Source organism: Oncorhynchus tshawytscha, linkage group LG18 (assembly GCF_018296145.1).
Source record: "Oncorhynchus tshawytscha isolate Ot180627B linkage group LG18, Otsh_v2.0, whole genome shotgun sequence".
In the NCBI taxonomy this organism is placed as follows: domain Eukaryota; kingdom Metazoa; phylum Chordata; class Actinopteri; order Salmoniformes; family Salmonidae; genus Oncorhynchus; species Oncorhynchus tshawytscha.
Genome location: NC_056446.1, coordinates 15034218 through 15106306, shown reverse-complemented (window position 1 = coordinate 15106306; position 72089 = coordinate 15034218). Strand labels below are relative to the sequence as shown.

The 72089-nt window shown below is 43.8% G+C and overlaps 3 protein-coding genes across 3 annotated transcripts; all 3 read left to right on the top strand.

The window, feature by feature from the left end:
* The first annotated feature begins 13038 nt into the window (after positions 1 to 13038).
* hey2 (hes-related family bHLH transcription factor with YRPW motif 2) lies at positions 13039 to 16343 on the top strand. The gene is made up of 5 exons (XM_024377952.2): positions 13039 to 13283; positions 13647 to 13725; positions 13913 to 13996; positions 14153 to 14234; positions 14754 to 16343. Exons 1-5 carry the CDS (start codon positions 13201 to 13203, stop codon positions 15425 to 15427), a joined length of 1002 nt encoding a protein of 333 aa, XP_024233720.1. The 5' UTR covers positions 13039 to 13200; the 3' UTR covers positions 15428 to 16343.
* A 2310-nt stretch (positions 16344 to 18653) lies between these two features.
* Positions 18654 to 50326, top strand: pex7 (peroxisomal biogenesis factor 7). Its single transcript, XM_024377951.2, has 10 exons — positions 18654 to 19001; positions 19310 to 19367; positions 19499 to 19652; positions 19861 to 19938; positions 20054 to 20165; positions 28721 to 28827; positions 29231 to 29344; positions 36854 to 36909; positions 42543 to 42645; positions 49374 to 50326. Exons 1-10 carry the CDS (start codon positions 18896 to 18898, stop codon positions 49452 to 49454), a joined length of 969 nt encoding a protein of 322 aa, XP_024233719.1. The 5' UTR covers positions 18654 to 18895; the 3' UTR covers positions 49455 to 50326.
* Positions 50327 to 51115: 789 nt separating this feature from the next.
* Positions 51116 to 56057, top strand: LOC112218069 (solute carrier family 35 member D3). Its single transcript, XM_024378666.2, has 2 exons — positions 51116 to 52061; positions 53513 to 56057. Exons 1-2 carry the CDS (start codon positions 51626 to 51628, stop codon positions 54370 to 54372), a joined length of 1296 nt encoding a protein of 431 aa, XP_024234434.1. The 5' UTR covers positions 51116 to 51625; the 3' UTR covers positions 54373 to 56057.
* The last annotated feature ends 16032 nt before the right edge of the window (positions 56058 to 72089 follow it).

Below are 72089 nucleotides of genomic sequence, written 5' to 3'. Positions count from 1 at the left end.
TGGCTGGCATTGTTCTCAGGGCGCTGGGGTCATAGACAGAGGTTTGATCAAAAGTTAATTAGCAATGTCAATTGAAAATATTTGCCTCGACGCAGTGTAATGGTTATTAACTGGAAATGAATTATTTACAATCTGAAAATTACTTTGCAGAGGAAGATTTATAGAACAGATTTACAACTGACTGTATAGCATGTGAAGCTATCTTTATGTTAGTGCCTGTACACAAAATTAACTCTGGCTGCATGTCACGCACTGATCTGTTTCACCTGTCTTTGTGCTTGTCTCCACCCCGCTCCAGGTGTCGCCCATATTCCCCGTTATCCCCTGTGTACTTATACCTGTGTTCTCTGTTTGTCTGTTGTCAGTTCATTTTGTTCGTTCATACCTACCAGAGTCAGGTCAGGCAGAGGTTGATAATCCAGAGTAGTGGGGCAAAGGTACAGGACGGCAGGCAGGGTCAGGGCAGGCAGGAATGGTCAAAACCGGGAAACTAGAAAACAGGCACTAAAGCACAGACAGAAGCAAGGGAAAAATGATGGTAGGTATGAACGAACAAAACTAACTGACATACAAACAGAGAACACAGGTATAAATACACAGAGGATAATGGGGAAGATGGGCAAAACCTGAAGGGTGGTGGAGACAAGCAGAAAGACAGATGAAACAGATCAGGGCGTGACAGTACCCCCCCTAGGTACGCCACCTGCCGTCCTACCTGGGCGCATACCTGGTTGAGCGGGGTGCCGGCGTTGGAACTGGGTCCCGGATGTCCCAAATGGAGATCCAGCACCTCTCCTCTGGGCCATAACTCTCTCAGTCATCCAGGTACTGGAATCCACTGCCCCGAGATCGAACCTTCAGGAGACTGGTGGTTGGCCGTCGAAGAGATGGGGGAGAGGGGTGGGCCTAGAAACAGGAAACAAAAGGCTGTGCGACATGGTATTAATTCTAGACACAGGAAAGGTAGGAAGTGTACGGAGGGTACGGGGCAACAGAGCACAAACAGCAGAGGGGCTAATGATCTTGGAGCGCAGGGGGGAGGTCTCCGCTTCCGGATGGGTGTAGCTGCAGGCGTGTAGCCGTGGGGCTATAGTGGTGTGCCAGCGCATCGGGCTTGACCTTCTTGGATACCTGTCGGTGCTGTGGAAGCGAAGTGGCCCAGGCCATACTGAACCCCACCCGGAGGTCCTGGTACTCTGCGGGTCTGGCGGAGATGTCCGGGGCAATTTCCAAGCCCCCAGGAATACCCGGGCAGGCAGAGCTGACTTCAGGCAATGAGTGTGGCAGGACGGACTCCAGCCCATGATGGCACCATTAGCCCATGATGGCATCAGTAGCCCAGTCAATAGATGGATTGTATCGCTGGAGCCAAGAGAATCCCAATACCAAGGGGAACCTGCGAAGACTCAACTAACAGGAATTGGATCGTCTCACTGTGGTTCCCTGACACTCGTAGGTTGATGAGGGTGGTATGGTGGGTGACCCGGCCTATAGAGCGCCCATCCAGCGCTCTAACGTTCATGGGAATGGAGAGGGGTTGAGTGGGGATGCCCAGCACGGATGCCAGGGTAACGTCCATGAGACTCACATCGGCCCCCGAGTTGATGAGTACCTGGAGAGACTTGGACTGGTCGCCCCACAGCAGGACGGCATGGAGAGGAGGGCAAGTAGGGGGAGAATACAAATGATTAATTAAAGACCCACCAGAGTACTCACTCCAATGAATGAGCTAGGTCTCTTGAAGGGACAGGTAGACACATAATGACCGGCAGTACCGCAATACAGACAACTCTGGGTGTCAAGTCTGCATATGCGTTCGGCTGGAGACAGCCAAGCCCTGCTGAGCTGCATCAGCTCGTGAAGAGGTGAATCGGCAGTCTTTGGAGACTCTTGAAGGAACTGTGGTAAGCTCGGATCCTCTCGGGGACGTAGACATCAGGGACTTCATAAGATGCAAGGTGGGATCCTTGAGTGAGCGACAGGGACAGCAATCAGACCTATTCTCCCTCCTACATTCCCGTAGCCTACCATCGATCCGGATGGTTAAAGCGATGAGTGAATCGAGGTCCATTGATAGTTCCCGGGCTGCAAGCTCATCCTTTACCTCCCGGACATCAGCGTGATGAGGTACGCTATCTTAGAGGGGTCCGAGGTAAGGAGGAAGGCTGCAGCTCCATGACGAGGGAACAACAGGTGACCGACTCTCCATTGAAACGCTCCAAGGGAGGTAAGCGGGGTTCCCGGGAAACCAGGGTGACAGCCCTGCTACATGCCGGGTTACTGAGGGGCTGGGAGGTTACCGTCGTGGTAGGCTGCCTAGTAGACAACCCACTGAATTGCTCCCACAATGTGTACAATGCTAGGTCGTTCGGCCACAGCCTGGAACCCTTCCATCAGACTGCGAAGCAACTCCTCGTGCCTACCGATGGTGGCTCCTTGGGAGGAGATGTCATTGCGGAGTTTGTCCAAGTCTTCTAGGTCAGTCATGGTCAGTTCGTACATGTCATGGTCAGTTTGTACAGGTAGGACGTACCTGGGGGGGGTACTGTCACGCCCTGATCTGTTTCACCTGTCTTTCTGCTTGTCTCCACCCCCTCTAGGTGTTGCCCATCTTCCACGTTAACCCTTGTGTGTTTATACCTGTGTTCTCCGTTTGTCTGTCAGTTCGTTTTGTTCGTTCATACCTACCAGCGTTTCTCCCTTGCTCCTGTCTGTCCTTTAGTGCCTGTTTTCTAGTTTCCCGGTTTTGACCATTCCTGCCTGCCTGCCGTCCTGTACCTTTGCCCCACTACTCTGGATTACCGACCTCTGCCTGACCTGACCCTGAGCCCGCCTGCTGTTCTGGTGTTTTACACCCTCTCTGTATTATTGACCCCTGCATGCCTTGACCTGTCGTTTGCCTGCCCCTGTTTAAAGAATAAACTGTCGTTTCTTCAACACTGTCTGCATCTGGGTCATACCTTAAAATGTGATACCGCATATTGGTCCCATAAAAACAATAACCAAACTTGAATTTATGTTCTCTTACTTATTTCATTTTTACCCATCTCCAGTGTCTGACATCAACTGCAGGCTCCGTGGTGTACCCTGAGTGCAATTTGAAGAATGAGTCATAAAAAACAGTTACAGAGCGCATAATATCCAGTAACCCACAAGTATTCCCAGTGACATAAAAATGTCACCGCTTAGAGGATGGGTTTATGTGTGTCCTGTGTTAGGTCTGTGTGACCCCTGCCCTGACCACCTCCTGGGGAGGCCATGTTTCCTGTGGGTGGCGGTGCGTGGCAGGTTGTCCCCGGTTACAGGCGGGAGGAGAGGCGTCAGAGTGTGCGGCGCAGACCCAGGTGAGCCACTTCAAAGACCCGGGGTTGTGACCTCCACCCTAGAGCCCCACTACCACATCCGGGTCGCACTCACGCATGACCCCTCCTCTCCCCAGGAGCGTTGACCTCTCTCTCAGACCTCCGCTGAGGGTCAGAAATATTAGTCTTGGTCATGATTGGCACACACAATAAACACACACACACAACACACACATCATGGTGACAATCCCAAAACTGAGTGTAGTGTTACTGGAGAGTTATTTGACACTCAGGGATGTTAATTTGTTCATATTGGGTTTGCAGTTGAGTATTGAAAAGGTCAACTGAACACACGTTAAATCTCATCTTTGTACAAATTCCCCAATGTTTCTTCTACAATTGTACTTTCTCACATAGTTTGTCTTCCAGTAGCACAAGCCAATCCGTTTGGTCTGTGTCTGACCCGTGTGACATGAACAGGTAGGACAGGACATACACAGCAATTATCAAATGACCAACAAGTGTCTGTAACCTCATGTTCAGACATTTTTCTCCCACACTTCTCAACATTGCCAATCTAAAGAGGTTCCTTTTGTCATTTTTTAGGGCCTGATCCAGTAAGTAGGTTCTCTTGCTTTGTGCACAGAAAATGAGAAACAGCAATAACACCAAAGTCCATTGGGAGAACAAATAAGTAGGCTGGGACATAAAAGTGGCATTTCAGATGAGAGGAGTGTTGTTTCATACATCAAACACTTATTTTCTAGTGTTACTTCAAATGGTACTTTTGGTCAAGGGCCCCTGATCTTAAAACATTAAAGCCATGCGCAGGCTGTGTGGGCGGTGTGTGTGTGGTGGCTACTGGCACCTGCTCTGCCAACACTACTGGCTCTCACGAAACCAGCCCTAATTTCCATCTCAAAGGGGCAAGTTGTGAGAGGAAAAACGTATTATCTGCTTTTTGGACCAGATCTTTGCTTGAAACCAAGAAGGGGCCCAGTTTTACCATTATACCAACCATTTTGACTACAGCCTCCAAACAGAGACAAAACCAGAGCCACAACAGGAGGCTAGGTGAGAAAGAAGAAGTGTGAAGGAGAACTAGCTGAATGTGATGCAGGATATGAGGTCATGAATGTGTGGAAGCATCCACTCTGGGCCCAGTATAAACAGTCTTGTTCTGAGAAGTGCAGAAGCCATGAAACGTGTCAAGAGTCGGCTTCCGTTCCCCTCCATTGTCATTCATCTCAAACTGCAGTAGGTAGATATGACAACCTTGACTAAGCCCCCCCATTCCACCCTACTGGACTCTCATCTCTGAGGGAAAGGGTTTAATTGAGGGTAAATAGCCACACTACCCTTTTGTACTTGTGGGTACATTAGATCACATTATCATTATCGGTGCTAATATCTGTCTAAGTGAGAGCTGAGTGCTGATAGCCTCTAGTCTTTTCTCAGCCAGGTCAGTAGAGTGGTCCCATAGTACCGGTGAAGAGAGGACCTTCTCTTAACCCTACACGGCCCGTTCCCTACAGGCCTTGGCTTGAGCCTGGCCTGGACTCAGAGCACACTGAGGCCCCTCTGTGTGGTGTGCCAGCACTCTGTCACCGCCCGTTATTTACTCTGTCCCCTTGGCAGTCAGGCCCGGTCAGGTTACAGTCTGGGAGAGAGGAGGGGCAGTGGCTTCGTCTTCATCAGTGGACCTGAACCAAGACCAGCAACCAGATCCACGACAGGAAAACAAAGAGCGTGGTTACGAACAATGGCACCGACGGCCATTGGCTTGGCGCCGGAGGCACACAGGGCTGCAGCACACCTCTGGGCAGCCAGCTTGGGTCCCATGGACTTCTCTCTACCAGTTAACCCTCCACAGATGTTTAGTCAATAAGAAGAATAGAGTGTGCCATTATGCCTCATAGATTTGTCAGCTTATCCTGTTGCCCGGTCTAACAATGGGCAGCCACTTCCAGGTCCATTCACTGCCCAAGTTTCACTGAGATCATGTAAATAGATTATTCCATGGGGCCACTAATCTTCTGGTCCCATATCCTTTTATGAGGTAAGCATTGCTGGTCAATACGTTCAACAGGAACAAATGAACAGATAAATCATTCATGCTATCTACAATCAAGCCATTATTGCGTGAGTGTTGCTCTGGGGTTAGGGTCTTTTAAATGATAAAACAGAACTAAGTCCTCTTTTAAAGCAACTTTAAAGACTTTTGAATAATCAAAAATGGCCTTGACGTCAAAGTAGTTAAACCTTAAGTCATTGTTTTTCTTTCCTTTCATTTCCAGGTACTTTTCTCATACAGGGTGATACATCCTCCTAGTCCAGGCACGTGATATCTATTTGCCAGCCCATTGGGAAAGAGCAGTGGCTATCTGGGAGACGTCATGGACACCTCTTCCTCTCCCTGCGTCTCTCTGTGGTGGTCAGTGTGAACAGCCTTAGATTCTTCTGGGTGATTCACAGGCCCGTTGATGACAGGTATTTTCCAAGCCTGGGCCTCTACAGCCACAGCTGCCCCTCCCAGTATTTCCCGCGCTGAGTGTGTGAAGAACCGCTGGACGTGTGGGTGATCGGGGCTTGCAAGCACCCGGCCACCCCCCAGCCGGCCCACGCGCCCCGATAAGGGAGCTGACCCCTCTGTTGTCACATTCTCCCAGAGATTAGCCACAGTAGTTGGGGTAGATTGGACTGGGCTGCCAGGGAACAGAGAACCAGAGAGAAGGGGCAGGGGTCAAGCATGTATAGTAGTAATGTTCTTCAGCTCCTATCTCTAAAATAAGGATCCGCCCCTTAAAAAAAATGATAACTGCCTGTAGCTCAGGCCCTGAAGTAAGGATATGCATATTCTTGGTACCATTTGAAAGGAAACACTTTGAGGTTTGTGGAAATGTGAAAGGGATGTAGGAGAATATAACACAATAGATCTTGTAGAAGACAATACAAAGAGAAAACCAACCTTTCTTTTGTATTTTCTTTTGTACCATCATCTTTAAAATGCAAGAGAAAGGCCATAATGTATTATTCCAGCCCAGGTGCAATTTGGGTTTTGACCACTAGATGGCAGCAGTGTATGTGCAAAGTTTTAGACTGCTCCAATGAACCATTATATTTCTGTTCAAAATGTTGTATCAGACTGCCCAAATGTACCTAATTTGTTTATTAACAACTTTTCATGTTCAAAATTGTGCACTCTCCTCAAACAATAGCATGGTATTCTTTCACTCTAATAGCTACTGTAAATTGGACAGTGCAGTTAGATTAACAAGAATTTAAGCTTTCTGACAATATCAGATATGTCTATGTCCTGGGAAATGTTCTTGTTACTTACAACCTCATGCTAATTGCATTAGCCTACGTTAGCTCAACCGTCCCGTGGACAGAACACTGATCCCACAGAAGATAAGGTGTAGAGCTGTAGGGTCTTCCCAAAGTGATGGGGGACTGTGAAAAACTCATCTTGAATTAGAATAGAGTTCATCTCAAGTCTGGCCTGAAATAGATGGCCATTCCCATGATGCAGCTAGACCTCTAGATTTTTTGCTGTCATATGGAAACTGTTATTGCTTCTTATGATATTTATCATATTCTTGTTTTATGTTTCATAAAACATTTGTAAAAGACAACTGAAAGTATTCAGGTGTGTTTGCAGTCAATACAAAGTTTTATGTTTTTGGTTAGAATTTTCAGACCTCTTTGAGCGTTGGGCCAGTAACTGAAAGGTTGCTGGTTAGAATACCCAAGCCGACAAGGTGAAAAATCTGTTGATGTGCCCTTGAGCAAGGCACTTAACCCTAATTTGCTCCAGGGTGCCGTACTACTATGGCTGAACCTGTAAAACATCATTTTTCACTGCACCTATCCAGTGAATTTGACAATAAAACTTTTTTTATTTTTGACACATCAATGCCCATCCTTATCACTCATCACAAACCCGCAGCACTCGCCAGTGTGTGAACACTAGCTTATTGTAATTTCACAGGCATCCTTCAAAGTGGAAGAAAAGACAGTGATAGAACATTGGGGACACAGCCCATAACAACAATATTTAGCATTGTTTATCAGGAGCCAGTGACCGGCTGTATCAGTGTTGTGGCTCTAGCAGGTCTTGCCCTGATATCGTCTGGCTGAGAGCTCCTTCCTGGACAGCCTTGTGGCTCCTCAGGGCCAGGTCAAGAGGGCCCAGACCCACCCCAAGGAGAGATGGTCTGTCTAGGGCTGGGACTGGGCGCTGGAGGGGAGAAGTCAGGCGATTGTCTGGAGACCCTGAACACAGACAGTGTTTTCACTAGGATGCCTGTGTTATACCTCTTGCATAACAAAAGTTAGCTAATGTATTCTGCACTAACAGTCGTGGTTATTTTTTACTTTCTGAAGATCAAACAAAGTGTAAGCAAAGTATGCACGTGTGTGTTTTTTTGGAGGGGGGCAGTATCTGTTACTCTTACTGGTTTCTTGGTTCATTTTCTCCTGTGAACCACAGTAGTAGACTAGAATACTATTGGGAAGGTAGTTTCATTGGCTGAAGCCACAGGTAAAAGTGTATCTTTTTGCCAGACAACTGCTGTATCCTGCCGCAATTTCACAGTGGTCAGGTAATTTTATGTGTGGCTGATGACTTCCTCACTCCCAGCTGATAATTGGTTTTACACGTTTACCACGGGAGTCCCTCCAGTGTGTGTGTGTGTGTGTGTGTGTGTGTGTGTGTGTGTGTGTGTGCGTGCGTGTGTGTGCGTGCGTGTGTGTGTGTGCATCCCCATTGGGCAACCTTTACCAGGATCATTGAACAGCATAGTGGGACTGGTCGTAGGTTATGTGATCAGAAATCATCAATTTGTTGTTCCTTCCCTTCTTTTAGTGGTAAAAACAACAATCAGTTGTTTAACTGATTCTTTTTTTTAAAGTTTGAAAGAACATCGTAAATGTTTAATTTTGGCAAGGGATGCCACTACAATTCAAAGGTGAAATGGACAATGGGGTCTGGAGACATAGTAGGGAGACCCAACACTTCCTAAAGCATGTATCCCGACAGGAAACTCAGGTCACTAGACAGGAAATAGAAACAGTGGAGTGGAGCAACCTGTCTGTAATATGTCTATAAATATGTTCTATACCACTTCTTCCACCAGGATGCCAAAGCTCTTTCACTGCTAAAAAACATTATAACACCAGATAAGTGAATGTACCCGTCCTCAAGCATTAGACTTCTCTGGGTATGAACTTGCATGAAGGATGCATTCTGGACACACCTTATCTGGACTAGGAGATGTCAATCTAGAATGGGGGATCATTTGTGGGCTGCTGGACAGAGTCTCTGAGCGTGTGCCTGCCAGGGGGAACTCCAGACGTGTTGCTTTTTAAAAGGCCTGACAGAATTACAGCAGCGTGACAGGGTGAATGGCAGGAAGGGACCTATTATTCTGTGCCATTTTGTTCCAGCGTTGGCCTGTACGACGCCTGGACCCCGTCTGCCATGTTCTCGCTTCCCAGGATATCCGACTCACGGCCGCCGCTCCAACTAAAAGCCAACTATTTCACTCCTGAGACGCACAGCGCTTCCTGATATAGGATGCACTTGCTTGTCTCTCTGTGACCTTAAACACTAATAATGGGCCTATAATATGACTCTGGAGTCAAGAGGTTTGGAATCCGCCCGCCCAGGGCATTGTCACAGTGACTGCTCGTTCCCACTCTCAGGGAAAATAAACAGAGGGCCGTTTGTCTCTGACAAATTAGACAACAATAAGGAAGAGTCTGTATTATTTGGATAGGACTGGATTGTTGTTTTAGCAAACCTGTTGTAATGATATACACTAATGTTTTGATTTGAAATGTGACGGATTCATTTATTGGTCTCAGACTGTTCTAAACACACAGAATAAAATCTTTTGAATATTAGTAGACCATTTATGGGGCTGAATCTGTATGCCCAACAATGTTTGTACCCTGTTTTGCACTGCTACCATGTTGTGCTGATGCCATGTTGTGTTGCTACTATGTTGTTGTCATGTTGTGTTGCTACCATGCTGTGTTGTGTTGCTGCTATGCAATATTGCTGTCTTAGGTCTCTCTTTATGTAGTGTTGTGTTACTCTCATGTTATGGTGTGTTTTGTCTTATATTTATTTTAAATTTTTAATCCCAGCCTCCAAGGCCTTTTGCCTTTTGGTAGGCCGTCATTGTAAATAAGAATTTGTTCTTAACTGACTTGCCTAGTTAAATAAAGTTTAAATACAAAAATATATAATAATAAAGTAATGATACAGGCACAGCTCTAAGTTCCCTTAATACGTAATGGATTTACTCAGTAGATCCAAGGTCTGTAGCCTATTGCACATTCTGTAAGAAATCCACTTGTTTTTCACTCATATTGGGAGTGGCGAGAGGGGCCGTCCTTGTCTAAGCCCAAGAAAAGAGAGCGCAGGAAGTGGAGGCCCCGGTAACGGCGTCTGTTACCATGAAGCAGTTAACTTTGTTTGAAGAAGGCAGCTCGCAGGTGACTAAGGGGCAGCCTTGTGTTAGGAGGAGGGCTTGATATTGTGGCTGTTGTTTTCATTGTGTGCTGGGGACTCTGGGAGGGTAAGAACAATAATGCATGTAATGCTGATTTTGGAACGACTCCACACAGCCTTTCCCAGGCTGGGCAGCCTTGGGAACCACTGATACCATGGCACACCGGGCCTGGACCGGGGCCCCATCGCATGGCACAGGGCAGGGGCTGGAGCATGGGGCAGGGTGGAGGATGGAGCAAGTATGTTTGGGACGACGAGAATTCTACTTCCTGCATGGGAATGGAGGACAAATAAACACACACACACACTAACACACACACACACATATGCACACACTCTCTCACACACTGACACACACATGTACACACAGTCTCCACACACACACACACTCTCTCTTTCACACACAAACACATAGTCTCTCCCTCTCACAAATGAGCACGCACATGCACACACACAGTACATTATGCCTTTGCGCAAGTCGCCCAAGGCTGGACCAGCCTCATGCTCAGACTATTCTAAGAGGTGACACCAGACATACTGTTTCAAGACACCGTCAAGGAGACTCGACGATGGCAGACATATTTCAACTAATGTTTTCAAGTCATGTCCTGGGTTTTAATCAGTGGCTCTTGTTTTCTATCTCCCAAGGATGGAACGTGAAAACAAACAGATTAAGGTGGGGGAGATGGAAGTTTTATCCCCCTTTTGGCAAAGTAAATGTTCAACAATTTACCCTGTTTTGGAGGATCTGGAGGACACGTGAAATGAATTGTCTAATACTTTGCCACCTGTGTTGCAAATTATAATATCGAAACTGCCTTTGAAATCATCTGCAAGGGTCTTTGTGACCTTCTAATGTTATAGATTTCCTTAGATAAATGTGGTGGGTTTGATTACAACTAGTCATTAAACATGTTAAAGGAATACATTTCCAGTAAACACACTGGTTTGAAATCCCTTGTATGGATAACTCTCATCATGGGAGGGATTGGTAGGGAAAGTCCCAGTAGGGACTACAGCACATGTTTTAATTACTCCTCTATTCCCTGGGTCACACCTGAGAGAGCTTGTGCAGGGCACTGGGCTATGAGAGGGTGCTGACAGATCAATTGGCCTATCTTCAGCGGAAGGTGGGTGTGGATGAGTGAGCTGGGGGAGTAGAGACCAGCCTCTCAGACCCAGGAGGAAGAGAGAAGAGGTAAAGAGTGTGGACACCATGGTCACAGTGCAAATCCACTGTAGCATTTGAATCACTGTTGGCGATAGAAGGAGACAAAATATGAAGAAATAAGGGAGACATTTTTTTAAAATAATTTTGATTTCTCAGTTTTTGTACTATTTTACTAAGATACAGTACTTTCCCTCTAGTAGTGTGGTTTGACTTAAGTTGAAGTTATTTATTAATGTATTTCACAAACAGAAATAAAAACAACCTGTTCACTAAAGATCCCACCAAAGAGACCACCTCTTTGTTGAAACAAAGTTGTGAAAAATAAATGAACGTGTGAAAGGTCAAAAGTTGCCCAGGTCCATTATGGAAGTGGTGCATTTATAAGCTTTTAGATCATGTGGGTTCAAATGGGCAAACAACAAACACAAACAATGTGAAGAATAGGGTTAAGAGCAGCGGTGTCGCAGTGGGAGGGGGGTGCGAAGCTTGGCTAGCGGTAACCTCCCTGTCACACCAGCCCAGCCTGTGTTCCTGGCTGCATCTCACACGACGATTGGGTTTCACTGCAGTGCGGTGAGTTGTGGGAACGAGTCATCACACTGGCAGGCTGCCTGGGAGTCTGTGCTACCCACCACCAGGGGTTAGGCACATGACGGGGGGGGTTGTGCACCAAACAATGCGCTGTCTTCACTGTTTAACCCAGGAAACTAACTACAGCTGGAGCATCCAACTGGCAGGGGACCCAATTCATTGTGTGTGTGTGTGTGTGTGTGTGTGTGTGTGTGTGTGTGTGTGTGCCCTCAATTATATTTACAATGTAATCATTTTGCTTAAGTTGTGTTTTATTTGATCTTCATCCCAATGTATTTTATTCAGTTCCAAACAGCACTCCCTATCTGTTGCATCTCTGCTTTGGGCCATAGGCTTAGGCATAGACATAGATTTAGGCATAGAGTTCTTTTCTCACTAATTGGTCTTTTGACCAATCAGATCAACTCTGAAAAAGTTCTGATGTGAAAAGATCTGATGTGATTGGTCATAAAACCAATTAGTGGGAAAGAAAAAAAGATCAGAATTGGCTGCCTGTGTAAACGCAGCCATAGTGCCATATCTCTGAACAGATGATTCAGATGCGTGAAAATCTCTTTCCCCAAAGCTCACATGAGATGTTCTTGGCTCCTCCATGTCTCAATCGACTCTTTTTATAGTCCTTGATGTTGAGTAGACAATTTCAGTTCAAGACCAGGTGTAGACTCTTGACATTCTCCATGCAAGTCCATGATGTCATACACACTACAGACAGATAGACATTCCTTCCTTTCACTCCTTGGGGGCAGATTAGGATTGCTGATGGTCTGGATGTTCAGTTTCACCATTTAAAACTTTCCTATGATTATCTAACTTCTCTCAAACACACCACCCCTTTGTCAGCCATGTACATAGACTAATGTAGTCAATTATGAAAATACATTTATTCTGGTTATTTTGGGAAACTATTCAACACATTATTCCAAAGTATATCACTATATCTTTCCATATAGGCCTATAACTGGGGAATGACATGTTCATGGTGAATAGGTTTCAGGTGGGGAGAGGTGGGAGTAGTTTCTCAGAGGAAATCATTTCTCACTGAAGATGAAGGATTTCACCAACATTAACATATTTATGAATATTATATTTTGTTTTTATTGTTATCTTTTTTTTAGACGAATTACATTTTTCTCTCATTCACTATTTTTGCTTCGTTTTTTCAAGTTCATCTAACGGTTTTGCTACTGTAGCCTAATTGATTATTCCCTGCCATACATATATGTTATGTTATGGTTGACACAGTGCGCTATGTCCTGTGTATGTTTTGTCACAGTACGCGTTGCTGTAAACCGTTTCTCACGCTTTTCGCAGCCCGCGGGTGTTTTAAACAGTAGGCCGACTAAAATTGGACAGAGCCAATTATCTAGGGAACTTGGTCCAGCGCCGCGGCACAAACTTCTCTCTCGTCATTGCTCAGTGGCTCGGGGCGTGTTTTTTCTACTGTGGGTGTTCCCAAGCAGGACGTGGGCGGCTACGCTGCCCTGCATCAGTGAATGAGGCTCCAACGGTTCGTGGGAAAGCTGTACAGAGGGAATTGTATATGCACCAGTCATCAGTCTACCTGGCCGCGCACCGATCCACTGAGACGTTAGTAAAGACATATTCTCGCAATCACCATGAAAAGGCCTTGTGATGATAGTACTTCTGACAGCGACATGGATGAAACTATTGATGTCGGCAGTGAGAATAATTACTCTGGGTAAGTTCAGTAAAATCCTTTGGGTTAGATTAGTCACATTTTCCGCTTGTGCGCCACATGGGAAACGTTGATGAAACTTTCAGTTGAGAAAAGTTTAGCAAAAGCGAAAACGTTTTATTCTGGTGTCAACCTTCAGGTGACAAGTGCAAATTCTCACCTTGATATATGGTTCGTAAACATATCCAGGCAATTTTGGAGAATTCTCTCCAATGTATTTTTAATATATAGGAGACTCTTGCTTGATCAGTGCAGGCTACATGAGTGATTTATGCATACTAAACTGTGTGGTTTGGATAATTGCTCATTCGCAAAATAAAAATGTTATTTTGAGTAAAACATATCGATTATGTTTGTCCTATACAGGCACAGCAATGGATCATTTATTAGATGTGGCTCCCCAACAACAACAACCCAAGTTATGGCAAGAAAAAAACGAAGAGGGGTAATTATTTATTGAGTAGTTTATTACCATAATTGTTATTATGTATTGCTTATTATTCATTACTGTATTATTTATTACTTATTATTTAAACATGTATTTCATTATTGTTAACATTATTATTAGTATTATTATTAGGCCTTGAATTGTTATATTTTCAAGTATGCAATAATATAATTGTCTATCCCAGATCATCGAGAAGAGACGGAGGGATCGAATCAATAATAGTTTATCAGAGTTACGTCGACTTGTTCCAACTGCATTTGAAAAACAAGTGAGTTTAAATTATATCCGCTCTGATTTCTAAATGGAACTCACACAAAAGTTTCATTTTCATCAAAACAATAACAGATAAGGTCATTTTGTCTGTCTTTTATTCCTCAAAAGTTCTGAGAGTTTGAAGCTTCATACATCCTGTTGCTCCTTGCAGGGTTCTGCCAAATTAGAGAAAGCAGAAATATTGCAGATGACAGTGGATCACCTAAAGATGCTGCAGACCACTGGCGGTAAAGGTAAGGAGTTCATTGGCTGCTTCTAACTGCTCTCTGCCATACTGTGTAGTGAAATCCTTGCAAGCAGACCCCTTTGACAAGATTAAAGGAGTGGAAATCAATGCTAATGGCAGGGTTGAACTCGTGGGAAAGCGATGCTGGGACAAAAGGAGCACTTGACCCTGCATTGTGTTTGCTTTCATAAATCCGTGGGAGGAGAGGAGGCTGCATTCACAGGCTGCCCTGTTGGTGGTTTGTTTGGAGTTTCCAGCGAGTGTAAAAACGGGTGCACTGGGGAGACAAAACAAACATACAATCATCCCAGCACAATCCCAGACTGTTAAGTTTATGCCTGGAGGCACAGCCGGAGCCCTAATGGTCAGCCTAGGGGACCAGTGTGTATCCATCCCACACCATTTAGTCTTCAATCCCATCATCAGCTGCTGGCTACATTACAGCTCGTTAGAGGGACCAGCAGTATTTATAGTTGCTTGGCATTCATATTTTCACTGTCACTCCTCTGTCTGTTTGTCTCTCTAGGGTATTTTGATGCCCATTCCCTGGCTATGGACTTCATGAGCGTGGGCTTCAGGGAGTGTCTGACGGAGGTAGCCAGGTACCTGAGCTCTGTGGAGGGATTAGACAGCATTGACCCCCTGCGTGTGCGTCTGGTCTCCCACCTCAGCACCTGCGCGTCTCAGAGGGAGGCAGCTGCCATGACCTCATCCATGGCACACCACCAGCAGGTGCTCCCCCCTCACCACTGGGCCGCAGCCTTCCACCCCCTCCCCGCCGCCTTCCTCCAACAGAGTGGACTGCCCTCCTCAGACAGCGCCACCAGCAGACTGTCTGTGGAGGTGCCCCAGCGCGGCTCGGCCCTACTAACAGCCACCTTCGCCCACACTGACTCTTCTCACAGGGCGCCCTCTAATGGCAGCGTGGCACCCTGCGTCCCCCCACTCTCCACCTCCCTCCTGTCGCTCTCGGCAACCGTTCACGCTGCGGCCGCTGCTGCCGCGGCCCAGACTTTCCCCCTGTCCTTTCCCGGAGGATTCCCCATCTTCTCACCTCACAGTGTGAGCAGCACAGCGTCTATGGTAGCTTCAGCTGTGTGCCCCTCCATTTCCACCACATCCACTTCACAGCAGAGCAGAGACCGAGAGGGCAGCAGCAAACCATACAGACCTTGGGGAACAGAAGTGGGAGCCTTTTAAGTGTTCGACTTTTACAAGGTCTCAGTGTGGCTGGAGGCCATCCACACCATACAGATAAAGGACCAGTATTGTTTTATTAACTATGGCTTTTTTTGTGTCCATGGACTTTTATTCCACCAGCTTATTTCATTTCTGTCTGTGTGCAAATTCAGAGCACATGCATGCAAGCTCTCTCATGGGAGAGAGAGAGAGAGAGAGAGAGAGAGAGAGAGAGAGAGAGAGAGAGAGTGGATAATTAGATCCACTTAAAATGTACTAATGTTTTATTTTTATTAAAGAACAGCACTCAAATTAGACATCTCTAGACTCCATTTTCTCCCTCTTCAGTGTCAATTTGTTTTCATAATTTTCTTTCACTGTCACTATTGCTTTAGAGCACGTGTTTCCCCAACATTGGCTGTTTAATTCACATTGTTAATGAGCAATATTTTCAGAATTTGAGAAATGGAAACGAAATCCAGCAGAAGTTTTGTTTTGCTTCAATCTCCACTCTTGGTGGAAAATAGTGTGATTAACAATCACACAGCAGTGTCTTTAGTTTGGAGTTGCTCCAATCAATCAGATGAAGGACATTGGAGGAAGAACCACAGGTTTTGGATATAATAAGTCAACAGATGAATCAATGTAGTGTGTATCTACTCAAATCCATGAACTAACAAGTTTGTAAATATGTATGAATATTAGATGAACTAGAAGCTATATTGAAGATGGAGGAAGACATATTTGGTATGATGCACTTCAATTTGCTGCTGGAAACACGACAGGAGCTTTTTTCTTTAGAATGTACAAAAACAACAAATCACATCCCAGGTCCAACTGGAGTTGAATGACACTAGCATAACTTGTATTTTTATATAACCGTTTCATTGCAAACAGCCCTCTATGGATGTCACTGATTAAACATTTTTTTAATATATTTGGCCACTCACGAGTATATTCTTCTTTGTTTCACCACAGATCAATGGAACCAGTGTGTGTGCCACTGCCAATACTATAGCACCATATTAAAAGCTTTTTTTTTTTTTACAAGTCACAAATTGAAGACCACAAAGTATATGTTCAGTCTTTTGGTAAGGGAAAATATTCATCTTTCCTGTTATTTGTTTTTGAGACAAAACAAAACTCCCTAAGAGAGACACACATAAGTATAATTGCATAACTGGCACCGTCTGGCACTGTCTGGTAGCTTATACACAGAGTTGTAAATCAGTCACCAAAATGTCTCTAGCCTTTCCCATCAAAAACTCACCCTATTCTGTAATTATATCTACTACAGGGACATATAGACCTTGACATTTTAAAATATATTTATTTCATGTGTCTGTTGTGTCACTTTTAGACTGCACCTCTAGTTGATTGCATTGGTTAGTTTATGGCAATGCTTAATGGTATTCAAAGGGGGAAAAATAGAATCTGTAAAGAGTCTGGTTCCATTTCTCCCTTGGAGAAAGAACTTGTCAACGCGAATACAGGGTATCAACAGCCCTGACAAACCGCTGGTTTGGAACAGAAGTATAAAGGCAAAACAACTTTGGTCACTCCTCCCAAGATGGATCTTTATGCTGGCCTAATCCACTCTCTTTATCCTGGGTCTGTTAGAAAGATTTACATTAGTAAATCACTGTCACACCATTCAATTCCTTAAAAGAAAAAGTATCAGCATTTCCAAGTGAATGGGGATTACGACAAACAGCGCCTGCTGCCCACCGACAATCATGGGAACAGCGCTCGGTCATAAATCCGCGGGTTATATGCTTTGCTCCGGACTGGTTCTCACGCCGGGGCGAGCGCTTTGAAGTCCTGTCATAAATCAAAGGCGCACATGAACCACAGAAACGTCAAATGGCGGATGCTGTGGGCTAGCCTGGGCTGGTCTGCACACCTTTTAGTAGGCTTCATCGTCATCGTTTAGAATGTATCACATCTAATGTTTATCGATTCAATATGATTATGGTTATTTTGTGAAATTGTTTTAATCAGTTTAATGTGTCCGACGCTACGCATCATCTCTCGGTTATCAATGTGCCCCTTTTTTGCCGCGTAGCCTAATAACAATATTTTTACCAGTTTATGCGCCAAAAATAAAAATCACATCGATAACTCAACGGATTTCATGTTCTTACATAGATTTAAGACTGATTAAATATCTTCAAATGAAGCCGAGGTAAGGATGCCTAAATACCTGACTTTGTACTTCAAACCTGAATTGCCGAACACTCAACAAAATGATCTAAGTCATACAATTGTTATTATCATTTTAAACATTTGTGATCAAGTTGCAACAAGTGACTTTTCTTGAATTATTAAAATAGTCATTGTGATTATTTTCAGTGAGTTTTATCACACCATATAAAGTTACCAAGCAAAAAACAAGAAACCTAACCATTTGAAATGGTACACTACAGGTGACAAATAAGAGTATTTAAATTACATAAAGTAAAAGATGGTTGATACGTTCAAGTGAGTGATTACAGACACCCACGGCAATGTCGCCACCTTGTGATGAAGTTAATTCAACCATTGGATATCCATTATCCAATCCATAGACATGAATTTGGACCATAGAGAACCAAGATAATCAAAAATATATATGACTAGGTTCTATACAATTATTAAAGTTGTAGCCTCAGTATGTGTTCAGCCGTTTGCTCATAATGGGGGGTATCGATTATGCTGAACCGTGAGGCACCAGGCAAAGACCCGTTATGTCATAGGGCGAAACACGATAGGGAGGAGCTCCCACTCAAATCGAAAAGTAATCAATGCCGCTTGTTCATTTTGTCAACAAGGCAGCATGGTGCATCGTCAGCATGGTGCATCGTCCATAAACACAGGCTATATCTCTTTTCCATAAAATACATGTTTGAATTGTCTAACTCGTTTTCATTGGGAAGGCAGATTAAGCTAAATAGCCACCCATTTTGCATGCGATAACAGAATCCTACTCATTACTCCTGCTCTTACGTCACTTTGTTTTGTGCCGACTTCGCCAAGTGCTTTGAACGGGGCACCTGGCTCACGCTTGGGAGTCAGACCGGTTCCAAAATAAATACAATCAACTTTTACCCGGGCAAACACTCTTACAGGGCACCCAGGTGAGGTTAATCGAAGCCCCTTAAAAATTACACAAGGGCTGATTTGGGATCAGTAAATCAGTGCTCAAAGCCATTCGACCAATGAGGAGCTTGCAAAAAATCACTCACCAATCAGAAGGCTTGTGATCTTTGTTCTTCCGTGGTGATCTCGCAAACAAGGAAGTGTGGAGACCATACACTAGAGATGAATGTTTATTAACAATATATGTTTACGTTCCTGATTAACAAAGCTTTGTTACGGTGTAGCCTATTGTATTTTCATAAAACTATGCGCACACACAACTATTTTGGGCAGGTTAAACATTACAACCATGTGTTGCTCTGTTTGACGAGGCAGTGACATAGTACAACTCACCAAACAATTTGAGAGGTTATGAAGACATTCAAGTTCCCAGCTCGACACGGCTATGCAGTGGAGATATCACCGTTTATTCCAACACGGTTGGCGTGTGCGACATCCCAGTATTATGGGATTGCAGGTGAATAAACGGTGTATACTATTTCATAAATTAATCTGTGTAGACTATTTCATAAATTAATCTCGCCACGACAAAATCGAAGAGCAGGGCTCAGGTAAATGTCACATTGTGAATGACGGGTTGAGAGTTTCGAGACTGCAAGTGTGTATTTATTGTGGGTTACTGTCGGGCGATTACAATATGACAGCCATTGTTTTTAGCTAGGTTCCATAGTGTTATCATGAAACCAAGAACTTGTTGCACTTTAATGCAATGCTTACTTGCATTCATTCTAATGAAGTGTGTGTGTGTGTGCGTGTGTTCTCAAGGATGTGGGACACTACTTGTGCTGGAGCAGACCGAGACCGGGATCGCTCTTGTGAAAAGGTAATCAACTTTCCAACATTGAATTTCTCATTCTGACACAGTTTGACAACAATGCATCACACATTCAACAGTCACTCAAACAACTACGCTGATGCATCCTCTCCCCGTATTGCTACCTCTGTCTCATGCAGTTTTGACTGGAATGATGGTCTGTTTGACGTGACGTGGAGTGAGAGTAATGAGCATATCCTGTTGACCGGAGGAGGAGACGGGTCTCTGCAGGTCTGGGACACAGCCAACCCCCAGCCCGGGCCACTGCAGGTGCTCAAAGAGCACACACAAGAGGTGGGCTTGTTACCTTGCATGAGCTTATCATCATATTACCAATGTAACTATTATAAGCATACAATTTTAGGGTTCCATCTTACAATACGTCATTGTAATACTGTTGTAAGTACAGTATAATTACTGTAGCCGACTGATCCATGCATTATCATATGTGACACTTTTGCTGCTAGTCTAGTTTTAGTTGATGGACTTCCTGTTCTCCCAGGTCTATTCTGTAGACTGGAGTCAGACCCGGGAGGAGAACCTGGTGGTGTCAGGCTCATGGGACCGCACAGCCAAAGTGGTGTGTTTCAAAATGGCGGTGGTAGTATTGGCATCACACGCACACTGATCTTCAAACTGGATTGGATGAAAAATCGCATGGCTTTGTTTTATGAGTGAAGTTGTTGTTCCAACAGTGGGATCTCAGCCGTGGCGGCCAGTCGCTCTGCACCCTTCAGGGTCATGAAGGGGTCATCTACAGCACACTGTGGTCTCCTCACATCCCAGGGTGCTTTGCTTCAGCATCAGGTGAGTACTGTTACACTTCCCTTGGTCACTAATGCTTCGGATATTTCATTAGTTAAAGTAGAATTTAAATTCTTTAGGTCGATCAAGGTTTGTGACTTTTTCATTAACCTCGACTAAACTGTACCCCCCGCACATTGACTCGGTACAGGTACCCCATGTATATAGCCTCGTTATTTTATTGTTACTTTTTTATTATATTTTTATTATAGTTGATTTAGTAAATATTTTCTTAACACTATTTATTGAACTTCATTGTTGGTTAAAGGCTTGTAATAAGCATTTCACGGTAAGGTCTGCCTGTTGTATTCAGCGCATGTGACAAATAAAAATTGATTTAATTTGTAATCAGGTTTTTTTTAAATCCAGAAATTGATTGTAATGCCTTACCATAACCACATGGTGTCACTAAAGCTCTAGTTCTGATTCACTGGTCTGGCGCGCTGCCTCTGAAGCAGTGTACAATTGCTGTTAATCAGTACAGCTGTAGCCTTTCATAGTAAGTATTTTCTTATTGTTCAATTCTGAATTATAGAGTAGAATATAGTAACTTATGCTTCTAAAAGGTTAAGGCCTACATTCATTATTATTGCTGTTTATATTATGCTAGAGAGCCAATGAAGCACTGTCCACAGTTTCTGTGCTCCTGAAACATTCAAAGAAAAGAGGTTTTGTATGTTACAACTTAACAAATTGACTTTAACAAAAGATCAATGGACTTAACCTGCATTTAGCATGAGCGCTTATCTGATCATGCGACCTACAGTGCTCTTGTGCTGCTCGTGAACATGACATTGTTTCTATTAGAAAACAGATACATGTTGCCACACTGTGATCTCATCTAAACATGAGCGGTTTAGCCTACAGCATCCTCCCTCTCACAGTCAGTTTCCAGTCGCAGCACTCTAGGGCTGGGTGCTAACAGGGTTTGTCACCGCTGATAAGTCTTGGGCCCTGATGGGTATCAGAGCCTCTCTGTGGAGACCATATCAGAATTAACCAGGCTCTGTTTGCTCTGCCATAACTTTCTTTTATAAGGGGCTGTCTTGTCATAGCCTACAGTCTGTGTTCCAGTGTTCAGCCAGGGAAAAGTTCAGTAGTCGCAAGAGAAGATGTGAATCCATTGTACTATCCCAGCACGCAAAAAATTGTCATGGGACGTCATAAGGACATTGTTTTTGGGTGTAAGGAACATCTAACATTTTTAAGTGTTCAAGTATTGCCCAAAATATGCTCACTGGGTTGAGTGGGTTCATGTATCAATGTTAACATTTTTCTGTGTGCGAAACTGAAATTCAACACACAAAACGTTAAACACCAGGGTGTCTATCAGTTTATGAATCTACTCTACTCTTTATGAATCTACTCTCTTTTTACAGATGTATCAGAACAATGTAGTTTTATAAGGGAATGCTGTACGCCTATTACTAGTCAAATACGTTTCAAAGATCATGAATAAGAATGATTTGATAGAGGGTATATTTACCTTTGTAAGAGTTGGGGGAATTATACTGAACAAAAACATAAACGTAACATGTAATGTGTTGGTCCCATGATTCATGAGTTGAAGTAAAAGATCCCAGGAATGTTCCATACAGACAAAAAGCTTTTCATATGCACATCCGTTTTAGTGAGCATTTCTCCTTTGCCAAGAACTTGTCAGGTATGGCATATCAAGAAGCTGATTAAACAGCATGATCATTACACAGGTGCACCTTGTGCTGGGGACAGAAGGCCACTCTAAAATGTGCACTTTTGTCGCACAACACAATGTAACAGATGTCTCATGTTTTGAGGGGGCATGCAATTGGCATGCTGACTGCAGGAATGTCCACCAGAGCTGTTGCCAGACAATTGAATGTTAGTTTCTCTACCGTAAGTCACCTCCAACATAATTTTAGTGGATTTGGCAGTACGTTCCAACCGGCCTCACAACTGCAGACCATGTGTAATCATGCCAGCCCAGGACCTCCACATCCGTCTTCTTCACCTGCGGGATTGTCTGAGACCAACCACCTGGACAGCTGATGAAACTCTGGGTTTGCACAACCAAAGAATTTCTGCACAACCTGTCAGAAACTGTCTCAGGGAAGCTCTTCTGCGTGCTCGTTGTCCTCACCAAAGATCTTGACCTTTCTGCAGTTCAGCATCATAACCGACTTCAGTGGGCAAATGCACACCTTCGATGGCCACTGGCACGCTGGAGAAGTGTGCTCTTCACAGATGAATCTCGGTTTCAACTGTACCAGGCAGATGGCAGACAATGTGTATGGTGTCATGTGGGCGAGGGGTTTGCTGATGTCAATGTTGTGAACAGAGTGCCCCATAGTGTTGGTGGGGTTATGGTATGGGCAGGCATAAGCTACAGACAATGAACACAATTGCATTTTATCGATGACAATTTGAATGCACAGAGATACCATGATGAGATCCGGAAGCCAATTGTTGTGCCATTTATCCGCCGCATCACCTCATGTTTCACTATGATAAGGCACAGCCCCATGTCATAGCAATTTGTACACGATTCCTGGAAGCTGAAAATATCCCAGTTCTTCCATGTCCTGCATACTCACCAGACATGGCACCCACTGAGCATGTTTGGGATGCTCTGGATCAACGTGTACGACAGCATGTTCCAGTTCCTGCCGATATCCAGCAACTTGGCACAGCCATTGATGAGGAATGGGACAACATTTCACAGGCCACAATCAACTGTATGCGAAGCACATGTGTCGTGCTGCATGGGGCAAGTAGTGGTCATACCAGATACTGACTGGTTTTCTGATCACACCCCTACCTTTTTTTAAGGTATCTGTGACCAACAGATACATATCCGTATTCCCTGTCATGTGAAATCCATAGATTCGGGCCTAATGAATTCATATCAATTGGTTGATTTCCTTCTACGAATTGCAACTCAGTAAACATGTTGAAATTGTTGCATGTTGCGTTTATATTTTTGTTCAGTGTGTGTGAAGATTGACTGAAATCACATAATCATATCTGTTCTGGTGCTCGCCGCTGGTTTGATATCAAAATATGATACATCTGGTCAAATGTACCAGATTTTTACCCCATGATGATGTTGCGTATTTCTTCCTTAATATACACTGCACATGATCCCCCAATGATCTGCCATGAATGGGGCACAGTAGAACAATATCATAATTGTGAAGACAATGGTTTTAGTGTGTGAGACATTTTTTACCTAGCTTCAGGGGCTAGCCCCCTCACCCCACTACACACACACACACAGACCCTGGTAGGTTATCTTATCCTTCGCTCTCTGCATCTCGCTCAGTAAGGCAGCCTACCCCGAGAGCCATTAGCTATGATAACACATCGAAGTGTTGATGGAAGGTCCCCGTTTTCCTTTTAAAACCTTGACACTGAAGGTGTTACCAAGCAGGTAATGAGAAGTGGGTGAAAATCAATAGGAGGGCTGTGAGGCATGCACACAGATCCCACAGCACAGCTGTATTGGTCCATGGGATGCGAGAGGAGATGGGAGAGAGAGGTTTGCAGGATGCTGCCTCAGCAGGGGTACATAGTAATAGATGCGACGTGAGGGAGATCTGGTGGTAACCCCACACCCGCAGAAGCCAGAACCTGCAGTTAGACACTTGATCCAGAACTGCGTATTGTCAAAGCTGCCTTACAGCTTTCCAAAAGCACAGTATTTAAATCCACACTCGGTTACGCAAACTCTGGATTGGCTAGGTTTTTTAGGGATATATCAGTGCCATATAAATGGATGACTGCGTTTTCTATATTATATAAGCTGTGTTCCTTAAAAGCAGACACACGTGGGTAAGTGATGTGCTGTTCACGAACAATTCGTTATTTTTGAATGACTCTTTTTACTCACTCGATAGTCATGACTAGTTTTTCTGAGTGACTCGTTATTTTTTTGGTTGTTTGTTTCACCTGCTGGCTGTAATTAATTCTACAGCAGGATTAATACAGTACGCGCTCTTCCGGTGACTATGGACATGTGCGATGACCAACAACTGTCTGTCATGTGCTCACAGGCAAAATAGATTAGGCTGCAGGCAGCATATCAAGAAGACAAATACATGTTTAGAACTGATAATTGATCGAATGGTGCAAGATTGAATGCAATTCCTTGATTATTGAATGTTATTATAAATACAGCTTTGTAGAACCAAAACGTACACAGCCTCTGCTCAACATCCCCGGGGGTGAGGCACACAATGCTGACACTTGCTGATTAGTGCTTATCTGGAACTCCCATATTCTCTCTCTCGCTCCTCCAAGATGGGCCACGGCGACAAGCCCTGCCTGCTTGCAGCATCTTGGCAGGGATGAAGGAGAGCTTTACAGGCAAGTGGCTTTGTGAGGCTGCAATCTCCACCATGGATCCATTTCACTGTAATTAAAAATGTGAGTCGAGCCCTGAGCGAACCAAAAAAAGCAAAGTTGCTATCAAACACCAGCATCTAGGTCATCCCAACCACTGAATATTGACCTAACTAATCGCTCAGAAACTCTTTAACAATTTTCATTCATCTCCTCCCTTTCGCCGTGATTCACTTTCGTAATTGGCAATGTTTTTTTTGTTCCGCTGCGTCCTGAAAAGCCATCAAGGAATTCATTTCTGCAGTGGTTTCAGTCAATAGGAGTGACAGTGGGAGTTAGTCTGTGAGTTGCTGCCTCTCTTCGTTAATGGGAACGTAAAGTGGACAGATTCATTTAGAATTCAAGGCACACTTGGCTACTTCAGCATGGCTACCACAGTATTCCACAGCGATTTGCCATCCCATCTGGTTTGCGCTTAGTGGGGCTGTCATTTGTTTTTCAAGAAGACAATGACCCATCACACCTCCAGGCTGTGTAAGGGCTATTTGACCAATAAGGAGAGTGATGGAGTGCTGTGTCATATAATCTGGCCTCCACAATCACCCAACCTCAACCCCATTGAGATGGTTTGGGATGAGTTGGACCACAGCGTGAACGAAAAGCAGCCAACAAGTGCTCAGCATATGTGGGAACACATTCAAGACTGTTGGAAAAGCATTCCAGGTAAAGCTGGTTGAGAGAATGCCAAGAGTATGCAAAGCTGTCATCAAGGCAACACGTTATTGGTTACTACATGATTCCATATGTGTTATTTCATAGTTTTGATGTCTTCACTATTATTCTACAATTCTTTATTTACAAAATAAAGAAAAACCCTTGAATGAGTAGGTGTGTCCAAACGTTTGACAGTGTGTGTGTATACAGTGCATTCAGAAAGCATTCAGACCCCTTTCCCTTTTCCACATTGTTACATTACAGCCTTATTCTAAAATGTATTAAATCATTTGCTTACAGAAATATCTTATTTACACAAGTATTCAAACCCTTTGCTATGATTGGAGTCCACCTGTGGTAAATTCAATTGATTGGACATGATTTGGGGAGGCACACACACATCTATTTAAGGTCTCACAGTTGACAGTGCATGTCAAAGCAAAAATTAAGCCAGAGACCTGAATATAGCTGTGCAGCGACACTCCCCATCCAACCTGAAAGAGCTTGAAAGGATCTGCAGAGAAAAATGGGAGAAACTCCCCACATCCATGTGTGCCAAGCTTGTAGCGTCATAACAAGAAGACTCAAGGCTGTAATCTCTGCTAAAAGGTGCTTCAACAAAGTACTGAGTAAAGGGTCTGAATACTTATGTAAATGTGATATTTCAGTTCTTTATGTTAAATACATTTGTAACAAAATGTGGAAAAAGTCGAGGGGTCTGAACATTTTCCAAATGCACTGTATGTAAGATCCCACAGTTGAAAGTGCATATCAGAGCAAAAACCAAGCCATGAGGTCGAAGGAATTGTCCGTAGAGCTCCGAGACAGGATTGTGTCGAGGCACAGATCTGGGGAAGGGTACCAAAAAATGTGTGCAGCATTGAAGGTCCCCAAAAACACAGTGGCCTCCATGGATTTCACATGACTGGGCAGGGGTGCAGCCATGGTTGGGCCTGGGAGAGCATAGCCTGCCCACCCACTTCAGAGCCAGGGCCACCCACTGGGGAGCCAGGCCCAGCCTATCAGGATGGCTTATGGTAGTGTAATTAACATTAAATTCTCTGGCAAACGCTCTGGTGGACATTCCTCCAGTCAGCATGCAAATTGCATGCTCCCTCAAAACTTGAGACATCTGAGGCATTGTGTTGGGTGACAAAACTTCACATTTTAGAGTGGCATTTTATTGTCCCCAACACAAGGTGCACCTATGTAATGATCATGCTGTTTGATCAGTTCTTGATATGCCACACCTGTCAGGTGGATGGATTATCTTGGCAAAGGAGAAATGCTCACTAACAGGGGTGTAAAAAAAAAAGTGTGCAAAATTTGAGACAAATAAGCTTTTTGTGCATATGGAACATTTCTGGGATCTTTTATTTCAGCTCATGAAACATGGGACCAACACTTTACATGTTGGGTTCATATTTTTGTTCAGTTTAGTATATCTGTAGAATACGTAGGATGGAATGGTATATGTACAGCACTAGTTAAATAGGATAGGCCTTGACTAGAATACAGTATATACATATGAAGTGGGTTTGTAACCATTAAAGTGACCAGTGTTCCATGACATTGAGAGCGACGTGGTTTAGCATAATGCTGTGATGCTGTGCAGACTAGGACAGAGAGTAAAGCTCAGTATGCACGTATTTCACCTAGATTTGGATGACTTTTTCCAAATTTAGATGGACTTCACAGAAGAGATGCCAAAGAAGTTAAGGCAATGCCTTGTGACCGGCTCCACACCGCTTTAAAATGAAATGAGTTGCTCTTCCAAGTGGATGACCACAGATCAATGAGATTAATTAGTAGAAGTGTTTTGCTGCAAACAGACCAACTCTTTATTCCAGAATGACTGGACATATTTCAAACCACATTTACCCGACCTTATGTTGACTTGCAAGCTTGAGCTGGGCGATATGGACGAAAATCCATATAGCGATAAATCGCCTGAATTGATGACATAACTATAAATAGAACAATATATTTATAACATTAATATGCTCCACAGTTTTTATTTATTATCCTTTAAACTACTACTACTAGTTTGATGGTTGTAGCCATCAAGTTATCCAGGCTGCATCACATCCAGCCGTGATTGGGAGTCCCATAGGGCGGCGCACAATTTGCCCAGCGTCGTCTGGGTTTGGTCGGGGTAGGCCGTCACTGTAAATAAGAATTTGTTCTTAACTGACTCGCCTAGTTTAAATAAAAAATATAAATTGTCACATTAACAATCACCCATATTAGCAAACGTATTTCATTTCAAACTTCACATTTCTCTAGTACGGGCTACTTATCGTACTGAACAATGTCAGCAAAATGTCGATAATTGAGGGTTTATTGTCCCAGCTTTACTGCAAGATATGTGTTCCATGGAAATGGCATGGGGCTGTAAAAGTGTTTTGCTTGAATAGACCACCTATTCATTATAGAATGTCTAGAGGGTTTCTTTCAAACCACATTAATCCAATGCTGATACAGTATGTAAACATATTTCCAATGGAAATGGCAGAGTTGAAAAATAAGTCTTAATTTCAAATATCACAAATGAATACACAGTAATAGCATGTATTGAACACTTTATACTTTGGGGAGGCAGGGTAGCCTAGTGGTTAGAGTGTTCATATCCCCGAGCTGACAAGGTACTAATCTGTCGTTCTGCCCCTGAACAGGCAGTTAACCCACTGTTCCTAGGCCGTCATTGAAAATAAGAATTTGTTCTTAATTGACTTGCCTACTTAAATAAAGGTCAAATTAAAATACCTGTATGTACAGGTATAAAGTATTTAATCATAATATTTAAGCCTCTAGATTCATATTTAAGCTGTAGATTTAGGACTAGATGGGGAAATGCAAAAAACATTGAAATGTAAACCTTGATTTTGCTGTATTGTAGTATGCTGTAGTGTAGTATTATTCTGTAGTGTAGAATTGTATAGGGTGAAATGGTATAAAGTTAGCATTAGGCTTTGCAGCTGACGCAGCAGGTTTCCATTGATACTTGTAATAGACACTGAACACCCGGCCGAGGTCATTCACTGCAGACTGCAGAGGGAGTGGCCTAAAAACCCATTGTTACAATCTCACCAGGAAGCCCCTTCCAGCTTGGGTCTGAGTGTGTGTGTGTGTTAAAGAAAGAGGAGAGGGAGGGGGATGGAGGGAGGGTGGATAGTGAGAGCATCTTGTCCATCTTAAAATGCTTCCATCTGGCTGTCGTTGTGCCGATGAGTGTCGCAGTCCCTTGGCAGGCAGGGCCACATTCCCATGTCCCTGATCCTGTAATTGATCCAGGATGAGCCAGGGGGAATGGGGGCTGCTGCCTGCCTGCCTTCCTTCCTCTGTGGAGGGAGAGGTGGCCCTTGAAATGAGCGTCATGGTCCAAAACCCTGTGGTAGATTGTGGGAGGGAGGCTGAGTGTGGGCACAGTTGACTGTGGAAGTGTGAGTCATGACTAGAACAGCATGGCTGCCTGTGTCTGTGACCCTTTCAACCCTGAATCTAGTCTTGTCTTTTGTCACCAGGGGACGGGACGCTGAGAGTGTGGGATGTGAAGACAGGGAGGTGCAGGCTGGCCATCCCAGCCCACAAGGCAGAGATCCTCAGCTGTGACTGGTGCAAATACGATCAGGTACCAAGGTACTTTACTACAGTACAGCCCCCCCACTGTTAAAACCTCAACCCAAAACATTTAATTTGACGCTTGGAAGCAGGAGTTTATGAAGTGGACCTAAAGACATTTAGGTTTAAAATGCCAACGCTTCAACCATGAATAAAACCCATCCTGGAATTGAGAACAGAGATACTGTACAATCACCTCTATCATATACTAGCCTCACTGCCGTTGTTATTAATGATGTTGCATATTTATGTGAGAAGACCTCTATAGGTTGTAAAAGGTCTTCAGCATTTCTTGCCATAAAGATTAATATGAATTTCCCCTAATTATAATTACAGTTAATAACATGCCTGTGTTAGTACAGTATGTACGTTTGGGATACTTGTTTAACCCACTCTGTCTGGGCTGTCCTCAGAATGTGATAGTAACCGGAGCAGTGGACTGTAGCCTGTGTGTGTGGGACTTACGGAATGTCCGGCAGCCTCTGTCACGCCTACGAGGCCATTCCTACGCCATACGAAGAGTAAAGGTAATGAAGCATTCCTTCTCACCCATACACCATACTAGGGCTGGGCGGTAAACCGTATTTTACTATATACCGTTGTTGATGCACGGACCGGTTTGGATTTTTACTTGACCTTACATAACGGTATTTCAATATTTGGTTTGTTAGTTTCAAGTTTTAATGTCACATGCACAAGTACAGTGAAATGCCTTTCTTTCAAACTCAATACCCAACAATGGGATAATCAATAACAATGTATTACTTGAAAAAAAGAAATAAGAATAGGAAATATGAAATACAAAGTTATTAAGTAAGCAAGCATACTATATACAGGAAATGTTGAAAAAGTCAGATCCAATACCATATTTACATGTGCAGGGATACTGGAGTGATGGAGGTAGATATGTATAGTGGTAAGGTGACCTGGCGACAAGATTTAATCCTAGTAAAAATGTCCTGTCCTAGGTCAGTTAGGATCACCACTTTATTTTAAGAATGTGAAATGTCAGAATAATAGTAGAGAGAATGATTTATTTAAGCTTTTATTTCTTTCATCACATTCCCAGTGGGTCAGAAGTTTACATACACTCGATTAGTATTTGGTAGCATTGCCTTTAAATGATTTAACTTGGGTCAAACGTTTCGGCTTGCCTTCAACAAGCTTCCCACAATAAGTTAGGAGAATTTTGGCCCATTCCTCCTGACAGAGCTGGTGTAACTGAGTCAGTTTTGTAGGCCTCCTTGCTCACACACGCTTTTTCAGTTCTGCCCACACATCTTATAGGGTTGAGGTCAGGGCTTTGTGATGGCCACTCCAATACCTTGACTTTGTTGTCCTTAAGCCATTTTGCCACAACTTTGGAAGTATGCTTGGGGTCATTGTCCATTTGGAAGACCCATTTGCAACCAAGCTTCAACTTCCTGACTGATCACTTGAGATGTTGCTTCAATATATCCACATCATTTTCCTACCTCATAATGCCATCTATTTTATGAAGTGCACCAGTCCCTCCTGCAGCAAAGCACCCCCACAACATGATGCTGCCACCCCCGTGCTTCACGGTTGGAATGGGGTTCTTAGGCTTGCAGGCCTCCCCCTTTTTACTCTTAAGATAACGATGGTCATTATGGTCAAACAATTTCTTTCATCAGACCAGAGAACATTTCTCAAAAAAGTATGATCTTTGTCCCCATGTGCAGTTGCAAACCGTAGTCTGGCTTTTTAATGGTGGTTTTGGAGCAGTGGCTTCTTCCATGCTGAGCGACCTTTCAGGTTATGTCGATATAGGACTCGTTTTACTGTGGATATAGATACTTTTGTACCCATTTCCTCCAGCATCTTCATACAGTCCTTTGCTGCTGTTCTGGGATTGATTTGCACTTTTCACACCAAAGAACATTAATCTCTAGGAGACAGAACGTGTCTCCTTCCTGAGTGGTATGACTGCTACGTGGTGCCATGGTGTTTATACTTGCGTACTATTGTTTGTACAGATGAACGTGGTACCTTCAGGCGTTTGGAAAATGCTCCCAAGGATGAACAAGACTTGTGGAGGTCTACAATTTTTTTCTGGGGTCTTGGCTGATTTCTTTTGATTTTCCCATGATGTCAAGCAAAGAGGCACTGAGTTTGAAGGTAGGCCTTGGAATACATCCACAGGTACACCTCCAATTGACTCAAATTATGTCAATTATCAGAAGCTTCTAAAGCCATGACATAATTTTCTGGAATTTTCCGAGCTGTTTAAAGGCACAGTCAACTTAGTGTATGTAAACTTCTGACCCACTGGAATTGTGATACAGTGAAATAATCTGTCTGTAAACAATTGTTGGAAAAATGTATTGTGTCATGCACAAAGTAGATGTCTTAACCGACTTGCCAAAACTATAGTTTGCTAACAAGAAATGTGTGGAGTGGTTGAAAAACGAGTTTTAATGACTCCAACCTAAGTGTATGTGCATATTATGTGTGAGTGAGTAAATGAGTGAGTGAGTGTGTCACACCCTGGCCATAGAGGCTTTTATTCTCTATTTTGGTTAGGCCTTGGTGTGACTAGGGTGGGCATTCTATGTTCAGTTTCTAGGTTTTGTATTTCTTTGTTGTTTGGCCCGGGTGTGGTTCTCAATCAGAGGCAGCTGTCTATCGTTGTATCTGATTAAGAACCAAACTTAGGTAGCTTTTCCCCACAGGGTTTTTGTGGGTAGGTGATTTCTGTTTAGTGTTTTTCACCTTTCGGGACTGTTTCGGTTATTCCCTTTGTATTTAGTGTTCAGTGTCAATAAACAAACATGAACTCGTATCACGCTGCGCTTTGGTCCTCACCTTCTGCCACCAACAGCCGTTACAGAGTGTGTGTGTTGGAGTGACTGTGTGGGTGTGTAGGGCCATGTGAGTGTGCATAGAGACAGTGCAAACATTGAAATCAGTTGTATTGCTTTGGGATAGAAGCTGTTCAAGAGTCTGTTGGTGTCAGACTTAGCACCGGTACCTCTTGCCGTGCGGCAGCAAAGAAAATAGTCTAAGGCTTTGATGATTTTCCGGGCCTCCTTTTCACACCTCCTGATATAGAGGTCCTGGGTGGCAGGGAGCTCGGCCCCAGTGATTCACTGGGTTGTCCGCGCAACCCTCTGTAGCGCCATGCGATCGTAGGCGGTGCTATTGCCATACCAAGCAGTGATGCAGCCAGTCAATATGCTCTCAATGGCACAGCTGTAGAACCTTTTAAGGATTTGAGGGCCCATGCCAAACTTTTTCAACCTCCTGAGGGGGAAGAGGAACTGTCACACCTTCTTCACAAATGTCTGTGTATGTTTGGACAAATTTGTACCAATTTTTTTTACCCCATTTTCCTCCCCAATTTTGTGATATGCAATTGGTAGTTAGTCTTGTTCCATTGCTGCAACTCCCGTACGGACTTGGGAGAGGCGAAGGTCGAAACACGTCCCTGCCAAGCCACACTGCATCTTGACACACTCGCTTAATCCGGAAGCCAGCCACACCAATTTGATGGAGGAAACACCGTACAACTGGCAACACGAGTCACCGGCCCGCCACAAGGAGTTGCTAGAGCGCGATGGGATAAGGACATCCCTGACGGCCAAACACTCCTCTAACCCGGACAATGCTGGGCCAATTGTGTGCCGCCTCATGGGTCTCCCGGTCGTGGCCTGCTGCAATACAGCCCGGGATGGAACCCGGCTCTGCGATGCAGAGCCTTAGACCTCTGCGCCACTCGGAAGGCCATTGTTTGGCCCATTTTAAGTCTTTAGTGATTTGGACACCGAGGAACTTGATGCTGTTAAATGTAATAACTGAGTGATGAAACTCATAAAAAATGATAGTAGAGTGATGGATGGGCAATAGACTGTTCTTACCGCCAGCAAGAGACCGCTAACAGACTGCTAGCCGAATGTGCGCACAATGCACTTTTTTGCCATGAATCTTGCTTGTGATGCAGTGCTGGTGCTGGTGCCAAAAGCACGGTAGAAATTGGCACAATGCTCCTGGTGATGAAGTAAGAAACTGCCATCGAATCCATTGAAAATACTTGGTCATAGATAGGTCGTTTGTTTAGCAACAAAACCGACGTGTGCGCAACTATGGGGCAAAACAGACAGGTTTGGCTTAGATTGTCGACAACGTGTAAACTTTATTTTGTTTCCAAATGTTTATTGAAAACAAATACATTTGCACAATTAGCACTTGTTTTCTCTCAAATACGTTGTTACAGTTGTTGATAAGCTAGCTAGCAAAGTTGAGCCATATAAGCATTGCCATGACATCAGTCAAAACACCTCAAAACAAGACACGGTATCAATAACAAGATAAAACTAGCTGAAACGAGCCACTTACGATTCCCCACATGGCTGTTTCTTGTCATTGTTGCTAGCTTACGATTCAGAATCGTAAACAAAGCATGGCTTCCGTCCCCATCAACGCATGCGCATCATTTTCGTGACATTGTCAGACAACTCGTCTATAGAGGACCATAATTATTATGATAAAGGAAAAGTGATTTTTTTTTTTTTGCTAAATAGAGGCATAGAAAGAAGAAACAGATGTGGTACGGTGTGGAAACGATAACACACGAGTGAAGGAAATGCAGAAATAGATAAATGCAAAAAAAATATTTATGGTTGAAGTTTGATTGAACATTGTTTTACAATCAGAAGAGAGAACCACTTGAAACCACTTAGAATGTATCTGTTGCCACCCCAGGGTCACTCACTACTTATGAAGTATATTTAGAACAGATGAAATACGTCATACCGTCAAAAATGAGAAAAACAATATATTTTGGCCATATCATCCAGCCCTACACCATCCTCTCAGTTCCAAGAAAAGGCTTTTCCACTGTGTTAAATTATGTTAGCTAATTGCCAGCTGTTGGAAACAGCTCAGCAATACTCGACAGCACAGCTTCCCTCCCTTACCTGCCTGCCTAGCAACCTGTTCTGGAAAGATGGTTCTGGTGTGATCAAAGCACTTAGCTGAATGGAGTTAACAAGCACAGTACAGTACGGTCTGATGGGATCCTTGGCAGCTTTGCAGTACACTGGCCCTGCTCACAGGTCCTGCTGTGGTGACAGCTATAGATTTTTTTTCTCTCCTCCAAGATCTTTTTAATGGATTTTGAGAGAGAGGTGGTGGGTTGGATGCTTGGATGGGTTGGTCGACGGGCCCTAGCTATCATGTCCAGTCTAACAACCACCAATTAGTCAGATTAAACAGAATTGACTTCACCCAGCCCCCCGACAGACGGCCCAGCAGGTTTCTAGACCTCATTTGCCCCTCATCACATGATCCATGTGATTCTCACTCCTCTTAACAATGGGGAATCACCCTGCCACACACTTTAACATCACATAAGCAGCTGGAGCTAGCTACAACACCACCAGGAAGTCCAGTGTTTTCAGGACAGCTTTTTAGCATGCATGGGTAATCAATAGATGCAAGGTGTTCGTAGTGGACCTCATCTTGAGATTTCCAGTGTGTTTGTGAACCCTGCCATCAGGTATAGATTTTCTTAAGGCTGCAAGTCTATGTGATGTTACAAATACAGCATATCAGCAAGTCTGCGAAGGACACTGAAAAGAGTGCTCAAAGTAAATGGAAAAGTGCTTGGCAAATCCCTTGTGCTTTTCCATATTGGAAAGGTAATATACTGTAGATACGAGCAGAGATTTTATTGCTTACATTTAACAACATCAAAGCCCAAACTTGAAAGATGTGTAAAGGTAAAAGTGTTTTGTCATAGTTGTGTGTGTGCCAGCCAATTTCCCCCTCACCAGGGTGACCACCTAGCCCGGATTGTGTGGGACAGTTCCGCATTTTGGCCCTTTGACCCGCAACCAAACAATCATGTGTTGCATTTTATCAACAAATTAAAACACTAATTTACAAAGAAAGGTCGATTTGACCCTTGTTTCAGTCAGACTCCCCATTAATTTGATGAGAATTTACTTTCCAACCTGTTTCTTTTACAGTCATGTTGCGCTTATGACAAGATATACACTCAGTGGCTAGTTTATTAGGTATACCTATCTAGTACCGGGTCAGACCCCCCTTTGCCTCTAGAACAGCCTGAATTCTTTGGGGCATGGAAACATTGCTCAATTTGTATCAAGGGACCTAATGTGTGCCAGGAAAACATTCCTCACACCATTACATCACCACCACCAGCCTGTACCATTGACACCAGGCTGGATGGGTCCATGGATTCATGCAGCTTATGCCAAATCCTGACTCTGTCATCAGCATGACGCAACAAGAACTGGAATTCGTCGGACCAGGCGGTGTCAGAGGAAGCCCCTAAAAGACTCTAGTCATAGACTGTTCCCTCTGCTACCGCACGGCAAGCGGAACCAGAGTGCCAAGTCTACGTCCAAAAGACTTCTTAACAGCTTTTACCTCCAAGCCATAAGACTCCTGAACAGCTAATCAAATGGCTACCCAGACTATTTGCATTGCCCTCTTCTTTTACGCTGCTGCTATTCTCTGTTTATTATCTATGCATAGTCACTTTAACTCTACCTACATGTACATATTACCTCAATTACCTCGACTAACCGGTGCCCCCGCACATTGACTCTTTACTGGTACCACCTGTATATAGGCCCGCTACTGTTATTTTACTGCTGCTGTTTAGTTATTTGTTACTTGTGTTTTTTATTTATCTATTTTTTACTTAACACTTATTTTTCTTAACTGCATTGTTGGTTAAGGGCTTGTAAGTAAGCATTTCACTGTTATGTCTACACCTATTGTATTCGGTGCATGTAACAAATAGAATTTAGATTTTGATTTGATTTATTTTTCCACTCCTCAATTGTCCAGTGTTGGTGATGGCCTGCCCACTGGAGCCCTTCTTTTTGTTTTTAGCTGATAGGAGTGGAACCCCGTGTGGTTGTCTGTTGCAAAGGAACGACGCGTTGTGCTTTCCGAGATGCGGTTCTGCATGCAACTGCTTTACTGCGCTGTTATTTTCCTGTTTGTGACCTGCCTGTTAGCTTGCACAACTCTTGCCATTCTCCTTTGACCTCTCTCATCAACGAGCTGTTTTCACCCACAGGACTGCCGCTGACTGGATGTTTTTTGTTTGTCGCACCATTCTCGGTAAACCCTAGACAGTCGTGCGTGAAAAGCCCAGGAGGCCGGACGTTTCTGAGATACTGGAAACAGCGCGCCTGGCACCGACGATCATTCCACGCTCAGGTCACTCGTTGGGCCATTTCTAATGTTCAATGGAACAGTAACTGAATGCCACGATGCCCGTCTGCCTGCTTTGTGTAGCAAGCCACAGCCACGTTACTCACTGTATGTAGGAACAAACCATTTTCATGAACGGGGTGATGTACCTAATAAACTGTATCATAAGGATGTGGTACTGGTGACGTAAAATACTTCTCCAATCGTTGTTGAGATCTGATATTCTGCACAGAGCAAGTCGAGACGTAGGCCAATGTCATATCGTCAGCCAATCACATTTGTCAAACCTTTCGGGCTAAATTTCAGCTGAACTTGGAGTGGACAGTTAACTATTTACAAAAAGCATGCTCGTAACGAAGAGCTACAAAGGTAAGTAAAATAGCTGTTTTAGACTGAAATATATAAGGTAGTTCAGCTAAACTTGTGAGGCTCTCCCTGCTCATTAGTTGCTCATTCAACACTTGATGTCGTTTTTAAACGTCTCCTTTCCTAACTGTTGTACATTCCCGGAGACCAACCAGAAATGTTTCCTTTGCCAAATATTCACATATTTTCATAAAATCTTTAGTTTCTACATAACCAAATTTTGCGCACGGCAGTAGAGTAGGCTAATTGTCTTTCGATCAGCTTGCTCAGTGCAGCGGGAGAGGGATTTTTGTTTGTGTATTTTTATTAATGTAGGCTACACTGTCCGGCGAATGTACTGCAAAATCATTCCGTTGTCCCGCATTTGGGTATTTTAAATGTGGTCACCCTATCCCTCAGCTGTTAATAAAGTTTAACCGTTTAAAGTTTATATCGTATTCTTGTGGCTTTTCCCACAGTTCTCTCCATTCAACCAGACCGTGTTGGCCTCCTGTTCCTATGACTTCACAGTCAGGTAAGACATTCTAATCATGACTCTGTCATTCTTGTTCAGCTTGTAATGCAAACTGAGCAATAATATCCCACTGTGCATGAACAATGTTTAAAGACAAACGCCATAAACAAGATTTCATTTGTGAAACCTTTACTAAAACCCATTGGAGTCAGTGAAGCGTGATCACTAGATGATACTGTTTCCTGGAAGAAGGGCAATCTCCTTGAATTATTTAAAAGAATTGACCTCCAGGAACACTCGTGTTTGAGAGGTCTGTATAAAGATGTGTAAAATATACATGCAAGCAATGGAAATACCAACCACAATCGTACTATGTTGAGTAGGGTCATAAAATCTGTCATTTCAAGGTAGACTGGTTTATTTTTATTTGGCAATGCGTATTCTCCATCTCAGAGTTTGAATATGTGAGCCTAATTCCCAAACAATGCCGTCAGTCAAGGGTGTGTTGTTTAGTGTCATGCATCCACCAACAGACCCCCCTCGCATAATCAGAGCAGCGACAACATGACCCATAAATCGCTTTTGTGTACGCTGTCGTCTTTTAGAATCATTCCTTGAGACAGAATTAAAATCGTCCTATGCTATCCTGTACTGAGATCCTATTCTATTCCTCCAGTTTTTTCCTTAGATCTATTTGAATAATGTTAATGATGCGTGTTGAGGTTGATGCAGGAAGTTGGGTTTTAAGGTAATGTGTCTGTATCGGCCCTTTAAGATCTAGGTATCGCCGGTCCTCCAAAGAGAGGGAAGGTTGTCTTGTAGTGATGGGGGAAAAGAATTGATACAGTTACATATCGGGACATTTATTTTTGATGCTACATCGTATTGTTTTGCACTAGTTGGCTGTACCTGCACCAAAACCAGTATATTTCCTTCATAGCTTGTTCTCCATCTTTAAAAAAAGAATATGGAGCCAATTTGTTTTCAGCACTTTTATTTCCATGACTGATCAAATTTTGTTTTCTCATGGTTCTCTCTCATCTCTCTGCAGCAGACATATGGTGAGCAATATGTTTGGAACATCGAATGGCAATAAAATCACAGTATCGGATCACAATACGTATAGAATCGTGAGAATCACATATCGTATCAGCACCTAAGTATCGTGAGGTCCCTGGCAATTCCCAGCACTATTGTCTTGTATCTCTACAAGTTCTATTGTCACATACACTGCATAGATGCAGTGAAATGTGTTGTTTTACAGGGTCACCAATCATAGTGTGACACCCTGGAGCAAAGTAGGGTTAAGTGCCTTCCTCAAGGGCATATCGACAGGCCATGTCGGCTCAGGTTTTCAAACCAGCAACCTTTCGGTTGCTGGCCCAACGCTCTAACTGCTTGGCTAATTGGCGCTGTTTACAGTGTAGTGTGCAATGCAGTGCAGTGTTCAGTGGGCTGGTTGGCTGCTGAGGTTTGGACCAGTGCCAACCTGACTTTTATTGATCTGGCCTGGGGCAAGACTGCCTTGGTTAATTCAGGCAGATTACTGTGGTGGTGTATTTCATTAGAAACTATCGCTGACTACACATAGGCATTTTATGCGACACCAGGCTTCTTCATGCCCCTCCAAGGCCAGCCGTATCTTGTTGTTTGAAGTCCGAAATCGAGTCAATTGCTTTCATGTGAAAAAAATAAACACTATTTTTTTTTTTTTGATTCTTGGTGTTTTTCTCTGACTCTGTGGGGAACCTGGTCTCTTTGTTGACGACTTGGCTGCATCTGTCTGGCAGAAAGTTATGCCATGTTATGCAAGTACCCTTAGGTAAAACATAAGTAACACACTTGCCACTGATCGGAATGAGTCATTTTTGGGAGGTTTTCTTCGGCATTGCCTTCACTGGATTACTGTCATACTGTTTGCTAAAGGCCTACCTGAACGATCTATCTCTGTTCTAGCTGTTGTTCACTCTTCACTTCCCTTGACTTGGCTTTTTGTTTCTGATGTCACGTGAAAGTCAGTGGCTATGGGAAAGCCCCTCTCTGTATATTTTACAAGCCCTTGTCTCACACTGGTGCCTCTGTGCTCTTATAGGCCTAGACACACAGAGCAGGATCACGAGTCTCTCACAGAATTTCAGCCTCAAGACTTTTGAGAAGTGTAACTTGGTCAAAAAAAGTTTGATTTTTACATTCTCCCATCTCAAGAGGTTATTAAAAAAAGTGCCTATTAAGTGCCAAATAAAGTAATAGTAACAGAGTTGACGATTTCTTCTGAAATCAGTCACGAATCCCCTTTTGACAGGGGGAATGGAAGCTTATTGTGTGCAAAGGGAAGTGGCAATTGAATGCAAGCTTCATAAAACAAATGTTTTAAGTTCCCTTAAATTTAAATTTAAATTTAATTTAACTTGGCAAGTCAGTTAAGAACATATTCTTATTTACAATGACGGCCTAGGAACAGTGGGTTAACTCCCTTGTTCAGGGGCAGAACGACATCATTTGACCTTGTCAGCTCGGGGGTTCCATCCAGCAAACTTTCGGTTACTGGCCCAACGCTCTAACCACAAGGCTACCTGCCTCTAACCACAAGGCTACCTGCCTCTAACCACAAGGCTACCTGCCTCTAACCACAAGGCTACCTGCCTCTAACCACAAGGCTACCTGCCTCTAACCACAAGGCTACCTGCCTCTAACCACAAGGCTACCTGCCTCTAACCACAAGGCTACCTGCCTCTAACCACAAGGCTACCTGCCTCTAACCACAAGGCTACCTGCCTCTAACCACAAGGCTACCTGCCTCTAACCACAAGGCTACCTGCCTCTAACCACAAGGCTACCTGCCTCTAACCACAAGGCTACCTGCCTCCCAATTGAGGGACGTAAATTAATCACTAATCACATAAAATAAATAATAATCTTCAGAAATTACTTTGTCAAAGCAACAAAAAAACGAAGGCTTTACAATGATGAAACTTGGAGACATTTTTGGATTTAAAATATTCCTAGAAGTGACACATGGTTGGGGGACATGTCAAAATGCAGAATTTTGGCACTTTACCAATATTTATTTATATTTATGATTTATATAATTTTCCATATGGTCTATATTAAAAGGCACTTCATTTAATATAACAGTCTTTTAAAATTCAATATTGGCGCACAATTTGTAGTTAAAATATCATAGGCACTGTTTTCATGTAACAACCCAATTATGTTGTGCTGGCCTGTACACATTTGGGAGAAATTAGCAGTTATCATTCAGATTTATATATGATATTGGTTACTGAACGGATATTTAACCAGAATTGTCAGTGCAACTCAAGCCCACGTTAGCCTACAGAGCTAATAGCCTAACTCTATGTACATATGACTGGGTAAACTCATAGGTCAATACTGTTTTTGATGTGGAGCATGTTTAGCCATGGGGTTGTGTCATATTCCATGAAGAAACCAGGTAATTATTTCTAGCACTGCACTGCATCGATCACCTATGCTTTAAAGGTAATCAACGGAAATGATTTTCCTTAGATCGTCATGGCACTGCTGAACAAAAGGTTTGTTTTCCTATGTACTGTCCATTCATTACAGGCATGGGACTGGGTAGAGGCAATTGCACCTGTTGTAACATAGACCTCATCCCAGGCCTCTGTTTACTCACTCCAAGTTACGTTTGGGTGTCTTTAGAATTCTACCAGGTCCTGGTGTTTACATGAGATTAGGTGTCCTGTTTGATTCACAGCGCTAGGTGAGGTTGGGTTGCCATGGTGGGCTCTGTTCATTCAGGAGTGTTGGGACGGAAGGTAAACGATGCGCTGGCCGCTGCCACCTGTTATTGTAGGGCTAATTAGAGCAGGATATTGCCTCACCTCAATTAGCCGGAACGCTGGCTGGGTATTGTGGGAGGAACGAGAAGGAGAGCCATCTACAGGACCTGAGCTAGAGCGCGTCGCCACTGGGCCTGGATCTGACTGTTTGTTCCCACAGAAACGTACTGAGTGTGAGTTATGGAGATGGATCGTGTCGTCTTTTGAGTCCTACTGACACTACTCTTGAAGTGAATGGGGTGGTACACCTGCTCATCAAACATTTTATTCCAAAATCATGGGCATTAATATGGAGTTGGCCCCCTACCTGATGCTATAACAGCCTCCACTCTACTGGGAAGGCTTTCCATTAGATGTTGGAACACTGCTGCAGGGACTTGCTTCACTTCAGCCACGAGCATTAGTGAAGTCGGGCACTGATGTTGGGCGATTTAGGCCTGGCTCGCAGTCGGCATCCCAAAAGTTTTCGATGGGGTTAAGGTCAGTGTTCTGTGCAGGCCAATCAAGTTACTCCACACTGATCTTGACAAACCATTTCTGTATGGACCTCGCTTTGTGCACAGGGACATTGTCATGCTGAAACAGGAAAGGGCCTTCCGCAAACTGTTGCCACAAAGTTGGAAACATAGAATGTCTGGTATACTGTAGTGTTAAGATTTCCCTTCATTGGAATTAAGGGACCTAGCCAAACCCATGAAAAACAGCCCCAGGCCATTATTCCTTCTCCACCAAACTTTACAGTTGGCACTGTGCATTCAGGCAGGTAGCATTCTACTGGCATCCGCCAAACCCAGATTCGTCCGTCTGACTGCCAGATAGTGAAGCATGATTCATCACTCAAGAGTCCAATGGCGGCAAGCTTTATTCCAATCCAGCTGACGCATGGTATTGTGCATAGTGATTTTAGGCTTGTGTGCGGCTGCTTGGCCATGGAAACCCATTTCATGAACAGTTCATGTGCTGACGTTGCTTCCAGAGGCAGTTTGGAATTCGGTAGTAAGTGTTGCAACTGAGGACAGACGATTTTTACACACTACGCTCTTCAGCACTCGGCGGTCCCGTTCTTTGAGCTTGTGTGGCCTACCACTTCACGTCTGAGCCGTTGTTGCTCCTAGACGTTTCCACTTTACAATAATAGCACTTACAGCAGCTCTAGCAGGGCAGAAATTGTACAAACTGACTTGTTGGAATAGTGGCATCCTATGACAGTGCCATGTTGAAAGTCACTAAGCTCTTTAGTAATGTTTCTATGGAGATTGCATGGCTGTGCTCAATTTTATACACCTGTCAGCAACTGGTGTGGCTGAAATAGCTGAATCCACTAATTTGAAGGCATGTCCACATACTTTTGAAAATATAGTGTACATACTGTAGACACTAACAGCCTTGTTCTCTTTGTGGATTTGTTTTATTCTTCTGTTGGACACTGATGTATCATTTAGACTAGAGAACAATCAACACATTCTATTTTTCGAGGCTAATTTCCGAGTTTGTTTTCATCATCCGCATTGCTTTCCAAACCTCTTATTTCCTTTTGACTCTAATGGTCTAAGTGGATTTTGTCTTGAATGCAATCCTACCTGTTAACATCCAATGGGCTTCAGACCCACAATGCAGTTGCAGTATGGGAGAGGCCTATTGCTGATTGGCACTAACAGCTCTCTTTCTATAATAACTCTAAATGACTAACTCCCCTGGCACACATAAATAGGCCCGGAATATTTTCAAAAGAAATCATTTAATTACATTTGCTAAGTGGTTCAGTCTGGCACGCGCTGCGTCAGGGCTTTGGGCCATCGCCGGGCGTCAGAAGGGAAGAAACGGCGTTTCAATTAGTGGGATTGCCTCATGTTGCGTCTGCTTCCACAGGCTCTGGGACTACTCCAGGACCGAGCAGCCGCTGCTGGAGACCCTGGAGCACCACTCAGAGTTCGTCTGTGGCCTGGACTTCAATCTGCAAATCCCCAACCAGGTCTGTCTTACTATTGTCTAACTATCATCGCACTGGCCCATGTATTTATCTCAGCCACAGGGCTCAGCCATTGGACCCAACTTCTGTGGGGGAAAAAACGCTTCTAGGGGTTCCGACACAGCGACATAACACAACAGTGGACACTTACCCCTGCAGGCCCAGCACGTTCACTTAGAGAAAACACTACTTCTGCCTTTTCCTGAGGTATATGTTGTACTGAAGAAAACCGTTGCATAGAGTAAATGTATCCTTAGATAGAACAGCACTGCAGTGGACTTTATATCTATCCATCTGCATTACAGTAGCCAGCATCACATTCTCCCTCACAAAGTGTTTGATATCAGTCCAGCTATCAATCTAGCTGAGGAGCCATATAATTGAAAACGTCACTCTCAGTTCTTCTTATTCCTAACCCGTACCTAGCCTCTACTGTTAGGTCTCTCATGGCTGTTTACATTGTTCAGCCTGAGAGGACTGGAAAATTGACTGATAGGATGTAATACGCTCTATTGTAAAGGCTAGTCATTACTGGGGTTGTCATTTTTCATATGACACTGATAGCCTTCCTGTATTATTCTCTGGAAAAAAACCTGTCACGCACAATTTGGCATAAACACGACTGTGGGTATACAGTGTCCATGGAGCCTGTGGATCTACACACACATACCCACATCGAACAAACACACCCACATTCCTGGAAACTTTCAAAGTTGACCAGTAAACTACCAGAATGTTGGTATCTTTCAAGGATTTGATGTAATCTATCACACGACATCTAGTGGCCCTTTAGGGTACTTCAGATGATCACAGGTGTCGAATAATATCTAGTCCTCTGTGTGGCTTTATCACCTATTAAATAAGAAAACATTTAAATAAAGAATGACAAAGCTGTAAAAACATATATATATAAAACATATATATACAAAAAAATACAGTTTTATATCTTTATGTTTGAAGCCTGAAATGTGGCAAAAGGTCGCAAAGTTCAAGGGGGCGAATACTTTCGCAAGGCACTGTATACACACACACACTACCGTTCAAAAGTTTGTGGTCATTTATAAATTTCATTGTTTTGAAAGAAAAGCACACAAAACATGTCCATTAAAATAACATCACATTGGATCAGAAATACAGTGTAGACATTGTTAATGTTGTAAATGACTATTGTAGCTGGAAACGGCAGATTTGTTATGGAATATCTACATAGGCCCATTATCAGCGACCATCACTCCTGTGTTCCAATGGCACGTTGTATTAGCTAATCCAAGTTTATCATTTTAAAAGGCGAATTGATCATTAGAAAACGTGTTTGCAATTATGTTAGCACAGCTGAGAACTGTTGTCCTGATTAAAGATGCAATAAAACTGGCCATTAGACTAGTTGAGTATCTGGAGCATTTTGATTACAGGCTCAAATGGCAAGAAAAATAGCGCTTTTCTCTGAAACTTGTCAGTCTATTCTTGTCCGGAGAAATGAAGGCTATACCATGCAAGAAATGGCTTCTGATAGGCTAAGTGACAACATTTGAGTCAATTGGAGGTGTAATTGTGGATGTATTTCAAGGCTTACCTTCAACCTTAGTGTCTCTTTGCTTGACATCATGGGAAAATCAAAAGAAATAAGCCAGAAAAAAATTGTAGACCTCCACAAGTCTGGTCCATACTTAGGAGCAATTTCCAAACACCTGAAGGTACCACGTTCATCTGTACAAACAATAGTACGCAAGTATAAACACCATGGGACCATGCAGCCGTCATACCTCTCTAAAAAGAGATGCGTTCTGTCTCCTAGAGATTAACATACTTTGGTGTGAAAAGTGCAAATCAATCCCTAAACAACAGCAAAGGACCTTGTGAAGATTCTGGAGGAAACAGGTACAAAAGTATCTATATCCACAGTAAAATTATTCCTATATCGGTATAACCTGAAAGGCCGATCAGCAAGGAAGAAGCCACTGCTCAAAAACCGCCATAAAAAAGCCACACTACGGTTTGCAACTTCACATGTGGACAAAGATTGTACTTTTTTGAGAATGTCCTCTGGTCTGATGAAACAAAAATATAACTGTTTGGCCATAATGACCATCGTTATGTTTGGAGGAAAAAGGGGGAGGCTTGCAAGCCGAAGAACACCATCCCAACCGTGAAGCACGGGGGTGGCAGCATCATGTTGTGGGGGTGCTTTGCTGCAGGAGGGACTGGTGCACTTCACAAAATAGATGGCGTCATGAGAGAGGAAAATTGTGGATATATTGAAGCAACATCTCAAGACATTAGTCAGGAAGTTAAAGCTTGGTCACAAATGGGTCTTCCAAATGGACAATGACCCCAAGCATACTTTCAAAGTTGTGGCAAAATGGCTTAAGGACAACACAGTCAAGGTATTGGAGTGGCCATCACAAAGCCCTGACATCAATCCTATAGAAAATTTGTGGGCAGAACTGAAAAAGCATGTGCGAGCAAGGAGGCCTACAAACATGACTCAGTTACACCAGCTCTGTCAGAATGGACCAAAATTCACCTAACTTATTGTGGGAAGGGTGTGGAAGGCTACCTGAAACGATTGACCCAAGTTAAATAATGTGAAAGGCAATGCTACCAAATACTACTTGAGCGTATGTAAACTTCTGATGTAAACTTCTGGGAATGTGATGAAAGAAATAAAAGCTGAAATAAATCATTCTCTCTACTGTTATTCTGACATTTCACATTCTTAAAATAAAGTGGTGATCCTAACTGACCTAAGAAAGGGCATTTTTACTAGGACTACATGTCAGGAATTGTGAAAAACTGAGTTTAAATGTATTTGGCTAATGTGTATGTAAACTTCCGACTTTGTGTGTGTGTGTACAGTGCCTTCAAAGTATTCAGACCCCTTGACTTTTTACACATTTTGTTACGTTACAGCCTTATTCTAAAATGTATTCCATTGTTATTTTTCGTCATCAATCTACACACAATACCCCATAATGACAAAGCAAGTACAGGTGTTTAGAAATGTTTGCAAAAAACAAAATTGTTAAATGTACACAAGTATTCAGACCCTTTACTCAGTACTTTGTTGAAGTACCTTTTGGCAGCGATTACAGCATTGAATCTTCTTGGGTATGATGCTACAAGCTTGGCACACCTGTATTTGGGGAGTTTCTCGCATTCTTCTCTGCAGATCCTCTCAAGCTCTGTCAGGTTGGATGGGGAGCATCTCTGCACAGCTATTTTCAGGTCTGTCCAGAGATGTTTGATCGGGCTCTGGCTGGGCCACTCAAGATCATTCAGAGACTTGTCCCGAAGCCACTCCTGCGTTGTCTTGGCTGTGTGCTTAGGGTCGTTGTCCTGTTGGAAGGTGAACCTTCGCCCCAGTCTGAGGTCCTGAATGCTCTGGAGCAGGTTTTCATAAAGGATTTCTTTGTACTTTGCTCTGTTCATCTTTCCCTCGATCCTGAGTAGTCTCCCAGTCCCTGCCACTGAAAAACATCCCCATAGCATTAGGCTGCCACCACCGTGCTTCACCGTAGGGATGGTGCCAGACGTGACGCGTGGCATTCAGGCCAAGGAGTTCAATCTTTGTTTCATCAGACTAGAGAGTCTTGTTTCTCATGGTCTGAGAGTCCTTTTGGTGCTTTTTGGCAAACTCCAGGCGGGCTGTCATGTGTCTTTTACTGAGGAGTGGCTTCCATCTGGCCACTCTACCATAAAGGCCTGATTGGTGGAGTGCTGCAGAGATTGTCGTCCTTCTCCCCAGTAGGTGGGCCTATGCCCTCTAAGGCCCACCCATGGCTGCGCACCTGCCCAGTCATGTGAAATCCATAGATTAGGGCCTAATGAATTTATTTCAATTGACTGATTTCCTTATATGAACTATAACTCAGTAAAATCTTTGAAATTGTTGCATCTTAAGTTTGTATTTTTGTTCTGTATATTATTGTAAAAAAAATAACAATCAACTTAGTGAATACCATTGGTGTTCATGAGGCTTTCAGCATGAAATAACCGTAATATTTTGACCATAGTTACGATAGATTACGATAAAAACATTTTTACATTTTCTGTTAATTACCAAATTTCCTGAAGATTCCGGTAACTTTAGTAAATGACCATTCAGCTTTGCAACCCTACACACACACAGGGTATGGCCTGTGGTGCAGTCTGCGGGGTCTGGACGGTAGTTTCCACAGTCAGGCCTGACGTCAGCACATAGTGATGGATGAAAGACAGCAGGTCAGAACTGTCAGTGAGACATCACAGCCAGGCTGTGACTCAGATAACAGCAATCAACTACTGCACAGTTCACTTCTCCACCTACATCACACACTAATACAGGGTACCTCAACTGTGCATATATTAGTAAAGGAATTAGACTAAGACATCTATATTTGTTCAATGTTTGTGTCAGCATATCCTTTTTGGATTACCTTGTGGATGATCTTGAAGTATTTTTTTCCCCTTCTTCTGGCAGAAGTACATTTCGTAGAAAAGTAGATGGCATTTAACATTCTCTTTTTATGCAGTGGGTATGGCATCTCAGTCATCCATTTAGGTCTTGTACTTTACATAATTTCAGTTAACCCTGTAAAGTTGTGTAAATGTAAACATTTTTTAAGGATATGCCTTAACTTGGAACAGCAATCAAAATTACTCAGATACACCGCTTCTAATTATTATGAATGATGACGTCCCCTGAGCCAAACTCGTCTGGGGGCTGAAAATCTCTTTCTGGCAGATGTTTGCCAGTTGCACATCTACTGCTACCAATGGAAGTCGTGCCTACCCAGCACGGCTACACAAAAGCTTGCTTGGCACTCCAATCAATTTGTTGGGATAAGTGTATTTTTTCAAGCATCAATTTTTCCTAATTTATTCTTTCAGGCACAGGTTTGTCTGTTGCCAACCTGCGGGGGTGCAGGAGGGTACGGTTACCTGTGCCAAGAAGAGGGAGCATGCAGTATCGGAGCGGGGGAAAACACCTACAGCAGTGTTTCTCTCCCGCCCCCCCACTAATGGAGAGAATAAACCGTAGGCTAACGCACACAACCTCCATCTCAACATGCCAAGAAGATACAGCCTTGACACAGCCCACTACCCTCTCCAGTCTCCACATGACTGGAAGTCTCCTACAGTACAGCCCGCAACTGTCTCCCTCTACCAACACACAGCACATCACTGCACACACCCCCATCCCCTTACCCTCACCCCAGCTAATGTGCAGAGTGGTCCCCCACCCTCCCACAGACTAATGCTGCATGCAGTCACACGTGTCTGATTGATCCCCTCTCTCCAGGTTGTGCTAGCCTCTGACCAGCTCTATTGTCGTTGTGCTGTGAAGCGCACCACACCACACAGCACAGCACAGCAGCCTCCCCTGCATAGACCCTCCAAACTGCAGCAATTACATGTTAACAGCTCCTTACAGAGGAGCAGGAGTTAAGCTGCTTGGATGCCAGGCAGGGGTAATATATCATTAGAGGGGAGAATAGGACAGATATTCTAACATCCAGACAAAATTCAGGGAGATACTCAAAGTTTTCCTCCCCTAGAATAGGTTGGAGAAATCCGGTTTTGGAGAAAGTTGAAGTATAGGATTGGACCTCTCCGTTCTCTGCCACCCAGCAGGGACTGGGGACAGGGACACCCCTCAGAGGTCATTCCTCCTCCTCTTACTCTTTTACCCTCCAGACTGCTGCAGCGCTGGCCTCTCTGTGGCTTTCACTTTGTTTTGCAGTAAAGTAATTAATGGAGGACATTTTTTTCCTTCAATGGCTGAGTCACGGGCTGGTCTGCTTGGCAGTGAGGCAGATTCTCCTCTGTAGTACTCAAGAATAATGAATTCCCCCCTCCCACCAAGGTACGGAGAGGAGAGGAAAGAGCTAAATGAAGTATGGCGCTCTGTTGGAGACATATTTCTTCAGAGCTAAATCTTACTGGCAGAATTCTATAGCACCGTGTTTGTTATTTTATGACCCTCCATACTTTATTGTTCATAAAAGCTAAATAAACTTAGCCTTTTATTTAAATATATGTGGACAGATAGGCCAGTATATAATTTGTGGTGTGTGAAGACTTTTTTGACTGCCATGCCACGGAGCTTTCGGTCTGTGGAGCTAAAAAGCCCTGATCAATTTGCCATGCTATTAAATAGCATTTTTATTGTCTTTATAAAGACTAAATGAAAGTGGACCGTGTGTAATTGAGTTGATAACCATGACATTCTGTACTTCTGATAGAGTTCAAACTAATAACGAACCCCACTAAGGCTCAAAAACATGTCTCCACATTGTTGAAAAAGCACTTTAACGCCTTTTGAGGCGTCAATGCAATGACTGCTTGAAAAGCCAATCTCCACTCAGACACTGTACTCGCAGTATACAGAGTAATATTGAAAATGTCTAAACAGTATGTGCAATTCTGTCTGAACAACAAAAAATGGTGTCCTCACACCTAGACACCATAAAATGTTCACTGCTATTATAGGAACAGCAGACAATTGTGGACCAAAACTACCCTCTACACTCTCCATCCAACTCTGAAATCCCGCCCATTGTATGAATGTGACTGACCATACAACAAGTCACATGCATCCTAATATATCATAGTCCTCTGTCTGACTCCAGTTTGAAACCCAACAAAGACACATTTTCTTATCATGTGAAATCACATGAGGACGTCATCTCCATCACTCGGATCACGTGGAATCTAATTTTGATTCGTGCAATCTGTCTTTGTGTCCACAGGTGGTGGACTGTTCCTGGGATGAGACGGTGAAAATCTACACACCTCTATGCCTGGCTGCCCCTCCGCCTAGCGCACGGTAGAGAGATCATAATTGCCCTGCCGCAAGGAACAGGAGAGAGGACTTTTAGGACGGCAGTGGGTTTCAATCATGGCCGTGGTGTTTGCCAAAGCTTCACTGCGGCTTTCATAATGATTCTACTAAAAGGGGGGCTGTGGGAACGCGTCATCCTAGCCCGCACACACAACAGAGTCTGAATACAGATGGGAAAGCGGGGATTCCTCCCCGTCTGAGAGAGAGTTTTATATGAAGGTTGCTCAACTCAAACACGTGCCAACAAAATGCCTGATGATCTGCTGTTTGTCCTTATTGTTGGTAGAATGTATGGTCATATTGGTGTATTTAGTGATAGTGTACTGATTTAGTGAGGGGTTGAAATGCATTTGATTATTTACTTAATTTCTCTGGGTCCTCGACCAAGGAGGAACAAACCTGGCCATATAACTCGACACACAGGCTTGAACTCTATCCATGATCTTGTCAGACTTTCCATTGCATTAAAATGTTCATTCTACGGATATGAAAGTAAATGTCATGAATCTGACAGAATGTTCTCTGTGCCCTGGTGGGAGAGGTGAGGGGAGAGAGCCCTAATTTAGCCCTCAGCAATCCCAGCTTTATGCTGCTTTATGCATATGAGTTGGGCTGCCGATTGGTGCAGCGTTCTAAGGCACTGCATCTCAGTGCTAGAGGTGTCACTACAGACCCTGGTTCGATTCCAGGCTGTATCACAGCTGGCCGTGATTGGGAGACCAATTGGGTGGCGCACAGCAGCCTTAGAGTTTGGCCTTCATTGCAAATAAGAATTTGTTCTTAACTGACTTACCTAATTAAATAAAGGTTCAATAAAAAATAAACGCTGTTGAGGCCTGAACCAAATGTTCTCTGGAGACTGTTTTTTGTGTGTGTGTGGTGTGTGTGTGAGTACATTTCATAATAAAAGTGACTGCACACAGGCGAGCTGTCTGGCATTGCACCAATCTGAAATAGGCTCCAACCCTCTTGGAATTAGTATTTTGCAATCTTCTTTGCTATTGCTTCTTTTTTTGCATATAGACTGAATTCATTGTCTTTCACCGGTTTATTATTTTGCCTATGGGCCTACGTTTATTTTAGTGTTTGTTTGTTTTAGTTTCTTTATGCTTGTCTTATCAAGATTTGCTTAGCGCTATGGACTAAATGGCAATCACACTGGATGCATTCTTATCACACATAATTCCTACTGGTCGATATGGGAAAACTTACAAGGGAAATATATAAACAGAGTGTGCCTTTCTTTGCTTAAAATTGTATTTAATCATGAAACATACCAACTTTATGCCTATTTTATTTTAATGATCCTCCATCATTTGGATTTTTCACACTGGAAGCTGAATTGTCGTGGTCAAAATCAATCTACAGAGATATATTTTTTTAAATACACCAGAGACAGTAATGCATGGTTGAGGTAACACTGTAGAGAAGGGTTCCCCTCAACTTCATGTCCCTTGAAGAAAATTAACTGGGTCCATGTGCCCTGGTCCCCGTTCATCGTGGCACTACAATTTAGTCTAATTTACGCCGATTTCATGCGTTTGCAAAGCGTTGTAATTGGTCCGAGGACTGCAATATGTAAATAAAACAGACTGGTAAAGTCCTTCAAAGTAAGTAGGCTGGTTCCTACGTCCGTTATTGTGGGTAAAAGGCAACCAACCACAGTTGCGGCAAATGTGTTATTCAACGTGGCAACTTAAGCGCTCAAGTGTTGCGCTCATGCAGCTCTGTTCTAGAGGTAATATACTGTCGGGTTTACCCATATGCACTGTAGTTTAGTTCTTTCACAACAGCTCACCTCGCAGTCTCTGTGCTGTATCCAACAGCATGTGACACCAAAGTAAGTAAGATAGAACCTCACGAACAGAAAAGGTGATTTAATTGATGAAAAACGCATATTCAAACATTTGCGTCAACATTCCCAAGCGTTTTTATCTTCAACGTTTTGGGACCAGCCTCTATTTGTTTTACGGACCCGTTGTATTGAAAGGTCCTGCTTGCAATCGATTTTTTTCTTGACATTAATAACTTGGACATTTACAGCTGTGCTCTCAAGGAGAAAGGCTGTACAGTATACACTTTATTCAAAGGGACTAAGCGCACAATAAGGACTCACCGTTATTTTTCTTGCTCTTGCGTAAAGGGAAATTCAAGGCAACCATGGAAGTTTGTAAAGGTCGTTTTCTTGGTATCTCCGTCGCTGTTGCTCATGGATTTTTCTCGGGATCGTTGAACATTTTGCTAAAATTTCTCATCACGACTTATAACTTCAACTACCTCACTCTCATCCAGTGCCTCACCAGCACATTGGCGGCGGTTACACTTGAGATACTAAGGAGACTGGGAAAAGTAGACATACCCCCGTTCAGCCTCCAACTAGCCAAAGTCTTCGGAAGTGTTTGTATTCTGTCCACATTACAGTCCACTCTGACACTATGGTCTCTCAGAGGACTGAGTCTACCCATGTATGTGGTTTTCAAACGTTGTCTACCGTTGGCCACCCTGGGTATCGGCGTGTGCATTCTGAAGAACGGAACCCCATCAGTGGGGGTCATAACGGCGGTGCTCATCACTACCGGAGGAGCAGCTTTAGCTGGTAAAATTACACGTATTATTATATTATACTTATACATCAAGTTAAGTAGGAACGAAACATTATGATGTATTCTAAATGCCTATCCATATGGTGCATATTACGCAGTTAAAAGTGGTGAGTCTTATGGGCTTCAAATTACTGCATACAAGCGATAATTCATCCTAGAGCCAATATTACAAATACACCAACCTGCCCACTGGGCACAGACGTCATTTCAAGGTTTTGTTGTGATTTAAGTCTGGTTGAGTTCTCAACTAACTTGAGTTCAAGAAAAACACAAGTCACTATGTCATTGGATTTATATATATATATATATATTAATCAAAATTCCCTTTTCAGTTGATTACTTTTTGCAAATCCAATCAGTTTTCTACGTTGATTCAATGTCATCACATATGTATATCGTTTTTTTTTTAATGACGTGGAAACTTGATTCAACCAGTTTTTGCCTACTGGGGATTACAACAAAAAAACAAGTTAAGAAAGTGATTCGTGTTTTCTAAAAAGGTGCCATTGTAAAGTATACAGATGCAGAAGTTCTGAATGTTGCTGATACTGTGAGGAAAATGCGCCACCTTGCTCTGTCCCCATTGCGCCATCATATGGATAGGATGTGTTAAAGATGTCTCCACACTACTTTATAATAACTTTCAGAAGAGCCATTACATCCGCACCGCAAATTGGCCAGTGTTACCTAGTGTTGGTTTTTCAGTGTAAAATTTCTAGACTTGATTCAAGAGTTATCTGTGGAGTTGGACTTATCACACCCGTTATTACTGAGATGGTTATTCCAGTTTAGATGGTTTAGGTAGTCTCATTGAGCAATCTTCCTTACCTTGGCAGTCATTCTGAATGCAGATTCCAATAGGAATTACATATCACTTTACAAGCCAGCATAAACTTGCCTGATTTGGCCTCCAAACAAGGAGTTTCAGACCACTGCGTTAGGCGTCAAAGTAAGGTCTTATGATATATGTAATGTGTTGCTATAAAGAGTTTAATTTCAATGATAACATATTCACACGGGCACTGACTTGATGAAGGCTACAGGACTGAATGCCATGGAATGCAATAACCATGTCACTATCAAACACAGTCATGGATGGTACTGGTAACTCCACAATTCATGGAAAGGCACACTGGGAAATATGCAAATAAGGCTTTACACCCTACAGTGTTAAAGCAACACCCAAAAACGAGTTACTACAACACTACAGGGGTTAATTCTCTAACACTGAGAGTAATAGCATTAGCTCTAAGCAAAGTGTTAGTAAAGTGTGGACCCATATAGACTGAAAAAGTGTTATATTTAACACTCAGAGAGCTGATTAAACACTAGATAATTTTTGACAATAAGAAAGTTTTGAGAAAAAAAAGTAATCGCGTATTTTCTTTTGCTGTTCTCTCACCACTGTGGTTCTTATTGTGACACGGTGTCTGTGTTAACTCAGGGTCTGGTGACGTGACGGGTGACCCGTTTGGCTACGTGACGGGCGGCCTGGCTGTGATCATCCACGCCTCCTACCTGGTCCTGATCCAGAAGACCAGCATAGACAGTGAATATGGCCCCCTCACGGCCCAGTATTCCATCGCCATCATGGCCTCCCCAGTTCTCTTAATCTGCTCCATCGTCAGCATGGACTCCATCAACATGTGGAGCTACACGGGCTGGAGTAACCCCTTCATCTCTGGCATCTTCTCCATCTGCATCATCATCGGCTGTGCCATGAACTTTACCACGCTGCAGTGCACCTACATCAACTCAGCCGTCACCACCAGCTTTGTGGGCGTGGTAAAGAGCATCGCCACCATCACAGTGGGCATGGTGGCCTTCAGCGACGTGGAGCCCACCAGGCTGTTTGTGGCCGGCGTGGTGGTCAACACGGTGGGTTCGATCACCTACTGTATCGTCAAGTACTTTGAGACCAGGAGGAAGACCCTCTACCAGGACCTGGAGGAGCAAAGCAAGGACGAAACTCTGCCTGGACAGCCTTACATCGAGAAGAAGCCACCCAACGGAGACCTGGAGCCCCTGCCCAATGGTCGCAGAGGGTCTGACGGAGGATTGATCGAAGGATCTATCCCCACACAGGAGCACCTACTCAATGATCAGCGCCTCAGTGACTACCCACCTCAAGACACCAGCAACAGTATGGAGTTTGTAGAACTCCAGAGAGAGGCCTTCCATAGCGAGAACCGGGCCAGCCCGTCTGTGAGTGACAGTTACGTGGGGGTGTGGAGGTCCATCCGTAACCTGAAGTTCTTCAAGAAAGACACCTTAATAGATAATATGGAGGTGCAGAGCCCTTGATGGGGAATCTCTATTTTCAAAGGATGCATGTTTTGTCAGTCCTTTATGTTTCTATTTATTTGTAAGACTGCTTTGACATTGCACACTGATGAATGTTTTTGAGATCCGTTTTTTTTTTTGGCAAACATGCTCTTATGGAAGCAAAAAAATATTTTTAAGAAGACGGAATGTTCATATGAACTGGATAAAAATACTGACTATTCTTTAAAAAGAAACATTTGTTTTAATGTTTTATATTGATTTTATCAGTTATATTAATAACAGGTGAATAATTGATAGTACATCGTGTAAGGTTGAAATTTATATGTTATGACATGTTATAAAAAAAATATGAATAATTTATTTGCACGTAATGTTACTGCCTGTCCTGATTCTGTAAGGTCCATGAATTGTGATGTTTGGCAAGCGAAAAGCAATAGCAACTGCCATTTGCATGAACAATGCAAATGTCAATTTACACCATTTTTATGAGACTGTTCCACTGGGAAGTTGGCTTCTTCTTTATGATAAAACCATTAGAGTGAAATGCATGGTAATTGTTTTAGCCATATTGCCTTTCCATTGAGGAATCTTCTTGAATTACCAACAATAGATAGCTGTTGTGATAAGGTTCACTTATTATCAACGCTATATAGGCGTACTGAAAGCGTCTCCCAGGGGCAGATTGTGAGGACATCATTATGGGTAGACCACATCGATCCTTAATGTCAATATTAGATTGGAAAGAGAATTACTTCTGTCTCTACAGAACACATGGCTCATTAGTCAAAGTAAACCACAACAATTCCCGTAGAGAAGATCTGAGCTGTTGAAGAAAACACAGCTATTTCACATCACCCCCAAGGAGGATTCCTGTGTCGTGATTCAAAGTAATACTGTATACATATCTGAAAGCTAATGCATTTTCCAGCATGTTTTAGAATACTTCCTTATCTAAATGCATGCAGTGAGAGGATGTTTGTGTCCTTCCAGAGTACCTGCAGTGGAGAGGAGAGGGAGAAGCGTGAGCAATCTGTCCCCCTTACCAACCAGAAAGAGGCCTGCAGTCAGCACTTTAGCTGCAGGAAAATCCATCCCAAAGTGCCTTTGAAATCCTTCAGTGGGACTCTGGAAGTACAGATAGACCAGGGGAAAAAAATAACCGGACTTGGAAAATAAAAAATAAATAGGCGATTCTGATTGAGAAAGGGGAGTTTTTTCCACATCCTCTCATTTTGGGGGGAAATAGAGATGAATTCAGACAAATGTACAGGAAAGGAAACAACATGCACACATCGGAGTGGTTTTTGAATTAAACAATATTCAACATTGGATCGTCTGCTGCACTCCAGTATTGTCTACTTTCAATTATGTTATCTAGGTGTTTCTCTATGTAGACCACTGATTGTGGAATCAATCACAGAGTGATAGTTAAACACCTCATTAACCAAATCTGCATGGATTCTCCATACAATCCATACCATACAGCTACACTTTCTAATGTTGGCCTGCCCATCAACACAGCCTCTGTCTCATCCTCATTTATGTGATAAGCAAAAGGTACTTTAATAAAAATGCCATCTTTTTAGGAGACGTTCATTCCCATTTCCCATTTTTGCTAGCAAAAAGTTTACTGAAAGTATTTTACTAAGAAATGCCATGGTAGAGAGAGAGGGGGAGAGAGAGTCATATTTCCATAAAATGGAAAACAAAGCCTGTAATGACACAATTTCTGGTGAATTCAATAAATGTGAGATTGAACATTACACGCTATTGCAATTATTCAGGAGGAAGATATGGCTGAGAAACATCAGGCGTAGGGACTTCAGTCTGCAGAAGTCCTTTGAGGACCTGAAGAAAGGGCCATTGTGCTGTGTGTGACGAGCACTTTGAAGAGTGTTTTATTCTGATTAAGGTACGATCTATCTTTGTCAATGAAATACATTTCAGTGAAATGATACTGAACTTTTCTGGTAAAAAATGTCTCTTTCAAAAGGGTTCACGGAAGACACTGTCCTCAGAGGCAGTACCTACCAGAATAAATAGCTGGAATCCACCCCCTCAATCTGCAACAGATGCACGACGTAGTCTAGAAAGAAGTAAGCCAACTACAAAGTTTGTAGGTATAAAGTCTTGAACAGGTATAAAGTCTTGGTATATTTTTGAAGGAGAGGACAGGGAAGCAGATATATGAGTTTTAGGTGAGAAAGAGAGGGTAGACCCAGCTCCAGCAGAGGAAGCAGCAGATGCTGAGTTTAGTTCAGCTGGTCTGCAGGAGGTGGTCTGTCAGGGGACAGAGGTGGTAGAAGGCATCCTCACGAGCATACAGGAAGCTCAGGTGTCAAAGGAAGCAGCATGTACCACAGTTGTCATGCAGGAGGGGGCCTTCATCCAATTGAAGGAGGTCTACAGTATAATAATAATAATAATACATCCACAGTGGTTAATTGCACACACATTGAAACAAAAATATCACAGATGTTACTTTTTTAAGAGAATACAGTTCCTGGAAAATAAGCTGTTAAAATCACACAAAAACAACCGCCAAAAGCAAAGCAGGCATGCCACAAGACTAAGAGCCATCAAAACCAAGTATGTCGTCATCTTAAAGATTGGAATAACACACATTTTGACTTCTAATAGACAACAGTAGGATTGATTATACAATTATATGGTGATTTCATCATGCATATATACTCTTTATAATTTGTAGAACAAAATAAGATCCAATGTTGGAGGGCATGGAGTCACTACCTCCACATCTAAAGGACTACTTCAAACTACATTGCAGTGTGCAGAGTTATAAGAGAGGGCGGAGGTTCTCTGTGGAGATTAAACAACTTAGAATACAGCTGTACCACAACAGTCCTTCCATTCCTGCAGGAAAAATTATCCTGCCATCCCTAGTACCCTCCATTGGTACCTTGCCCGCACCATTGGTTGTTTCGCTATATTGGATCACTCCAATATATTGGTATCACTCCGCAGCGGAGGGATACATCCGAGGTGAGGATTTACTTCCCTGTACACCTGTGTCACGGCTGGGTCCGCCCGTATATATATAGACCCCATGGCGACGACACAAGGTTCTCTTTCTTTTTCTCGGCGGACGTCCGTATGGTTTGAGGTACAAACTTTCTGAAGTTTGCTTGGTAAGTCACTGGTAAGTCTAATATATTGCGTGGAAGTATACTCACTGGCTGTTTGCAGTCTGGAGAAGCTGGCCATATGGGCAGCCCCTCCTTTTGAGTGCTCCACTCTGCGCTGGTTGATCTGTATTTTCCACCCGTGGTTTTGTTAGCGTTACACTACGACTCTGTGTGCAACCATTAGCATGGTGGCTCTTGCTGCCACAAACTATCATTTATTTTACACAACTTGCCAACTGACTTGTTCTATGTGTGTGTTGTGAATTGCTTTAACATGCTGTTGTTCTTTCACCTGCAGAGTGTAAGAGTAGAGTGGTGGGCTTTCCACTACATTGAGACATTCACTTTGGAGTTCCTTAATGTAGTTACTCCATCATATGGTGCTGTTTTCACTGCTTGGATATTAAACCAGTAGGTAATATTGCAGTTGGCGTAAAACAAATCAATCAAATCCATTACCTGGTTGCAGTTTTTTTGTCTGCCTGCTTTCCCACACGGGTCCCATTTTTTGCAGAGGTACTGGGTAATTTATCCCTCACCAGGTTCCTATTCCTCCAAGCGGGTCACTTCATAAGCTCTCCCAGGGCATCGGACCCCTGCTCCATGGCCTTGTTGGCTTGACTGAGCTTATGGCTTCCCTTTGTGGCAAGTGTGATGTAGGCATCCCCCCTGGGGATCTGCATACCTCGTGTTTGCACTGCCTGGGTTTAAGCCACGTGGAGAGGGCGGTGGAGCGCCCTACTGGATGCCTATTTTGTGTGGTGTTCTCAGAACGCCTGCGCCTGGCGTGATTGGAGGCCATGCACAAGTGGGTCGGCCAGGCTCAGGCTCACCTGGGAATGAGTTCCCTCCCTCAGGAGTGGTGTGCCAGCAAGCTGTTAGTCCCTCTACTGGGCCCAGTAACCCTACCAGGAAGTGTGGCTGGAGCCACCGCCCATCTGCTGCCAGTCCTGAACGGGGGCAGGAGTCGGACCGCTGGAATCACCTTGAATGGAGGGCGCATGCCCTGTGTCAGGAGGTTGATAGCTTCAATAGCGACGACAGCTGTTCCCTGTTGGCCAGTGATAGGCTGTTCCTGGGCGATGATGCTGGCACTGTTCCCCACCATGAGCGGGGCTGACAGGTCATCAGGAGCCTACTCACTCGGGTAGCCACTGCACTGGACATCAAACTGGTGGACAGTGATGACTCTCCATCTGTCCCCATCCCTGCTGAATTCCGTGCGGCCTTGCAGGAGAGCTGGGCCTCTTCCAGGGGGCGCTTCCGACTCAGCAGAGAATGGACCATGGAGCTATGTTGCGGGCGCAGAGTCACTCTGCCTCAGGGAGTACCCAACCATGGACACTATGATTGCTGCCATTGTCCTCCAAGGACTGGGAGATTATAGGGCGGAACCCAGAACTGAAGCCGGGATCCCCCCAGAGTCTTTGATGCAGACTTGAAAGCCACATTTGGGTCTCTCTGCTCTCTTGGCCACCTTACCAATGCAGCCATGCTGCTGCAGGCCTCCCCCCATCTCACTATCCTGGTGAGGAGAACAAAAACAAACAGAGAAAAGGAGAGTCATACAATCCCTTTATCCCAGGGATCATCAACTAGATTCAGCCGAGTGCCTTTTGTTCTTGAGCGGAGGGCCAAATAAAACCGCCCATGGGCCAATTTCATCCCGCAAGTTGGGGGAACCCTGCTTTGTCCTCACTGTCACTCAGAAACTAATTCCAATGTCTGCCTGGAGATGATTCTGATCAAAACAAAACGATTGTAAAATAATTTCAGTTCCAACACCTGGTTCTAGCTCGTTTGAAGTGTAACCATGCAGCACATTAATTCATGCAAACTCTGTTCGTATATGCTCATCCTATACCATATGCTAGCTACTGTTTGCTATTTTTCTGGCACGTGCAGAATCTGATTTATTGATCTACAGTAGCTAGCTAACGTTAGCAAGCGAATCGCCATTTTGCAGAAAAATATAAAATATACTGTATGTATCGAACTAGCTACTATTTCTCTCTTGCCCATGTGAAATTATAAAATGTATTAAGAGAACAGTAATGGGTTAGCTATAGTTAATAAACTAAATTATATTTTTTGCAAAGTTAGCTTAGCCATATCGCGCAAGTTGACTGCTCCATTGCTCCCGTTCTTTGGATTGCATCTTCCCAGGTCCCGGTAGTGTAAGATAAACTCTGTGTTGTGTGTATTGTCAGTCTGCCACCAACAGTCTGTGACCTGTGGGTCAGAGCGTGAAATTCACCGTCCAAGTCTGTGTGACAGCTTTCCCCTACCTATCCCTTTTATCATAGGATATTGGTCTTCCTTGTCTTGTGCTGACTTAGCCCACCAGCTAATGTGTGTGTGTGTGTGTGTGTGTGTGTGTGTGTGTGTGTGTGTGTGTGTGTGTGTGTGTGTGTGTGTTGGCCACATACTCCAGTGCAGACCATGTCAAAATATCAATCAATCAAATGTATTTATCAAGCCCTTTTTACATCAGCAGAAGTCACAAAGTGCTATACAGAAACCCAGCCTAAAACTCCAAACAGCAAGCATTGCAGATATAGGAGCACGTGGCTGGGAAAAACTCCCTAGAAAGGCAGGAACCTAGTGTTGTGTCTTTGGCTATGCCGGATTAAGTGATATTACATGCTATTCTATAAGATTATTTCTCCATAATTAATATCACCTGATTGAGCTAATCATGTAAATGTAATTAACTAGAGAATCGGGCACCACGAAGGAATATTTATAGAGCTGCCCGCCTGTCCCACATCACTACTCTGGACGGCTCTGACTTAGAATACGTGGACAACTACAAATACCTAGGTGTCTGGTTCGACTATAAACTCTCCTTCCAGACCCACATCAAACATCTCCAATCCAAAGTTAAATCTAGAATTGGCTTCCTATTTCGCAACAAAGCATCCTTCACTCATGCTGCCAAACATGCCCTTGTATAACTGAGAGAGAGAATTAGAGGGAGCATACTTAAATTCACACAGGACACCAGATAAGATAGGAGAATTACACCAGATATAACAGACTGATATCAACAGACTACAAACTTAGTACCCTGAGACAAGGTGGAGTATATCCAAAATGCTTTTGCGTTCTGAGTTGGGGCCATCTAGCACTCCCTCCAACATGGGGGATGCAACAACGGACTCAGATAGCCGTGATGATGACCTGATCTCCACTCTGGCATCCAACCAGCACTTTAGTGACCAAGGTGATGAGATGCCCAACATGGTGAAGGAGGTGCCAACCAATGTTGTGAACCCATTCAGTCTCAACGCTAAAGATGGGTCAGAGGAGTCATTCCGAAGTTCTGATCACACGGAGTCAGAAGAAAGCTCTGCCTCACTACGTGCAGCCCTGAGTGCAGCCTTAGCTAGGATAGAGCTTGATGACCCTGCAGCTAACCTGTTCTTTTAGAAGGCTGTGGCAGCTATATTGTTCAGTGTGCAACCTTCACCAGCTTTTCTTACAGAGCTTCAGAGATACTGGGCCGACCTGCAGGCTCTCACCCACCACGGCAAGGATAGTAGTACGCTATCTGACATGTGCGATGCATAACAACATGGGCTGGACCATATGCCTAAGGTGGAGGAATGCATAGCAGAGCTGATGCTCTTCCCAGATGAACCCCTGAAGGATGACATCCGCTGCCCCAGATGAGCTGCCGTCACATTTGGAAATCCCTTTCAGTGCTCATGCTAGCACAGAACAGGATGCTCCAGCCGGAACACGCAGTCCTGGATCTCTGCAACCTGAAGGATGCATCTCTTCAAGCGTTTGCGTTCATGACCAGAGCTCTAGGCAGAAGTCCACCCTAGTTGTGACTCGTCGCCAGGTCTGGCTTGCCCGAGCCCCAATGTCCTATGACTCCAGTCGGACGCTGAGAAAGCTCAAAGTAGTCCCCAGACTGCTCTTTGTCCCTGCAGCTGAGCGGGCCATTGAACGTAGAAAACAGCTGAGTCAGGCTACAACGCTGTGGAACCCACAGTCCAGAAACCAGGCATCGCAGAATCGTGGCAGAGGGAGGCCTGACGGCCGTGAACATCACCACTCTCACTTTGCCCAGCCCTACACACGCCCTTGGCCCCACCACCAGGCTACAAAGGTGTTCGCCAGCCCCAGATGGCGATGCAGCTACCCCAGCCCCCCAAGAGGCCAGGGCCATGGTCACCCCCCACCAACCCCACAAACAGGCGTGGAGGCAGAAAGGGAATGGCGTTGTTGGCCAAGTTACCCAGCAGCACCTGGCCTCCCTACAAGCCATTCATCTCCCAGGCAAGGTGAACGAGGTGGTGTTCTTCTTATCATGCCAGAAGCCTCCTGGGGGGATGGAGACTTCATCCGCAAGTAGTGAAGATGATATAGCAGCAGTTTGGACCAGCACACCTCAGAGCAAACATCACACTGCTCCCTCTGGTTCTCTCCCCCTGGGCATGGATGCCTTAGCCCACACATGGCCAGAGGGCCTACTGTATGCTTTCCATCCGACCCCCCTGATCTTAGCAACGCTGCACAGGGTCTCTCAAGCTCAGCACAGGCTGCTGCTTGTAGCCCCCAGATTTCCAGCGAGACCCTGGTTTCGAACCCTCCTCAGTCTTCCAGAGGAAGAACCTTGGCAGCTCCCTCACAGACAGGACCTGCTCTCACAGTTGGATGTCAGGATATGGCATCCCAGACCAACTACAGCTATGGGTGTGGCCTCTGAAGAGCCCAACCCTCTACAGATTGGCTGCAATCCTGCTATTATCGAGATGTTACAGAAGGCCAGAGCCCAATCAACCAGGATTATGTATGCTGGTCGCTGGAAGCTCTTTACCGAATGGTGCTCTAATAAGGCGGTCTCTCTGCCTCGAAGATGTATGCCTCAGCCATATCGGCTAACCATTTATGCATTGATTGAAAATTGGCAGGGGCCCACTACATCATCTGACAATTCTTACAAGGTGTCCACCGGCTGCATCCTTCCAGGGCCGTCCGCGGAGCATCCTGGGATCTGCCACTAATACTTGAGGATTTGACACAACCTTCCTTTGAGCATACGGATGAGATGGACATAAAATTGTTATCTCTGAAAATGGTTTTCATCTTAGCTATTTCATCAGCGAAACGTGTGAGTGAGTTCCACATGCTCTCTGTGAGTCCAGTCTGCCTACGATGGAAGGCAGACGACCTAGGCGTGACCTTATGGCCCAATACAGCCTTTTTACCTACGGTTTTATCAACCCTTCACATCAATCAAGCCATCGAACTGGCGGCTTACTGCCCCCTCCTTTCCAGAATGCGGAGGAGGAGCTAGCAAATGTCCTGTGTCGAGTCCGTTCCCTCAAACACTACATGCAAGCCTCGGAGCACTACAGGAAGTCAGACCAGCTGTTTCTGTGGTTCGGTGGGAAGTCAAAAGGCCTTCCATTGTCCAAGCAGAGGCTTTCACACTGGGTTGTGGATATCATCGCTCAGGCCTACAAGGGTGTAGAGCTCCCTGTCCCAGAACGTGTGATATGTCGCCACATCCTGGGCTGCGCTGAGAGGCATCCCCCTGAATGAGATATGCGCAGCTGCTACCTGATCGTCGCCCTGCACGTTTTCAAAATTAAACAAGGTTAACGTCACATCCTGCCACACCTTGGGCTCTGCCATTCTTCGAGTGGCACTGGCACATTAATCAGAGGTTAGTAGTGCTATTTCTCGCAACCTTGATGGTATGAGTCATCCATTCTTTCAACCGTACTGGCGGTCTGAAAGGTATGAAGTAGAACGGAAGTTACGAATATAACTATGGTTCTATGAATACCTGGAAGACAGTCAGTACATTCCTGTCACTCTGAATCTTTTGGCGAAAAGATTCTCTGTACTCCATACATTTTCCCTGAGACCCAAAAGTACTCGTTACATTTTGAATGCTTAGCAGGACAGGAAAATTGTCAAATTCACACCCTTATCAAGAGACCGTTCCTGGTTATCTCTAATGCCTCTGATCTGGCGGACTCACTAAACACAAATGTTTAATTTGTAAAGATGTCGGAGTGTTGGAGTGTACCCCTGGCTATCCGTAAAAAAAATTCAACGGTGCTGTCTGGTTTGCTTAATATAAGGAATTTGAAATTATTTATACTTTTGATACTTATAACCAAATACTTTTAGACTTTTACTCAAGTAGTATTTTACTGGGTGACTTTCACTTTTACTTTAGTAATTTTCTATTAAGGTATTTTTTACTTTCATTCAAGTATGACAACTTTTTCCACCACTGTATATAGCCTGCCTAAATAGCTGCATGTAGGCAAATTCCCCTCCTGAAAAAGGTACATGAAATCGCTAGACTACCTGTTCTCGTGCTTATGTTTTCTTTGATTACTGTTACAACTGAAAAAGTACTACGTTTGTTTGAACAAGCGGTAGCAGAGTCATGGAGTGAGTAGCAGCTGGAAGGCTGTAAAGTGTAAAGTACTTAAGGGAAATTCTTTAAAGTAACCACCAACGTTTCTGCATCACTGTGCCTTCTCTTTGTTTTCATAGCTTATGGTTTATTCACCATTAGTCAGCACATCTACACTAAATCATTTTCTCCAGCTCATGCTTTTTGTTAGACTTTTATATTTTTGACAACTTTTACTTTTACTCCGCTACATTCCTAAAGAAAATATGTACTTTTTAATCCCATACGTTTTCCCAGACAACCAAAAGTACACGTTACATTTTGAATGCTCAGGCAGGACAACAATGTGGTCCAATTCACGCACCCATCAATATAACACATTTTTATCTCTACTGCTTCTGATCTGGTCGGACTCACTGAACACATAGTGGGTTTGTAAATTATGTCTGAGTGTTGGACTGCCCGTCTGTCATAAGAAAAACAAAACAAAAATTGTGCAGTCTGGTTTGCTTAATTTGACTTTTACTTGAGTCCTTTTTCATCTTTACTTTTACTCAAGTATGACAAGTGGGTACTTTTTACATCACTGCTTAGGGTCATGTAAAAAAAATGCTGGGTAGGCCGTTATTTTGTGCTAATATTTTGGCTACCATGGCTATGCCCTCATAGCAGTGGCGACCCGTTATTCAGGGTTTTGCGCCCCACACTTGCCTGTGTTGTTTGATATTTTGGCATTAATACGTGTCACATATCAGTTTGCAAACAATGTAAAAAAACAACAACAACAACATGTAACTGAGTTAATAAAGCCACATACCAACATGGTCTCTTTTTTGCTTTCTTATGTAAGGCAGCTCCAAAATGCAGGTGTTTCAGCCTAGCTCAGTTCTTTCTGTGGTGGTGGGGCTAGCTAGCAGAAAATACAGAGCGTTGCGCCTGTTTAGCTGTTGTCTGTCATGATTGGCTCCGTTTTCTGTCACTCATGGGACAGTACGTCATCCCCAATTCTAAGGTTAGAGCTCAAAAATGTTAGCCCCTTAGGTTCTGTCAAAGAGTTATATTGGAAGTGCCCATCCAAGAAGGCTCAATGTCATTGGCCACAGATAGAATGATATCAAATCACGTTATATGTACAGTAGCTTTGATTGGACTGATCATGTCAACATCATACTTTCAAAATCTAGCAAGATAGCAGTTGTCACACATTATATAGGATGCCAGCGAGATATGTATACTGTAGCTAAAGTAATACATGTGTATGTGTATGTTGTGTAGTAAGCTGTTAGTAGCCCATGTGCCTCACCCCAATAATTTGGGACAATTTTCACCAACGTGGTATTGTGAACACATGGTTCGTGGCCGGTGTGTGCTCTCATACCGTCCCTGGAGGGGGTGCGTCACCTGAGTGGGTTGATTCACTGATGTGGTCATCCTGTCTGGGTTGCCCCCCCCCCCCTTTGTGGGCTATACTCAGCCTTGTCTCAGGATGGTAAGTTGGTGGTTGAAGATATCCCTCTCGTGGTGTGGGGACTGTGCTTTGGCAAAGTGGGTGGGGTTATATCCTTCCTGTTTGGCCCTGTCCGGGGGTGTCCTCGGGTGGGGCCACAGTGTCTCCTGACCCCTCCTGTCTCAGCCTCCAGTATTTATGCTGCAGTAGTTTATGTGTCGGGGGGCTAGGGTCAGTTTGTTATATCTGAAGTACTTCTCCTGTCCTATTCAGTGTCCTGTGTGAATTTAAGCGTGCTCTCTCTAATTCTCTCTTTCTCTCTTTCTCTCTCTCGGAAGACCTGAGCCCTAGGACCATGCCTCAGGACTACCTGACATGATGACTCCTTGCTGTCCCCAGTCCACCTGGCCGTGCTGCTGCTCCAGTTTCAACTGTTCTGCCTTATTATTATTCGACCATGCTGGTCATTTATGAACATTTGAACATCTTGGCCATGTTCTGTTATAATCTCCACCCGGCACAGCCAGAAGAGGACTGGCCAGCCCACATAGCCTGGTTCCTCTCTAGGTTTCTTCCTAGGTTTTGGCCTTTCTAGGGAGTTTTTCCTAGCCACCGTGCTACTACACCTGCATTGCTTGCTGTTTGGGGTTTTAGGCTGGGTTTCTGTACAGCACTTTGAGATATCAGCTGATGTACGAAGGGCTATATAAATACATTTGATTTGATTTGTTTGCCTATAACCGGGTTTAAAGAAATGTAATCACTGAATATTGTAAGAGCTTTCATTGTCTGTTTATATGTAAGAACGGCCCATGTTCTGAATTCTGTCGCTGTACATTTTAAAAGTGCTGAACAAAAAGTTATATTGACTACGTCAGTCGCCTCTCGCTCGTTAATGTCTTAATCGAAATTACGGATGGCCTCTTATCCGCTTGTACAAACTATGGCATAAGGGGACGACATCTCAATTGTCAGTAGAAACCACATTTGTTTAAGCAAGTCAGCCATATCAGCTATGTTTGTTTTGTAACACAGTAAATGAGGCTGAATGAACTGTAGCAGAGGTAAGGTGTTGGGACTCTGCTTTTGGGACAGCTTTATGTAGGCCCAAACAGTTTGTGGTGTCACACCTGCTCCTGCTCCTGCTCTCCCTCCCTGGCGCTCGAGGGCGTCAGGCTTCCCAGCATTACGCACTCCTGCCACCATTATTACGCACACCTGCTTCACTCATCACGCGCATCAACGATTCATTGGACTCACCTGGACTCAATCACCTGTGTTATTACCTCTCCTACATTGTTACGTTCCACCGTGTCTGTGTTGTGGTTTTGTTTGTATGTGTGTGTTTCAGGATGGCTTCCTGAAATTCCCCCAAGCAGCTTATTGGTCGGCCCCCATTGATGATTGGAGCTGACCCCGCCCCCTCGTCAGAAACAGCTGTCTTCAATTACAGACTCCTTCTGAAGTAATATAAGCCAGTGTTCTGTTGCTCAGAAAAGAGATGATTGCTGAGAGAATAGAGCTGAGGCTTATATCATATGTTGGTTGTTGCGAAGAGAGCTGATTGTTATGTTCTGTGTTAGTTTGTTGCTCAGAGCGAGAGAGCTTCTTTAATGTCCTTAGTTATTTCTCAGTTTTTGTTGTGAAATAGTTTGTATTCTGTTTCATTTGTTCCTGAAGGGGAAGGCACCTAGGGAGTGCTTAGGCAAGAGACCTGCGAGCATACATAACCTGTAGGATTTACTGTCTATGCACACTAGGTAAGACCTGGGCAGACCACCCCCTGTATTTTGGCTAGCGCACCAGGTGGTGCTAAAATAGGTAAGTAGTGGGTAAGGTAAAGTAGGAGAGGGGTCTTTGACATTGACTTTCTTTGCTTTGGTTCCGTCCAGCCCCTTTTCCCCAAATTAACGTGTGATAGAATAACTTCTCTGTAAACGGTACCAATCTCTGCCTTTGTCATCCTTACTCGCACCTACAGCCCCATACTTCTTTTACTCCATGGGGAGTAGAGTTGTAGCAGGCGTAGGTATCATACATTTGTCTGTTCCCAGTTTCTGCATTAATTGTCGTATGTCGTTGTGTTACCCGGTTCTGACACTGTTCCTGTCTGTGCAAAATTAAATGTAGCTGTCTATTCACCACCAACAACTGATGTTGGCACTAAGATAGCACTCAACAAGCTCTAAGGCCATAAGTAAACAAGAAAATGCTCATCCAAAGGTAGCACTCCTAGTGGCCAGGGATTTTAATGCAGGGAAACTTAAAGCTGTTTTTACCTCAGTACTTCCAACATGAATGTGTAATCGGAGGGGGAAAAAACTCTGGACCACCTTTACTCCACACACAGACGTGTACAAAGCTCTCCCTCCATTTGGCAAATCTGACCATAACTCTATTCCCTTGAGTCCTGCTTACAAGTAAAAACTAAAGCAGGAAGTACCAGTGACTCGCTCAATAAGGAAGTGGTCAGATGGTGCAGATGCTAAGCTACAGGAATATTTTGCTAGCACAGACTGGAATATGTTCCGGGATTCTCCCAATGGCATTGAGGAGTACACCACATCAGTCACTGTCTTCAATAAGTGCATCTGACGTCGTCTACACAGTGACCATATGTACTTACCCCAACCAGAAGCCATGGATTACAGGCAACATCTGCACTGAACTAAAGGCTAGAGCTGCCGCTTTCAAGGAGGGGGACTCTAACCCGGACGCTTATAAGAATTCGCACTATTCCCTCTGACAAATCATCACAGGCAAGCATCAATACTGGACTAAAATGGTATTGTCCTACCCTGGCTCCAACGCTAGTCTGATGTGGCAGGGCACAGCTGTGAGCTGCCCAGTGACACGAGCCTACCAAACGAGCTAAATAACTTCTATGCTCGCTTTGAGGCACGCAACACTGAAGCAGGCATGAGAGCATCAGCTGCTCCGGACAACTGTGTGATCACATTCTCCATAGCCGATGTAAGACCTTTAAACAGGTCAACATTCACAAGGTCGCAGGACCAGACAGATTACCAGAACGTGTACTCTGAACATGCACTGACCAACTGGCAAGTGTCTTCACTGACATATTCACCTGTCCCTGACCGAGTCTGTAGTACCAACATGTTTAAAGTCCCTGTCCCAAGAACATCAAGGTAACCTACCTAAATGACTATAGACCTGACTACAGGAAAAGGAGGACGAGCACGCCCCCATTCTCATCGATGGGGCTGTAATGGAGCAGGTTGAGAGCTACAAGCTCCTTGGTGTCCACATCACCAACAAACTATCATGGTCCACATCACCAACAAACTATCATGGTCCAAATGCACCAAGACATTTGTGAAGAGGGCATGATAACCCATATTCCCCCTCAGGAGACTGAAAATATTTGACATGGGTCCTCAGATCTTGAAAAGGTTTTATAGCTGCACCATCGAGAGCATCCTGACTGGTTGCATCATCGCCTGGTGTGGCAACTGCTCGGCCTCCGACCGCATGGCACTACTGAGGGTAGTGTGTATGGCCCAGTACATCATTGGGGCCAAGCTTCCTGCCATCCAGGAACTCTATACCATTGCCAAAGACTCCAGCCATCATAGACTGTTCTCTCTGCTACTGCACGGCAAGCAGTACCGGAGCACCAAATCTATTTCCAAAAAGCTTCTTAGTAACTTCTACCCCCAAGCCATAAGACTCCTGAACAGCTAATCAAATGGCTCCCTGGACTATTTGCACCCCCATTATCCATGCATAGCCACTGTACCTCTATCTACATGAACATATCTCAATTTCCTCGATTAACCTGTGCCCCCGCACGTTGACTCTGTACTGGTATCCCCCGTATATAGCCTCGCTACTGTTCTTTTATTGTTGCTCCTTAATTTGTTTTTTTTTCAGTTTATTTTAGTAAATACGTAACACTTTTTTTCTTAACTGCATTGTAAGGTCTACACGTTGTATTTGGCGGATGTGACAAATACAATTTGATTTGATTTACCAGTACAATGGGGCTTCACCTTTGAATCCGTGGCTCATGAAAAGTTAATGCTATCTTTATGCACTGAAAGATGTCATTTACCAGATGATCAGACCAGTGGAGGCTGCTGGGGGGGGGGCTCGGCTCGGCTCATAACAATGGCTGGAACGACACAAATGGAATGGCATCAGCGTTTGATGTATTTGATACGATTCTACCTATTTCGGTCTAGCCACTACCACGAGCCCGTTCTCCCCAATTAAGGTGCCACCAACCTTTCTGTGGATCACACACTAAGTTTATTTTATAGCAGAAATATACGATTAAAATGCCTCCCGAGTGGCGCAGCAATCTAAGGCACTGCATCGCAGTGCTTGAGGCATCTACATACCCGGGTTCGATCCCAGGTTGTGTCGCAGCTGGCTACGACCGGGAGACCCATGAGACGGCACACAATTGGCCCAGCGTCGTCCGGGTTAAGGGAGGGTTTGGCCAGCTGGGATGACCTTGTCCCATCGCGCTCTAGCGACTCCTTGTTGTGGGCCGGGTGCATGCACGCTGACCGTTTTTCAGTGTTTCCTTCCACACGTTGGTGTGGCTGGCTTCCAGGTTAATTGAGCAGTGTGTCAAGAAGCAGTGCGGCTTGGCAGGGTTGTATTTCGGAGAACGCACGGCTCTCGACCTTTGTCTCTCCCGATTCCATACGGGAGTTGCAGCAATGGGACAAGACTGTAACAACCAATTGGATACCACAAAACGGGGAGAAAAAGTGGTAAAAAAATCTCACTTTTTGCAATATAAAATTATTCACTGTTTGGCAGTTAACATTAAGACAAACTTAAAGGTAATGATCAGTTCACCATATTTCCATTCATACAAATGGCTCTCAGAACATTAAACATGCCCTCATGCGGGGACATTTCTATTGAAATTGTTGACGTCGCATCCTTTGATGTTCTGTTGTGTGAACACTTCTCATCATGTGATTCTGTTGACTCCTACTGGGAATATAATATGAAGGTGTTCCAAGGTGTTATATCCAGCAATAACAGCCATGATTCAAAGCTAATGTATGACGGTCCTTGTCAGGTTATGAGTCAGCTGCCATTGTCCCCATTCTGTACTCCAATACCGCACTATCCTACCGGGGACTAGAGCCTACAACCTTCTGATTTACACTAGGGAAGGTTCCAAGCTGTTTTATTGCCTAGACTGGCCTATAGATCATCTATCAGCATTAAGCCTTAAGTGCTTTGTCCATAGCTGTCTATTAACCAGTTTTGCTGCAAATCTGGATTTCCTTTAAAGAAGAGCACAATGACAGACTGGGGTCATGAATCTCTGATATGATCATTCACCAACCATAAAACCTAGTTCCCTATAATGAAAGGGCTTTGGAGCAGCTGTGTGATATATTCAGCTCAGACTTGTACAGTATATTACCCCATGGGTCAGGCCGGGAGGATGACAGAATTGGAAGCTTGGACTGGTGAAGATCCGCTGCAGGCGCACGAGGCAATTGTGCAGAATTTATGTTTAGTCTCAGCACTGTATTCAATATCACCCCACTAACCCCTCGTTTGTGCAAAATAAGCACTATGACAAACAGGAAAGTGCTCCTTAGTCTTCCTCAAAAGAGTGTGGCTGGCTGTGAGAGGAGTGTGTGATTACTTTACTTTGATGGTGTTTGCCGTGGGTGGACCAATTGGAAGCAGAGCCTACATATTTGAGCTCTGTGTAATTCTGCATATCCACATTTGCCAGGCTTATGAGATGCAGCAGAGCTTTTCTAAATCGGCTAAATAGGATCTTCCTAGGTTTTTCTTAATAAGCATATGAATTATGTTTTCTGCATAAGTCAAATGAATGCTCAAAGAGAAACAAACCTTAAATACAACCTGTGTTTGAAAATCAAATATTGAATGTGGACAGAGACAATGAGATAAGCTTGCCTTAAGCTATCACATTTGTACAGAAATGACACTTGCAGAGCATGAAATTGTCTCTCAGTAGTGCACCTTCCAAATCCATATCTTCCAATTCACAGTCAGTACAGATGAAAGACTACCAGCCTGGTCTCATAGACTAGACGTAACATAGTAAATAAAATCTGGGACACTCCAAATTATTTTATTGTGATACGTTTGGTATGGTTACATAAGACCGATTGGTTACTGAAGGCAAAAATGAAAGTAGGGTGGTTGGTCTGGCATTTAGCAACCCAAAGGTTGTGAGTTCAAATCTCATCACGGACAACTTCAGCATTTTAGCGAATTAGCAACTTTTTAACTACTTAGCATGTTAGCTAACCCTTCCCCTAACCTTAACTATTCTAGCTAACCATTCCTCTAACCCTAACCATAACCCTTTAATCTAACTCCTAAATTTAACCTGACCCTTAACCCTAACCCCAAGCCTACCTAATGTTAGCCACCTAGCTAGAATTCATAACATATACTTTTTTCATTTTTGTAACATATTGTAAGTTTTGCATATTTGTAAATTCGCAGCATATAATATGAATTGTAATTCGTAACATATCATACGAAATATAACAAACTCTGCAAAAAAGAAACATCCTCTCACTGTTAATTGCGTTTATTTTCAGCAAATTTAATGTGTAAACATTTGTATGAACACAACAAGATTCAACAACTGAGACATATAAACTGAACAAGTCCCACAGACATATGACTAACATAAATGGAATAATGTGTCCCTGAACAAAGGGGGGTCAAAATCAAAAGTAAGTCAGTATCTGGTGTGGCCACCAGCTGC

Bases quoted from the DNA above. Each gene is read 5' to 3' on its own strand.
- pex7 (XM_024377951.2), top strand. From the start codon at position 18,896: ATGAAGACATTCAAGTTCCCAGCTCGACACGGCTATGCAGTGGAGATA. The intron at 19,002-19,309 runs GTGAATAAACGG...TGTGTTCTCAAG, and splicing joins CCAGTATTATGGGATTGCAG to GATGTGGGACACTACTTGTG. The intron at 28,828-29,230 runs GTACCAAGGTAC...GGCTGTCCTCAG, and splicing joins ACTGGTGCAAATACGATCAG to AATGTGATAGTAACCGGAGC.
- LOC112218069 (XM_024378666.2), top strand. From the start codon at position 51,626: ATGGAAGTTTGTAAAGGTCGTTTTCTTGGTATCTCCGTCGCTGTTGCT. The intron at 52,062-53,512 runs GTAAAATTACAC...GTGTTAACTCAG, and splicing joins CGGAGGAGCAGCTTTAGCTG to GGTCTGGTGACGTGACGGGT.
- hey2 (XM_024377952.2), top strand. From the start codon at position 13,201: ATGAAAAGGCCTTGTGATGATAGTACTTCTGACAGCGACATGGATGAA. The intron at 13,284-13,646 runs GTAAGTTCAGTA...TGTCCTATACAG, and splicing joins AGTGAGAATAATTACTCTGG to GCACAGCAATGGATCATTTA. The intron at 14,235-14,753 runs GTAAGGAGTTCA...TTGTCTCTCTAG, and splicing joins GCAGACCACTGGCGGTAAAG to GGTATTTTGATGCCCATTCC.